This window comes from Carcharodon carcharias, chromosome 9, assembly GCF_017639515.1.
Source record: "Carcharodon carcharias isolate sCarCar2 chromosome 9, sCarCar2.pri, whole genome shotgun sequence".
Lineage (NCBI taxonomy): Eukaryota > Metazoa > Chordata > Chondrichthyes > Lamniformes > Lamnidae > Carcharodon > Carcharodon carcharias.
The window spans coordinates 129,916,148-129,988,236 of record NC_054475.1 but is presented as its reverse complement, the minus strand read 5'-3'; the positions used below and the strand labels follow the sequence as shown (position 1 = coordinate 129,988,236).

General features: G+C 44.8%; 1 non-coding gene across 1 annotated transcript; it reads left to right on the top strand.

Annotated features, from left to right (window-relative positions):
• The first annotated feature begins 46,091 nt into the window (after positions 1-46,091).
• trnam-cau lies at positions 46,092-46,163 on the top strand. The gene has a single exon. It is a non-coding gene; the product is annotated as a tRNA-Met (tRNA).
• The last annotated feature ends 25,926 nt before the right edge of the window (positions 46,164-72,089 follow it).

The window sequence follows — 72,089 nt, the reverse complement described above, 5'->3', positions numbered from 1 at the left end:
TCTAAAGTGCTTAATATACAATATTACAATACTTTGAATTACAGTCACTGTTCTTATCCAAGAAAAAATAGCAGCTATTTTGCACACAGCGTAATCCCACAAAAAACAATGGAGCTGATCTGTTTTAGTGATTTAGTTTGAGAAGGGGATGTTGGCTGTAAAAGTGAGAAACCCTCATTTCCTCTCTGAATTATATGATGGGATCTTTCACACCAATCTGTCTACTCATACAGGGAAAGGGCCTTGGTTAATACTCTTATTTGAAAGATGATTCCTCTGACAATGTTCAAGTGCTGGGGCAGGATTTTGGCGGGTGCACCCGAGAATGGCCACGAGACAGACTGCGACCTGCAATCGGGCTCTGACTGTGATTTCACTCTGGCTGGTCAATTAACCTGCAGCCAGTGTGAAACGTGTGCTAAGAGCCTCAGCACTGCCGGGGTGGGGGCAGGAGGAGCGCAAGCACTGAAGTCTGCACATGCGCGGAGGAGTGCGCACTGAAAGCTCCCTGAAGGTTGCCTCAGGAAGCTGAAGAATTTTACAATAAAAAATAAAGATTGTACGAATGATGTAAACGTGACCCCATATGTGACTCAGTCATGTGAAAAGGGACATGTTAAAAATGATGTTCAAATTTTTAAAATTGCATTTTTTTAGTAACCGTTGGAAACCTCATCCCGCCTGTGGATCAGGTTTTGTAAAAAATGCAATGGCCGGCTGGCCTATTCGCCAGATCACCAACCAAAAAATACAAATTAATTACTTGTTTAAGGGCCTTAATAGGCCTCTTAATTGTCAGCGGGCACACGTGAGAGATGGCAGCACACGCCCGCTGACCAAAAGATCGTGAGAGTGGATGATGATGTTGGGACGCTCGCCCAACATCATTGCACACTATTTTACTCCCATTCAGGTCGGGCATGTGCCGGCCTGTGGGACGAAAAGTCCTGCCCCTGGAGTGGGGCATGGAACTAATATTAAAATTTAGTGCCTTTCCCAGACTACTTTATTCATGCCATCTGCAAAAATTAGCTTCATAGGCAACTTGTACTTGCCTAACCGAAACTTGACCTTAGTCACATAATATGTTGGATTGAATCGCTGCATGACAAACAATGAACTTTTTGTTGGAAAGAAGCTCAGCTTTGGGTCAAATGAAAAATAAACCATTTCAGTTTGAAATAGTGGTGAAGGAGGAAAATGGAATTGATGGTTACTGAACAGAGTTTATAGTGAAGGTCAATGACAATGGTTTTGGCCTTCCCAGTATTTAACTGGAAGAAATTAAATATTGAAACAGTCTCAGTGCTTCAAACTGAAACATTAATTTACAGGGTAGCAAGTTTTGTGTCATGGATAGTTTTTGTAAACAACTGTTATCTGCACTTTTGGATAGGTCACAAGGCATTCAAATGTTCATAAAGACAGATGTACACAGTTAGTTCTGTATAGTTAGAAAGATTCCTTATGGTTAGCATCAGGACGTGATGGATATGTTTTGGGATTTGTTGAGGAATTTTATTGGGTGCTTTTCTCAATTATGATTGTTTGGTTGTGAGAAGCTCATAAGAAGATGAGAGCTAAGTCAAAAAAAACCAGTCAGGCGCCTTTAGCTGACAAGCTTTGTTTCACAGTTGCAATGAATAGCAGTGCTCAATTGCTCAGGAATGTACATTTGGTAGGTAGATTTGCTGCTGTGAAGCTGATTTTAACTTGCCTGAGGGACTAAGACCTCACCCTGTATATTTTCTTAATAAAATATATAGAGATGTGCTCATTGCTATCTCTAAAAATTTCAAACTGAACAAAGACCTAAAATGGCTAAATATATGTCTGTCTGTGACCCTGAACAAAAGAGGCTAACTGATAGTATGGGGGAACAAGCAAATTGTTATTCATGAAGAGCCACTAACGACCCCCTGTGGTCTGCGCAGACTAAATTCAAAGAGAGCCATACAAAAGCTATCTGCATTTTATAACCCAGGCTGGCCAACAAAAATCTGCTCATCTGCCAAGACAAAGGGCCCTGCAGCTTTCCTTTCAATTCCTAATGGTTGAAACATTCCACAATCTCAGGGACCCATACGAGGGATACAAGTCCTTTGTCAAAGACAATGTGGAGAGGTGGGAGTCATATGACATGGGCCTCTGGCATGTGGAACCAGTAATATTGCCTTGTTGAACTGTAAAGTCCCAGTCTGCTTTGTTTTCATCTGACTAGCGGCCTCGTAGACAAGGAGCTCTTGCCAGGTTGGACACTTGGTCCCATCTACATTGCTTCTGCTGGAAACTCAGAACCATCATCTACAAGACTGATTCTTTGCTGCATGCCCATCCCATTGTGCGAAGTCAACACCACTAGAAAAGTAAATTAAATGGATTTAGTTTTTAGCCTGAAGACCTCCATGAAGGAATACTTCATTGGACTTTGATTCTGGACTCTGGACCCCATGAAACAATATTTTTTTTCTCTTTGGTCTCTGCACTATAAAAACTTGTTTTCTCTAACCTTTTACTGTATGAATGCAAAGAGGGGAACATTGTGAGCCCTCTTTTTGCGTGTTGCGTGTGTATAAATAACTAACCCTTTGAGTTCATCCTATTTTGAGTTTGGTGTGGGGATATTAATAGAAAATTGGATCACACTAAAACTGAGGGGTTGGGAAATATGCCACCACTTATAAAAGCAAAGCAAATCAAAAACACCTTTTTGTTTACTGACGGGTGCTGAGTGGAGAAATTAGTGCTGTTTCAATTAACCCCCTTTCTGTCTGTAACACTTGGTGCAGTAAATAAATTTGGGAATTGTTGAAATCATGTATTAATTCTGATAAAGCTGATAAATCAGATGTCCCTTGTGGATTATTTCAAATGTTGCTGGGCTCTATATCCCCGGTTTTAATTGCTTGATGTGGGTGGTGCATGCAGAGCTGAGGAAGATGACAAACAGTTCATGCCTGGGAGATTTTAACTCCCAAGCCTCATCAACTTCTGCATCCTTCTGCCTCCCACTGAACCTGTTGGGAAGTGATAGGTTATCAGCTATGTCAGGAGTCAAGAGGTTGTTAATGGGGGCCAAAGAATTTGTTCCTGGCGTTCATTTAAGTGGTTGGAAAGGAGAGCAGGAGGTTTTCTTAGTGAATCAAAAGGAGCATTCCTGCTTCTCCTAACTCAATATTAGTTTTCCTATCTTTCTGTGTCTTTTCTGGCCCTGGATCCTTGTATTGTCAGGGTGACCTGGTGGGGAAGTCACAGCCACTTCTATGTTGTCATCAGAGCCCAATCTGCTTATTTAAAAGACATCACTGTATTCTGATAGCTGTCCCTCGCAACCACTCAAAGGATGGCAGTGGGATTGAAGAAGTTAATTCACTGTGGTCATTTGAACTGGTCACCCACCTGGTTAAGGCCGAGTGGGCAGGGTTAAAATTGAACCTTCTGTTTGCACTGACCTTATGTAATATGCTTGTCAAACTGCAGAGTTGGAAAATGGAGGTCAAGTACTTCCAACTCTCTCAAGTGGCTTGAAAAGAAGTCACCCCATATCAAACTGACCCTGTTCTTCATAAACATAACTTGACCTTATATAGTAATCATCAAATTCATCAAGTGATTCATTCAAAGATACCTATTATTCTATATGTAAACTGTGAAAACCAGTACTACATTCTAGCCTGTGACTAACCATCAAGGAAAATGGTCTCTTTATTAAGAATTTTAAACCAAGATCATGCAATGTGAATAGCAGCAGTTAAATTAGGATTTTTAAACAAACTGAACAAAGCTTAGTTTTCACAACCGCGAAGCTAGCTTCTTCTTCTCTAAAACACACTTAAGTGTAAGAAAAGACAAGAATGTAGCACACCCTACAGTTCTGAGAAAGGATTCTTCCTCAGCAGGCTTGCTTTTGTACTCTACATAGAATAAGAAGTTCCTCCCACCTAAAACATTATGGAGGAGTTAACTCAAAATTAAAGGTTGGAGCTTGAACCTCTCCTTGTAAGGACTGTGTGGAGCATAGTTTGAAGCCTGCATCATCTGATTCAGTGTTCACAATGCTACTACTGGCTATGAGAAACAATAGAAGCAATTTATTAACTCTCTCGCACCTTCACTGGCTAGGTATTGAAAGCTAAGAAGTTCAAAGTTTTAAAGCTGATTGTGACAACACTCAGTATTTTACAGTGTCACAGTGTTTTTGTGCCTCAAGTACAGAGCACCCAGAGAGAGAGTGCTCTCTCTTTAAGTCCTTAGCTGCACAACTTGGCCTACTGAGCTGCCAACTATCATAAGGGGAGCACCTGCTCTTTGGTTAAGAGGCTACTTAGCTAAAATTTCCTGTGCGAATGAAATGGTGAGGTCAATTTTACCCTTATACTCACCCAATGGAAATTAGGTGGGTTGGAAGATAAAATTGACCGGATGACTTACTTACCAATGTAGGATTGAATTTTCTGGTCTCTCTGGTAGTGAACTTGGTGGTGGGAAGGGTATGTAATTAGGTAGGATGGTGGTGTACCTGAACCCTGTCGCCTTCCTGACTCTGCCAACACGGGAAGGACCAGGGTTGACCTTCTCATGCTGCTGGCAATTGAGGCCCTTAGTGGCCAATTAATGACCATGTAAGGGCCTTCTCCCCCCCCTGCTGGTATTAACCCAAATGGAGGCAGGCCAGTTGCCATCCAGCATGCATGACAACTAAAACTGTGCAGACAGCTTTTCACCTCTGGGAGTTGGGGGTGGAGGAATCCCCTCAATCAAAGGCATGCAGTGCCTGATTGAAGGACTGGACATCAGGAAGGGAGGTGGCCTTTGAGAGGTACCTCCCTGTTCTTGCTGCCAACCCTATTGCACCCATCTCCCAATGACCCACACCCCATGAATGCCTGCCTCCCCCAAACCACATTGCTTACATGTGGCCTGGACTGCTCCGTGACACGAGGACTCCAGGCCTGTCATTCTGGTAGTAGCCATGGCCTCTTCAGTAGTGCTGCTGAGCACAAGAGCTGCCGGCCTCTGATTGACTGTCAGCCCGTGGTAAGCAAGACTTCCGCTCTGGTGCCTTGATTCCAGGGGAAGCCTGCCACTGAACTTGCCACTGCCTGATTGGCTTGTGGTTTGGCAGGCCTTCCCAAAAAGATGTATCGTAAGAGGGTCAGAAGCTGAAGAGGCCATTCAAGGCCAGGTTTTTAGCTGGAGTACTCTTCTGGGCCTCACAAGGAAAATTTAGGTCCCTTTGCCCTAGAATCATCTTTTCCTCTACTGTGGATTCCCCAGAACCCTGGTCCCCCACAGCCAGTTGGTGGCCAAGGGCTGCCCGAACATTTGCAGTCTGATAGCTTATTCCTGCACACTTCACACACATTCCCGAGTTGGTTGCTGATATGTTAATGAAGCCCAATGGGTGGGCTAGAATCTAACTGAAGCCAATAAGGAAACCTGCTGTAGTTAAAATATGGAACCTCAGATATGGCAAGGAGCCATTCTCTCACAATGGCCCAAAATAGTTGAGACTGTACTTAATGATTCTTCTTCTTCATAAGTAATTAACAGTTCAAATCACCAATGAGACTAAACAAACTTATATCTTGTTGGCTTATTGTTGAGAAAAAATATTTTACAGAGAAAGGCACTGAGGACATCAAGAGCACAGAATGCACTCTGGGTTGGCAACTTCAGTGTCCGTCACCAAGAGTGACTCAGAAGCACCAAGAGTGGCTGAGCTGTTTGAGTCCTGAAGGACATAGCTGCCAGACTGGGTCTGCAGCAGATGGTGAAGAAACAACACAAGGGGAAAGCCTATTTGACCTTGTTCTCATCAATCTACCTTTAACAGATGCACTTGTTCATGACAATATTAGTAGGACTGACTGCTGCTGCCCTTGTGGAGATGACGGCCCATCTTCACAGTGAGGACATCACCCATTGTGTTGTTTGGCACTACCACCGTGCTAAATGCCATTGTTCAGAACAGATCTAGCAGTTCAAAACTAGCATCCATGAGATACTCAGGACTGCCAGCAGCAAAAACATTGTATGTGATCCTAACATGTAACCTCATGGCCCGGCATATCACTTCCCTATTACTACCATCAAATCAGCGACCAACCCTGGCTCAGTGAGGAGCGTAGAAGAGCTTGCCAGGATCAGCACTAGACATACCTAAAAATGAGGGGCCAATCTGGTAAAGCCAAAGCACAGGACTACTCGTATGCTAAACAGTGGAAACAGCAAGCTACAAACAGAGCTAAGGGATCCCACAAAAAAGGATTAAAGCTCTGCAGTCCTGCCATATCCATTCATAAATGGTGGCAGGCAATTAAACAATTAATGGGAGGAGGAGGATGCATGAACATCCCTAATCTCAATGATGGCTGAGCTTAGCATGAGTGCAAAAGACAAGGCTGAAGCATTCACAACATCACGAGAGACGTTAAGCTTCGATTTCCTTGTTAGATCCCTAGCATCACAGAAGTCAGTCTTCAGACAACTTGATCAATTCATTGTGATATCCAAAAATGGCTGAGCATACTGGGCACAGCAAGCATTATGGGCCCTGATCACATCTCAATTGTATTGCTGAAGACCTCTGCTCCAGAACTAGATCCAGAGCTAGCTTTGCCCCGGCCAAGCTGTTCCAGTACAGAAACAACACTGGCATCTACATGACAAAGTGGATAATTGCTCAAATATGTCCCAACCATAAAATCATGACAAACCCAAGCCAGCCAATTATCCTGCCATCAGCCTACTCTCAATCATCAGCAAAGCAATGGGAGCTATTGTTGACAGTTTTATCAAGTGGCACTTACTCGCATATAGCCTGCTAAATGATGCTGAATTGTTCTGCCAGGATCACTTGGCTCCAGACCTTATTACAGCTTTGGTTCAAAAATGGACAGAAGAGTGGGTTCTACAGGTGAGATGAGAGTGACTGTCCTTGACACCAAGGTAGGATTTGATCAAGTGTGGCATCAAAGAGCCCTCGCAAAATTAAACTCAACGGGAATCATTGGTTCACTGGTTGGAATCATATCTTGCACAAAGGAAGATTGTTGATTGTTGGAGATCTATCACCTCAGCCCCCAAACATCACTGCAGGAGTTCCTAGTGCTCTAGGCTCAACCATCTTCAGCTGCTTCATCAATGGCTTTCCCTCCATTATAAGGCCAGAAATGTGGGTGCATGCTATTGATTGCACAATGTTCAGTACCATTCACAATTTGTCATAAAATAAAGCAATCTGCACCCACATGCAGCAAAATCTGGGCAGCATTCATGCTTGGTCTGAATAATTGCAAATAACATTAATGCCACGTGAATGCCAAGCAATGACCATCTTCAGCAAAAGAGAAAAAACAAAAACAGAATTACCTGGAAAAACTCAGCGGGTCTGGCAGCATCGGCGGAGAAGAAAAGGGTTGACGTTTCGAGTCCTCATGACCCTTCAACTGAACTAGGTGAATCCAAGGAAGGGGTGAAATATAAGCTGGTTTAAAGTGTGAGTGTGCGTGTGTGTGTTAAGGGGGGGGAGGGGGGGGTGTTGAGGGGGGTGAGAGAAGTGGACGGGGGTGGTGCGGTTGTAGGGACAAGCAAGCAGTGATAGAAGCAGATCATCAACAGATGTCACAGACAACAGAACAAAAGAACACATAAGTGTTGAAGTTGGTGATATTATCTAAACGAATGTGCTAATTAAAAGTGGATGGTAGGGCACAAGGTATAGCTCTAGTGGGGGTGGGGGGAGCATAAAAGATTTAAAAATATTTAAAAATAATGGAAATAGGTGGGAAAAGAAAAATCTATATAATTTATTGGAAAAAAACAAAAGGAAGGGGGAAGAAACAGAAAGGGGGTGGGGATGGAGGAGGGAGTTCAAGACCTAAAGTTGTTGAATTCAATATTCATTCCGGAAGGCTGCAAAGTGCCTAGTTGGAAGATGAGGTGTTGTTCTTCCAGTTTGCGTTGGGCTTCACTGGAACAATGCAGCAAGCCAAGGACAGACATGTGGGCAAGAGAGCAGGGTGGAGTGTTAAAATGGCAAGTGACAGGGAGGTTTGGGTCATTCTTGCGGACAGACCGCAGGTGTTCTGCAAATCAATCGCCCAGGTTACGTTTGGTCTCTCCAATGTAGAGGACACCACATTGGGAGCAACGAATACAGTAGACTAATTTGGGAGAAATGCAAGTGAAATGCTGCTTCACTTGAAAGGAGTGTTTGGGCCCTTGGACGGTGAGGAGAGAGGAAGTGAAGGGGCAGTTGTTACATCTTTTGCATGGGCATGGGGTGGTGCCATAGGTTGGGGGTTGAGGAGTAGGGGGTGATGGAGGAGTGGACCAGGGTGTCCCGGAGGGAACGATCCCTATGGAATGCCGACAGGGATCCGTAGGGATTGTTCCCTCCGGGACACCCTGGTCCACTCCTCCATCACCCCCTACTCCTCAACCTCCACCTATGGCACCACCCCATGCCCACGCAAAAGATGTAACACCTGCCCCTTCACTTCCTCTCTCCTCACCGTCCAAGGGCCCAAACACTCCTTTCAAGTGAAGCAGCATTTCACTTGCATTTCCCCCAACTTAGTCTACTGTATTCGTTGCTCCCAATGCGGTGTCCTCTACATTGGAGAGACCAAACGTAACCTGGGCAACCGCTTTGCAGAACACCTGCAGTCTGTCCGCAAGAATGACCCAAACCTCCCTGTCACTTGCCATTTTAACACTCCACCCTGCTCTCTTGCCCACATGTCTGTCCTTGGCTTGCTGCAATGTTCCAGTGAAGCCCAACGCAAACAGGAGGAACAACACCTCATCTTCCGACTAGGCAATTTGCAGCCTTCCGGAATGAATATTGAATTCAACAACTTTAGGTCTTGAACTCCCTCCTCCATCCTCACCGCCTTTCTGTTTCTTCCCCCTTCCTTTTGTTTTTTTCCAATAAATTATATAGATTTTTCTTTTCCCACCTATTTCCATTATTTTTAAATATTTTTAAATCTTTTATGCTCCCCCCACCCCCACTAGAGCTATACCTTGATTGCCCTACCATCCATTCTTAATTAGCACATTCATTTAGATAATATCATCAACTTCAACACCCATGTGTTTTTTTGTTCTGTTGTCTGTGACATCTGTTGATGATCTGCTTCTATCACTGCTTGCTTGTCCCTACAACCACACCACCACCCACCACTTCTCTCCCCCCACCCAACCAACACCACCAACCACCCCCCACCCCACACACACACACACACACACACGCACCTTAAACCAGCTTATATTTCACCCCTTCCTTGGATTCACCTGGTTCTGTTGAAGGGTCATGAGTGCTCGAAACATCAACCCTTTTCTTCTCCGCCGATGCTGCCAGACCTGCTGAGTTTTTCCAGGTAATTCTGTTTTTGTTTTGGATTTCCAGCATCCGCAGTTTTTTGTTTTTATTTCAGCAAAAGAGTCTAACTACCTCCCTTTGACATTCAATTCCAGTACCATCACCAAAATTCCCAATATCAACATCCTTGGGACCACCATTGACAAGAAACTTAACAGGACCAGCCACATAAATATGATAAGAGCAGGTCGGGGCTAGGAATTTTGCAGTGAGTAACTCACCCCTTATCTCCTCAAAGCCTGTTTACAACCAGAAAGCACAAGTCAGGAGTGTGATGGAATACTTTCCACTTGCCTGGATGAGTGCAGCTCCAATAACACTCAGCAATCTTGAAACCATCCAAGTCAAAGCAACCCTTTTAATCAGCACCCCATCCACCACCTTAAGCATTCACTTTCTCCTCCACAGGCACACTGTGAAGCACTGCACCATCTACAGGATGCACTGCAGAAACTCTCCAAGGCACCTTCCAAATCCACAATTTCTAACACCTAGAAGAATATGGGTAGCAAATAGATGGGAACACCACTATCTGCAAGTTTCCCTCCAAGTCACACACCATCCTGACTTGGAAATGTATCACCATTCCTTCTTTGTCATTTGGTCTAAATCCTGGAACTTTCCTCCCTAACACCATTGTGGGTGTACCTACTTCACATGGACTGCAACAGAGCAAGAAAGAGGCTCCCAGTCACCTTCTCGGGACAATTAGACAGGACCAATAAATGTTGGTCTTTCCAGCAATGCGACATTATGGGGAGAATTTTCAATATGACAGGTGTTAGGCTAACTGGCTTGTAGTTTCCTGCTTTCTGTCTCCCTCCCTTTTTGAATAATGGAGTTATATTTGCTATTTTCTAACGTAATGGAACCTTCCCTGAATCTAGGGAATTTTGGAAAATGTTTGTGTTTTTTTGAAAATGTTTGAAAATTTGTGTTTTAACATTTTGGAACAATATCTCAAAGAAGGCCAAGAAGATAGATCAAAAAGAAGGACTGGATGAGAAGGATGAACTACCCTTGGTTAACAAAGGTGGTCAAGGAGAGTATCCAATCAAAAACTAAGGCATACAAAGTAGTGAAAACTAATGGCAGGCCAGAGGATTGGGAATCTTTTAGGAAACAGCAGCAGATGACTAAAAAGCTAATAAAAAGGGAGAAAATTGATTATGAAAGTAAATTGGCAAGAAACATAAAAACAAACAACAAGAGCTGCTACGGGTATATAAAAAGAGTGGCTAAAGTGAGTGTGGGACCCTTGGAGGATGTGACTGGAGAATTGATAACAGAGAACAGGGAAATGGCAGATTATTTAAAACAATATTTTGCATCGGCCTTCACAGTGGAGGACACTATAAACATCCCAAATATATCAGATAAACAAGGAGCTAATGGGAGGAAAGATCTTGTAACACTTTCTATCATGAGGGACAAAGTATTTGACAAACCAATGGGATTAAGGTCAGACAAGTCACCAGGACCTGATGGTCTGCATCCAAGGGCTTTAACGGAAGTGGCTGCAGAGATAGTGGAGGCATTGGTCGAAACTCACTGGATTCTGGGAGAGTCCCAGTGAATTGGAAAAACCATTAATGTGATGCCCCTGTTCAAGAAGGGAGGGAGACAAAAAGCAGGAAACTATAGGCCAGTCAACATAACATCTGTTGTTGGGAAAATGCTGGAGTCCATTATTAAAGAAGAAATAGCAGGGCATTTAGAAAAAGTTAATGCAATCAAACAGAATCAAAATGGTTTTGTGAAAGGGAAATCATGTTTGACAAATTTGCTGGAATTGTTTGAGGATATAACAAGCAGAGTTGATAAAGAGGATCTAGTAGATGTAATGTATTTGGATGTCCAGAAGGCATTTATAAGGTGCCACATAAAAGGTTATTGCACAAGATGGGAGCTCACGGTATTGGGGGTAATGTATTGGCATGGATTGAGGATTGGTTAACACACAGAAGACAGAGAGTCGAGATTAATGGGTCTTTTTCAGGTTGGAAAGACGTAACTAGTGAAGTGCCACAAGGATCAGTCCTATGGCCTCAACTATTTACTATCAATATTAATGACTTGGAGGAGGGGGCAGGGTGTAATGTATCCAAATTTGCTGACTTTACAAAAATAGGTGGAAGGGAATATTGTCTGGAATCTGCATGGGGATATAGATAGGTTGAGTGTGTGGACAAAAACTTGGCAGATGGAGTTTAAGGTAGGAAAGTGTGAGGTCATGCACTTTGGTAGGAAGAATCAAAAGGCAGACTATTATTTAAATGTAGAGAGATTCCAAAAAAGTGCAACACAGAAGGACCTGGGTGTTCTTCTGCATGAAACACAAAAAGTTAGCATGCAGGTGCAACAAGTAATTAAGAAGACAAGTGGAATTTTAGCCAAATTGCTAGGAGGTTGGAGTTTAAAAATAGGGAAGTTTTGTTACAACTGTGCAGGATGTTGGTGAGACAGCACCTGGAGTACTGTGTATAGTTTTGGTCCCTGTATATAAGAAAGGAAATACTGGCATTGGAGGCAATTCAAAAGAGATTCACTAGGCTGATTCCTGGGATGAAGGGGTTGACTTATCAAGAATGGCAGAACAGGTTAGGCCTTTATTCATTAGATTTAGAAAAATGAGGTGTTATCTTATTGAAACATTCAAGATTCTGAGGGGGCTTGACAGGGTAGATGTTGAGAAGATGTTTACACTATTGGGGGAATCTCGAACTAGGGGACATAATTACAGAATAAGGGAACACTAATAAAAACTGAGATGCAAAGGAATTTCTTCTCTCAGAGGGTAGTGAATGTCTGGAATTCTCTACCCCAGAGAGTCATGGAGGCTAGATCACCAAGACTATTTAAAGAGGCGGTAGATAGATTTTTGAAATATTGGGAGCTGAGGGCTATGAGGAGCTGGCATGAAAGAGGACTTGAGACCTGGGGCAGATCAGCCATGATCATCTTGAATGGCAGGGCAGGCTTGAGGGACCAAATGGCCCACTCCTGCTCCCATTTCTTATGTTCTTATTAAGAGGACACTTAAAAGATGTTTTTAAAATCATAAATGGTTTTGATAGGGTGAAAAGAAGGACCATGGGGAAAATTTTGTGTAGCCCTGTTTTCAGCACAGGGATTGCAATATGTGATCAACACACATCTGATCCTGTTTGGGCAGGCAGTATGCAAACTTTGTGTTGCCTCCTCATCTAAATGATTTCATCGTGCATCACAGCATGGAATGCACTGCTGATTGACTTCACATTCTGTAGAGGGCCCAGCACCGTCCATAGCTCGCACATGTTTCAGCTACCATGCTTATTTTAAAGACTGCTGGCCTCTCTTAAAAGGGATCTGTGCTGATTGTGCAGATTGTGCAGAAGTTGCAGACTCTCTGTGAAAGACTTGGAGGAAGCATAAGTACAGAGAATAGAACATCAGACAAGATGGGGGGCTCTCTCAGACTTCCTGATGCAGCACTGGATGCATGAGTACAGGAGATGGAAAGGGGTCAATAAGCAATGAGCAGATTCTTACCAGCCCTGAGGAGGTGGAATTGGAGGCAGGGCGAGAGCAGATTTGTAAAATGCATGTCGGGTCAGCTTCCTGACATCTTCCCACTTCGATGCACGTTTACCGGAGGCGGACGAAAGCAGCAGCTGTTGCCCACCTGGCAGTGGTAGGCAGACAATTAGGCTGATTTACATGTAATTTGGAAAAGTTGAATGGAGTGCCAGATGATCTTGTGAGTGGTTCACGGCGCATCCCCCCGCAAAGTGTTGATTCCCAGCAGGTGAGAGGAGGTGGCCTCACAGTGGGAGGTTAGAGGATCATTAATGTTCAAGTTCAAAGGAACTCCAAGGCAGCAAATGGCTAGAATACTGTCTACCCATTTTGCAGCATTACCTTTCACTCTGAAATTGTGGAGGCATATTTCCACTTGCCATATTCATTCACCTTTTCAGACACTCCATGAATGCTAATGTTAGCTGCAATGACTCCCTGCTGCTATATCAGTCTGACCCTCAGCAGTGCTGTCTTTAGTCTCACAGAGAGGGCTTCCAGCCCCCACTGAAGTTGCCTGCAATGGACTGTGCTCTCACCTTAACTAGTATGAGGAAGTGGCCTCAGAATTGGCCGCTGCCTGCAAGATTTGGGGTCGGAACCCGGAAGTGGTCAAGACGCCTGAAATGCTTCTAAGAGCAAAAGATTCCACTAAATGTCTCCACAGAAGAGCAGGGACCCTCGAGGCACACCCTGGGAAAGAAATGGGAGCAGGCAGCCCAGGAGGACCAATTCTCAGAGTCTGTCCTCAAGGACTTGACAGCACTGCCACAAAGAGTTCAGTGACCTGAAATTCCTGATACAAGTTCTAGGTGTGCAATAAAAGTGCTCAAGTGGAAAATCTGGCCAAATTATTCAAATCCTCGTTTGCATTATAGCTTGTAAATCACTCCACTTATATGTTATTTGGTATTATTGATGCATTAAGGATGGCTGTTGTTGTTCCTTTGGCACCATATCAGTCATCTGACCATTTCAGTTTATGCCTATGCCGATGCACTTTTCCTTTAAGTGACCTTTGACTTGTCTGTATGTTGAAAACGTGACTAGCTCTTTAATCTTTGGGGAATAATATGACAGTGTAGTAGGTACGCTTGGTGCATGCACACTAAGGTTCTAATTTCAACATTTTGGGTATCACCGTTGACCAGAAACTTAACTGGATCAGTCTTATAAATGCTATGGCTACAAAAGTAGGTCAGAGGTGGGGAATTCTGTAATGAGTGGCCCATCTCCTTACTCCCTGAATCCTGCCTACCATCTATAAGATAAAAGTCAAGAGTGTGATGGAATATTGTCTACTTGCCTGGATGTGTGTGGTGCTAACAATACTCATGAAGCTACACACCATCCAGGACAAAGCAACTGGCTTGATCAGCACCCCATCCACCAGCTTAAACATTCATTCCCTCCACCAATGGCAGACAGTGACAGAGTGTGTGCCATATACAAGATGTGCTGCAGCAACTCAATAAGGCGCCTTCAACAGCACCTTCCAAACTCACAACCTGCAAGTTCCCCTCCAGATCACACACCATTTCCTGATTTGGAAATATATTGCCACTCCTTCACTGGCGCAGAGTCAACATCCTGAAACTCTCTCCCTAATACCAATGTGGTTGTATCTACACCACATGGACTACAACAGTTTAAAAAAGCAGTTCACCACCACCTTCTCAAGGGTAATTAGGGAAGGGGAATAAAATTCTGGTCTTGCCAATGACACTCAAATCCCATCACTGAATATAAACCGATTCAGATTTATTTTTTGTGCTGCTATTTTGTATTTTAAATGTGAGACTCTTTGATGCTGATATATTGCTCTAACCATTGTTTGTTGTCTGCACTCATCCATGCAATGTTGAATATCACAGTAGGCAAACAGCAGAACCAGAGGACTGGTGTGTACTGGAGCGGATCTAGATAAACCATGGAACAAGAGTGAAACGAGTGGAATAATTGAATGATTCCACATCCTTTTGAAATGCTAATGCTCCAAATTAAGAGACAGACTGTTAAGAACAGTTTGTTTACAAACTGTGCCAACTTTGTATTTCTGGTATATGTATTTCCAAGAGAGAGAATTAAGGCAGTAACAGACGATGTGTGAGGGAGTGCTTCATCCAGCCGATGATTTTCAGTTATCCATTATTGTGTAGAATAAATTTTATGCTTGCACACTCAAAAACTCATGAAGTTTTGCCTTCTGGAAGTGCATATCAGGAAATGACATGTACACAGCACATTATTTTCCATGCATTAATATTAATGGATTGAAAATCTGAGCTGATTTCCATACATGCGTTCTTGGTAGGTGAGGCTCCACATCAAAACTGTGCAAGTGGAAACTTTGCCCTTCATATGGAAACCATCCAAACTTTTGGATTAGATTCTACTTTGTATCTTATAGCTTGGTGTCAGTTATGCCATATGTAAACTAAACAAGCCCCTTGATTAGTTTCCAGCCTGTAACTCACATCTGGGTATCCATTACTTATACATAAACCATTCCACCCCCATTTTGGACTTAGATTCCAGTCCGTAATTCACAGCTGAATATCTGTTATTCTCTGCAAATTATCTAAATTCCTCTTGGCTGGTTGATCCAGATCTAGCACAATAAGGAAAGAAAATCATGGAATAAAGGCAAGAACCTAAGGAATATCCAATGCAGTAGATGGATCTTTAATTCTAGGGTTCTAGGGAACCTTGTGTTTGAATATATTTTTTACAGTATGAGTTCAATGTGAGTTTTATCTGTAGAGACTCATATGCCAAAATACATTGAAGTGGTGAAGCAGTTATCTGTTGGCATATACGTCAGGCTTGATTTTTCACTGGATCCCACCAATGCAGATTGTGTGATATGGACCGGAAAGACTGGCAAAGAACCTCTTCAACATAGTCTCTGCTAATTCATGTGGTCTTCTGGGAACATGCAAACAGAATCGGCCATTAAGCCCCCTTGAGCCTGTTCCACTATTCAATTTGATCATGGCTGATCTGTACCTCATCTCCACTTAACCATCTTTGATCTATATTTCTTGAAAACCTTCTCTAATGTAAATCTTCAACATTAGTATTGAAAACTTCAATTGACCCAGAATCCGCAGCCTTTTTAGGGGGAAAGTTCCAGATTTCCATTACCTTTTCATGAAAACTTCTTTCGATTTCACTCCCAATTGGCCCAGTTCTAAGTTTTAAATTTTATTCCGTTGTCTGGATTCCCAACTTGAGGAAATAGTTCCCTATTACATTCTTTTATCATTTTAAAAGACCTTCATAAGATTACATCTCTATACTCAAAGGTATACAAACCTGGTTTATACAACTTGTTCCCAGAATTTAACTTTTAAAACTCCTCATCAATCTTTACTGTACCCCTTTCAAGTCAAATATAGCTTTTCTGAGATGCAGTGCCAAAACTGAAAGTAGTATTTCAAATGTGATGTGACCAAGACTATTTACAACTGAAGCATCTCTTCCTCACTTGTAAATTCCCCCCAATTGAGATAAAAGCTAAAGTTCCATTTGAGGTTTTGATTACTTTTGTACCTGTGCACTAGTTGTTAGTGATCTGTGTACGTGGACACCCAAATCCCTTTGCTCCTCCGCAGCTCCTACTCTCTCACCATTTTTAAAAAAAATCCAGTTTGTAGGTGGCCTAACCCTTCTCCACATTGAATGCCATTAGCCATAGATTTTCCCCGCACTTAGTCTGTCTATATCCCTTGGTAACTTCCTCCTCCCATCAGAGTATCTTGCCTTTTTATGTGATTATGGAACTTAGGCTTCCTAAAATATGAATGGAATCTCATGAATCTGAACTTAATTAATTGGAAAAGAATGGCTAGATGAAGGATATGATCCTGGTCTTTCAAATCATGAGAGAAATTGTGTGTGTATATAGATGAACACAGGGGAGGACAGAGGCACAGATAATGTACATGTAGACCAGCACAGAGGTAGACAGATGTCATTGGCATCTGCAGGATTTAAAGCTGGAGCTCCAGGTCTTTTTATAACTTTTCATGTAAGTCATACAGACAATTCCTTATTAAAACTAATCTTCTCCAAACAATGCTATTAGATCAATAAATATTAATATAAGGTCTGAAACTCCTGAGCCTCACTCAATTTCTATCATTCATTCAAACAATGACCACTATCCGATTTATACTTGACAATGAATCCCAAATGCAGTGGTCATTTTATATTGCCTTACTATCTGATTAACTACACAGCAGAGTGCAGACTCATGTGCAATGCAAAGATTTTCAATACACCATTTTTGTAACTAGAATTACCATTTACATAAACATGAAGTGAGTTGACAGATCAAAAATATACAGGAAAATTTAAAAAAGAAAAATGTCTGGAGGCGTTGTGTGATGGAATTCAGCACTAAATATTAATGTTCATGTTCAACATGAATGTCTCCCCCCAGGATTGGAAGGAGAAGAAAACAGTCACAGGAATCAACTGCTTTATTTAACGCAAAACAGTAAAATAAGAACCATGGCAGAATACAGGCAACTCTCAGACATGCTTTAAGCAATTCACCAGATGCACTGCAGGCAGTTTTCTATGTCTAACCATGGTATAGCAGGCTATAGAGTCTTCACAGTACTGATCCTGTCAGCCATCGATTGGCCAACTGACTTTGCCTTTTGCTTCTCTGCATTTGGGGCAGAGAGAGAGATCACTGTTTCTGACACTTACAGGCATACACTTGCTTCCAGAAATTGGGAATTACCATTTCCATGGGGCAAGGTACCAAATGAGGAAAGTGTGATGAATGACTGCATTGTAAAAGTGACAGAGAATTTATTCGTCAGTGTAGTTTTGCACAGAACCAGGGTGACTCTGAAACTAGGCTGATGTGACTCTGGAATCCATCAGTGACTGTGCTGCTTAGCTTCAGACAAGGCAATACTTTTGAAATCTGATATCATTGGTATTGTGGCAAATATGACTGAATCCTGTGCTGGAAATGGTACAGGGCTCAAAGCTAACATTTACCCCACAGAATCAAAAAATTTCAGACAGAAAGTGTATCAAAGTCATCATCAAACTTATCCCCCTCATTAATTTTTTAAAAATCAGTATACACGCACAATAAGCAAAATATTAGAAGTAGACCTCACATCCCTCCATTTCTTCTTCAGTACCCTGCCTAAAGGCAGGTCTGACCCACAGCATCACAATCTCCACCTATGGTAGGGCAAAGAAGCAGGTCGCAAGTCCACCCCAGCCAGAACGAAGATTGAACCCTGTGCTGTTGGCACCAATTTGATCCACACCAGCCATTCAGCTAACTGAGCCCCCAAGAAATCTGATTTGCTGTGGCAATATACACATTTACATGCATGTTGTAGCCTGGAACTATGGACAGTGATGGTAGAGGCTCCAATTTCTTTCCACACATGGCTGAGCAGGAATCTCTCCCACTCTTACCACTAGCCTCTCGCGCTCTTACTGCCTGCCATTGGTGTATGTTGGAAGGATTTACAAGTTGACTCTCAATCTATTTGGCCATATTATAAACACACCTTCCTTTGGCCATCAAGTCCAGGAGCAGGAGGACTCGAACCCCGAGCTTCAGCTCAGAGGCAGAGACACTACCCCTGCACCACAACACTGCCTCACCTCTCCACTGCTGGAGTCACATAGCTGTGCAACCAGTGCTGAACCTCTTGATCTGACACCAAAGAAATCTTTTAAGGTTTCAAAAATGATATGAATAAGTTTTCCTGGAATCATGTATAGTTTAGCCCCAGAAATGCAATGTTGTTATTAAATTCTGTATAAAATTAGCATATTTTCAAACTCACTTTTTGATCTTGAATTGTGAGGCTCAGCTATTGTATAGATGCTGGACAGGCAATGCATCTAAAGACACCAGAATGTCCCACTTTAGTGCTCTGGTAACATTTTAGCACAGACTTGGGCACTGGCTGGGCCTTGGGCCAAGAAATTGGGGTGGAAGCACAAACATAGCTGCAGGTGTGGAGAAAGCAACTAGGAAGCCTCAAAGCTCAAATATCCATCTGGAAATACAAAAGCAAGTAGGATTTACCTTCTCAGACTTCCCTTGCTGCTTGGATATCATGCCCCCAACTGATCTGAGAGCAAAAATGTTATTGCCAGTTGTTGTGGGCAGATTAAGATAGACATCATTTCATTGCTCTTAGAAGAAATTGTGGCAAAAGGGCCAGAAATGCCCTTTCCAGGTTCAATTTCAAAGAAGATCCGGTCTTTTGGCTGAGGCTGGCTGAAGCAAAGATTCTGCTGCTTGCAAAGATCTTAGGGTGTTCCACTGTACAGCCTTGGAAAAGGTATCCAAAATAATGATGGTACATTAAATACTGCATAATGATGTCTTGAGACGGAGAGTTATCATGTAACAGGTAGAGGAGGGTCAGGTAGTCTTCAAGTAAGACAATGACAAGCCAAAGGTTAAAGTTAGCTGCTGCATGAGAGTTGCAACAAGGAAGGTAAATGTGGACATATCTAACAGGCAATTTCAATTCAAACTCATCTCAGCATTCCCACAATCAACTTTCTTACCAAATATCATGGCCACCATTATTCTCCACTTTGCTTCAACTACCCTCCATGTTCATTCATTGATCTGCTACAGAAATCTATTCCATTGCTAATTAAGTGAAATGTGTTGTGTTGTTAAGTCGATATAAAGGCACCAATCACTCATAGCGGATTGTGTAAACCTGTTTTGGGTTCATTTATTTAAACCAGGCACATGGGAACATTTATACAGAGGTAGACAACTTGAAGACATATGTAGCAGAGCTATGTGTGCTGTGTTCTGCTCACAAGCCAAAGTAAAATGGATCACTTGACATACTTCACTTCTAGTGATGTCATGCTGCTTTCCCTTAAAGGCATATAACAACATCCCCTTTCTTTTTAAAGATACTTTCCCCTTCAAAGAAGTATAATTATTTAAAATACATATTCTTGTTTATTTATTATTACATAAGTATATAGGACTGGTGAATCTATGTGTCTCTATAGCATAGAGCTAATCTACTAGTATGCCTAGATCTTGTCTGGAAGTTTTTTTGATTGCTCATAGTGATTGTCATTCTTGGATGCTGTTCCTGGTTGCATTTGGGATCTTGTCCTCAATACAACAGGACTGCACAGTAGTTGAGGAATGAATCTGATTTGTCCTCGGTTATGCCTCACCATTGTGCCTTTGTGTGTAATGACTTCATAGGACCTTGGTTCTGAACAAATCCTTGTCAGCTCAGCTAGATGCCACATACCTTCTGTGGGATCTTGGATGTGAACTTGTTGTTCTAACTGTAAACTTGGCAATTCTGTACCTGCATTTTTATCATGCAGTTGGTCATCTTCTCTTATAATTTTAAATGTTGTTTTCTAGTTTCTAAGAGAGTAGAATGGGTATGAGTAGGTAAATTGGTATGTGCTGGTCTGCCAAACATGAGCTCTGCCGGTGATGGAATCGTTGCAGTTAAAGGTATTGCTCTCAGATATAACATTGCAATGGGTAGCTCTTGCTTGCTCTGTCTAGATTTGAAAATTAGGGATTTCACCATGTGATTCATTCATTTAGCTAGGCTGTTAGATCTAGGGTAATGAGGAGAAGAAGTTGTGTGATCATGTTCTACATCTCACACGTATCCTGAAATGGCTTACCAATAAATTGTGGACCAATATCTGTAATGATCTCTCTGGGCAAATAAACTGAAAATAGCACTTAGAGTGTGCTCGACAGTTGTGCTTGACATATTGTACAATTGCTGAATAGTGGGGTACTTGATAAAGTAATTGACGATGACAATGAAGTTAGTGCCATGGCCATGAAAGAGGTCAGATGTGATCTTGGACCAAGGATGGCGAGGAGCTTCATTGGAATCAATGGTTCTTTTTGCTGACTTGACAGATGCTCTTGACATGCCTCTCATTTCTTGACAACGACTTCAATGTCATTGTTCATACCCGGTCAATAGACTATCTTTCTTGCAAGTCTTTTTGCCCAATCTATACCCATGTGTGAGTGATGACCTTGTTGAACAATATCAGGTCATAAAGAATCCAGTGTGATGACCTGCCTGTCTTAAAATATTACTCCCTGGGAGAGGCCTAGCTCACCCTGTTAAGGCCAAAATGGTATCACTTGTTTGTAGACATGCTGAATTGAATCAGTCCTTCAATGATGGTTTTCCACAGTTTCTGTGGTATAGAATCTTTCACCATTTCTCCTTTAGCTGCTGGCATTTGCATTGCACAAAATACACCAGATCAATTGATGGACTTACATTCTCCTGCAAATATAATGTTGCAGTTCCATTGAAACTGCCAATCTTGTCAAAACATTCTGGATATTTCAATGTTAGGTTTTGAACTGAAGTGATAGGAGTAGTTTCTGAGGTTGATCTGCCTTGTGAAGTTGGCTAATTCCATGGATTCTCACTAGTGCGAGGTCATGGCATGCCTGTAGACTGCAACACTAGGCCTTTAATGTCCATGATGTAGCACTCCTCTGACATCCAGGAAGATTAATTGAACTTGCGTTCCAGGACTATGGATTCTGCACTTGAAATAAGTGAACCATTTTATGCTGAAAGTTGTGCAGTAATAGGTTTTATCATGGCCTTCCATGTCTATGAATACATGTATTTTAGAATTCACAGAAGTAGGATATTGGCACTTGGCACTTATTGGGCAATAATGAGTAGTTGCAAACTTTCTTAGGACAGATAATTTGAATCTTGACGAACCATCTTGGCATGGTGTATCTATGTTTTCCATGAGAGTGATGGTGTGAAACATTTGTACACTGCTCTTCATCTTGTTGTCCACATCATCGTCATGCTTTGATTTGTCCATCACCATGTATATGTGTCTGATGGAAAACCAGATAGTTATTCTTCCTACCTGAAAGTACCCATTGTGTACAGTCTGTTTGGATCAGTTCACATCTCTCTGTAACTGCATTAGCCTTTGCTCTATTGCACTACAGCTGCCAATGGCCCTTTCTGCCACATGCCCTGCAGGATTGCTGGAAAGCTGAGCATATCTTTGATGCATGCAGAAAGCCACACCTTCCACATGTCTTGCTAGGTTTACGTGTTCTTGTGAATGCATCAACAATTGGGGGGGGTGGTATGTAGGACCTGTAAGCTTTGTTGACCTGTGAGAATCACTTCGTACTTACATCCATCCTTGAGTAGTTCTTCAATGCTATATTTTTTGGGCTTGTTTAGCCTATCTTTCTGCAATTCCTCCATGGGACTAGATACGATCACCAACTCAGCAATTCTGTCTCCCAGCTCTACGTTTGAAAAATAACAGTCCATACCCTTCTCTCTGCATCTGCTGATGAAATGGCCCATGGATTCTGCAGGCTGTTGTTGAAATGGTTTAATCTTGACATCTACAGTCTATGTAGGCCTTCCATGCTGAGTGCTAGGTGAATTTTTATGGCTTTGTACCTAGTTCAGACACACCAGAATCAAGAAATCATAGGTCTGTATGCTATTTAAACGTTTTGAATTTGGATAGCAGATCAACTGCATCCTAAACCAAACTGGGGGTTTTATGGACTTTTTGACAATATCTCTTTGACATTCCTCCTTGTTTTGTTCAATTTATTGTTCAGCAACTCCCAAATACACTTCTTTTAACCACAACCTTCTCCTGCTCGATTTTTAGGAGGTTTTGTTTATTTTTGCTTTTTGTTTGACTCTCCCTCACTCGGTATTGATCAGGCCCACACCCTGGTCACTCACTTTTCCCAACTGAACTAACCAGGTGCTGGTCCTCTCGATGCCCTGTCTCACTCACGGAACTGACAGGCTACGTGCTACAATCTTACCACGAGGGATCCTTCTGCTTATCAGTTCTTTACTCGAGCACTGTGTCATCAAAGCTTTTCTGTGCAGTCATGACCGCTGCATTCTCAACACTCTCCAACCCTTCGACATTGATGCAGTCTGACCAAAATGTCGAGGGTCACTCATGTCATGTAGCACAAGTAAAGGCTGTTCACAATGTTGTACCCATACTTAATCTTGCTGCCACGCTATTTGACCACAGCTGAACACCATATTTATTTTTATAATGATGTAAAGACACCAATCACTCATAAGGGATCGTGTAAATATATTGTGGATTCTTTTATTTAAGCTAGGCACGTGGGAACATTTATATAAAGGTAGAAAGCTAGAAGACATCAACAGCAGATCTGTGCGGCTGTATTTTGCACACAGGCCAAAGTGAAACTGAGGCTGGATCACATGACACACTTCCCTTCTAGTGATGTTATGCTGCTATCCCTTAAAGGCATATTACTACAGAAGGCACTTGATCTGGTAGGAGGGTGTGGGCTGGGAACCCCCTTGCCTCCCCTTCTCCCCCAAATCAAGTCCAAAGTGGGAATGCTTGTGGGTGGCCTTCCTGCCTGGATGCCAATTGAGGCCATTAAGTGGGCAATTAATGCTAACTTAAAGCTCTTATCCTATCCCCGCTGGTATTCAACTAGGAGACACATGCTGGGGGGCATGCCAATGGGAGGGCCGGGGGAAGAGACTGACAAGCAAACCCTGTTGATGTCTGATCAAGGGACTGGGCATCGGGATGGAGGGGGAGCCCGCTGAAAGCCACCCCTTGTGCTTTCCCCTGAACCCCCTTCCCCCAGCTCATTGGCAACCCCTTCCCTTCATGTCTTTCTCTCAGGATCCCAGGGTGAGCCCTGGTAAAAGGCCAACTGAATTATTAGTAGCAGTCACAGGTCCTGGTGGCATTGCCAGTAATAGAGAGTCACTGGCCTCTGCTTCCCCACTGGGGGAAATCCTACAACTAAATTTATGCTGTTAAGCTGGGAGCCCCGGTGGCAGGGTTCCTGTTGTCAATTAGGGATTTGATTCCCTCGGGGCTCCCGGACAGCAGGTCAGTAGGGGTGCTGCCAGTTTTGGTGGCAGATGTTAGGTCCGCCCACTGACTTCATAATTATTTTAACAATTGTGAGTTGCCAATAAAATGTCTTATGATGCACAATCACATACCAAGTTTGGGAATGGTAGTCTACCTGAGTTTATGGAAAACTGGGGAAAGGTTAAATAACCAGCATTGAGGGGTACCCTATGAGGAGGTGCATGATTGTCACCTGGGTAAATCTGCCACATTAGGTCTAAGGATTCTAGGCCCATTATTTATCATAGCTCCACAGTAGGTGGGAAACTGCTAGAATCTATTATTAGGGACATGGTAACAGAGCACTGGGAAAATCACAATATGACAATGCAGATTCAACATGATTTTATGAAAGGGAAATCATGTTTGGCAAATCTATTAGTTTTTTGAGGTTGTAACTAATGAGGTGAATGAGGGGAAATGAGTGGATTTTCAAAATGCATTAGATAAGGTGCCACAAAAGAGGTGTGATCAGAGCTCACTCAAGATTAGGGGTCTTGAGATTGAAAATAATATATTAACATGGATTGATGATTATAATGTACAGAAAACAGAGAGTAGGGATATTGGATAGCCACAAGGATCAGTGCAAGGGTAACAGCTATTGACAGTCTATATCCATGATGCAGTTGAGAGGGATGAGTGTAATATATCCAAGTTTGCGAATGATACAAAGTTAGGTGGGAAGATATGTTTCTGGAGGAGGATGCAAAGATGTTGCAAAGGTATATAGACCAGTTAAATGATTAGGCAAGAAAACGGCAGTTGGAGCATAATGTGGGGAAGTGTGAACATTTTCAATGTTGGTTGGAGAAAAGCAGATATTTTTTAAAAGTTGAGAGACTAGCAAATGTTGGTACTCAGAGAGATTTGAGTGTCCTTGTTCATAATTCACAGAAATGTATCATGCAAGCAGAACAAGCAATCAGGAAAGCAAATAGTATGTTTGCCTTTATTACAAGGGAGCTGCAATTTAAAGTAAAGAAGTCTTGTTGCATGTAGGGATTTGGAGAGCCCACACTTGGAGAACTGTGTACAGTTTTGGTCTCCTTACCTAAGAATGGATATGATTGAATTAGAGATGGTGCAACAAAGATTTACTAGATTAATTCCTGGGGTGAGAGGGCAAGTGATTTCATTGAAACATACAGCATTTTTAAGAGTTGATGCTGTGAGGTGGTTTCCCTTGGCTAGGGAGCCTAGAACTAAGGGCCATACTCTCAAGATAGGGGGTCAGCCATTTAGGACTAAGATGGGGAAAATTGCTTCACTCAGACTGCTGTGTGTTGTATGATGTTGTATGATACCATTGTATTGTAAAGGTGCTCAGCAGAGCAAGACTTAACACGGGACTGGAGAATATCACTGCCCATGGTATGATGTATATCGAGTCAAATGGTAATAGACTGAGAGATCAGTCTAGAGAGAACGCTCTGGAACCAGGCTGCATGGAGGTAACAGCACCATGCATGACAGTAACTTGGGATCTGTAAATACTTAATGGTTAATAATAAATGGTTCATGTTTAAATATACAAGTCTTAAGGTCTCATCATTGAGACACCGCAGTGCACCATAATACAAAATGGTTGGCAATGATGGGAGCCCCTAAAAGATATCACATCAGAGATAGTACCATAATCCTATATGTTGATCTACAGAGATGTGAAAGGTGCAGCTAAATGCATGAATCCAGAACAGCATCCCAAGATATGAAAACCTAAAAGCAACTGAAGCCTAACTAGAGCGACACGCACCTAAGAAAAAAACTTGAAGAAAAGTTTGAAGAAGCGTCATTACAGACTTGAAAGTGAGGAATCCACCAGAGTGAGTAGAAGTTTATTGCAAGAGCCCCAAGTAACACAAGGTAAAAAGGAAAAGGAAAACCTGGTCCGATCGCAGAGACAGGTGACCAAAAATACAAAAATTACAAGATCCTAAGTGACCAGTGTTAAGGAACCTGGTCAGGTTTGGGTGAGCAAAAATACAAAAAGAAAGAAGCTGCACTTAGATTATAGAATAGGTGGTCGTCCTGGGGCTCAGCAGATTGCAGCAGTGGGGGCCATGCTGCACTGAAATTAAAAACAAAAGAAGTTAAGTAAAATCAGCTGGCAGAGTAAAACATTTAAGAAGAGAAACTTCAGAGTAAAAAGAAGCTGCTAGAAAAAACAAGAAAGTTACCCGAAAGAAAAATCAAAGAGCAGGCAGTTCAGAGGAGAAAAGTGTTATCACTTTAAGTTTTAAAGTAGGGTCCTGATCGGACCACAAGCCCACCAAAACTCCAAAGAAGAGGACCTGTGGGGAAAAAGACAAGTAAAAATTGCCTTGAAATTGATTTCAGCACCCAGAAAAGAAATGCAGAAATCTTTTCTTTAAAAATCACTTTATAAAGGTTGAAGCACATGATCACTGGAGAGTCCACTGGGGTCAAAAAAGCACAGGAAAATCACAGACGGGGAAACTGGCAGCTGCAGAGACAGCCTGAATAAAAAAAATGGTTGCTGCACAGGTAGTCTTAAAGAGGTAACAAAATTTAAAGCTGTAACTACAAGAAAACACAAACGGCCATGGACAGCAAATTAGAAGATCAGACACATTTGTGCTATGGAAAGGGCTCAACCAGACCCATGGGAGTCTTGCAGAAGACAATTTTTAGTTTACAGGAGGCTTACAGGAAAAAGTAAGAAATCAGAAGAAGTACAAGTTGATAAGTTTTTATTCATCTTAAGTTTATTTGCTTCAGGCCCTAAGGGCAGGATTTTATATCCCACGGGCAGGCACATGCTGACCCGATCAGGAGTAAAATCACGCACGGTGATGTAAGGTGAGCGTCCCAACGTCATCGTGCAGTCTCGCAATCTTTGGGTCAGCGGGCACGACGAGAGTCAGCAATGTGCCTGCTGACAGTTAAGAGGGCTATTAAGTCTATTAAAGTTTCAATTAACTGCCATTATTTGCTGTCCACTGAAACATTTGGTTGGCGGGCGGGCGAATAGTCCAGGCAGCCTTTGCAATTTTTACGAAATCTCATCCACAGGCAGGGTGAGGTTTCCAACTACAAGTAAAAAAATGCAATCAAATTTTCAGCTTCATTTCAAACATGTCGCTCGTGATGTGACTGACTCACTTCTGAGGACATTTATATCAGCTTTTAAATCTTTATTTTTGTTTCTCCAATTCTTCAGCTCCCTGAGGCAGTTCTGTGCTCTCAGGGAGCTTTCAGCATGCGCTCCTGGGTGCATGTGCAGACTTTTGCACTTGCCCTCTTCCCACCCCCACGTCAGCAGCGCTGTGCATTGCAGCATGCGCTTCACGTTGGTTGGCCGTTAATTGGCCAGCCAGCATGAATCCGCAGTCAGGGACCAATAACAGATGGTGGAGCTTTTCCCGGCCAATCCTGGGCCCGCCCACTGCGCCCACCCAACAATGGGAAAATCCTATCCTAGAAGAAGGTCCAGCACATCCCCCTTTCTTCACCAAAGAAAATTTTCCTTTCCAACAGGGTATAACTATTTGTAATACAATCTTTACTTGTCCTTCATTTTGACTTCACTGTTAGCCAGGTCTGTCTTCGGTGAAGTCTTAACCTGTTTCAGTTCTCTAACTGTGCTACTCATGTCTTCATTATCTGCTCGCAGCTTGGAAAGTTCTGCGAATTTCCCTTCCTCTTTTTCATTCAACTGCTCCTTCAGCTCTTCAGTCTGTTTCTCATAACTTTTGACGTCCTCCTGAGTATTGAATATTACTGAGTCTTCTCTGCCAACTGGTTCTTTAATGTGTTCAGAGTGACATTAAATTCATTTTCCTTTTCTATGTAATTTTCCTTTTCTATGTCTCTTGTTACCCCGGCACTTTATTGAGGGTATGCTAGACTTTCTTCTAGGGTCTGTGCTCTCCACAACTTGGAGTTTAAAATATCTGAAAGGGGATGTTGTATGTTGCTGTATGTGCCTGCATGTCATTGTAAGGTAAACATGCTTGGCAGTACAAGGGTTGGTGTGGGACTTGAGAATAGCACTGCCCCCGGATGATGACAAGAGTCACATGGTAATAGACTGAGAGAACAGTCTAGAGAGAACACTCTGGCATCAGCCTACATGGAGGTAACAGCATCATGCATGACAGGAACCTGGGATCTATACACAGTTAAAGGTTAACAATAAGTGGTACATGGTTAAATATAACAAGTCTCAAGATCTCATCATTGAGACATCTAAAGAACCCATATTACAACACGAGAAACGTTTAGGATTCTCTACCTCTGTGCTCAGTGTTTGAGTATTTTCAAGACTGAAATTGAAAGATTTTTGGGTACTAAGGGAATCAAGGGAGAAGGGCAGAGTGCAGGAGAGTGGAGATGATGTAGAATAGCATAGCAGACTTTAAATATTATATGGCTTACTTCTGTTCCTATCTCTTATGTATTCTTACATATGCTCCTTATATATTTCAAGGGATGTCTTCCAGCTCGGTTCGGAGCTTGTGACTGGGGACCCCATCTCCTGTTGTCCATTTTTCAGTTAGAATCATGTGAGATCAGGCACTGGTCTCTTCCTTGCTAATTTGCTCATTAGGTCCATAAAAAAGTTGCAACCATTTTAGACATGACAGCTGAACTGATCTTGCCCTGTCCTTATGTTTAACCATGTACATTGCCCAGTGTGGGTTACAGGACAGTAATGAGGTACAGGGCTTGTTTCTCCCTTCCTGGACCGAGGGTGTGTCCAGTTGCAGGGGTCCAAATGCTGCTCTAGAAAAGACCAACCATTAGATTTCACTGTCCCCATCCGCCCACAAAAACTCTGTAATTTACCTAAACATATCTCAGATTTCACTTGAATATGTTCACAACCGATAAAAAGCAAGATGAAAGAGGAGAGAGGAAGTTTGACAAAAAAAATGTTCTGCACCCCCATCCACCCCGCCTTAATGTTTAAAGGTTGAGAGGGTAACTCCATGTGAGACGTGTATTTAACCTCAAGTTAGCGTGAAAGTGGATATGTCCGTCTAGACAATCAGGAATACATATCGGATCGTTTTGAGAACCACTGAATATTGTGGACTACAAACTGTGGAAGCAGCTTCATTTTTTTTCCTTTTTTAATAGGATATTGCATAAAGTGTATGTTCAATGCCCACAAGGCAAAATATCAAGCACATTGGTGATTTAAAATTCCACTTATGAAGAATTATAACTCGTGTCTCCAGGCTAATTTTGTTAAATTAAAAAGGGTAATAGTCCAACTTCCGATACTGATGAAAGTAGCTAATGAATCTCAAAGAATCAACAGGGGAATGAGAGCAGAAATATTATTAACCAGGAGGCTAAGCCCTTACAGTATTTTCACCAGACACTAAACCCCCCCCCACTACTTTCACTCTCTAGATTTACAGAGCATTTGGAGGTCATAAACAGTCTGGCATTGTGTAATATAGGCCGCAGGTGTCTCAGGTACTTCCTTTCTATATTAGTGAAGATAAAACCTATTACAGGCAAAATGAAGCCATTCAGCAGAAATGATCACTTCACCCGTTTTCCGAGACACATTCCTAATTGCCCTCTTCTCTTTTATGTATTTTCTTATATTAGCAATTATTACACTTTTTCTCTCTTGCTTGCAAGAGGAAGCAAACAGCCAGAAGATTAACTGTCCTGTGGTATACAGTTAACCCTTCACGTTCCCAAAGTAAGGGACACAAATGAAAGGAAACTGTGACTAATTAGAAAGTGTGTGCGAGCAGACTTAAATATTCCCAGCTGAGGTGACTGTAGGGGATTGCTAAAACAGTACTATTTACACTCTTCATCTCTCATCAAAGAAAGTAGAATATCCATCCACTCTTTTGGCTATTTACACGATAAGCTAATAGTTTTTTGAATGAAGCAGAGAATGGTACATTGAACTGAAAAATCTTGAGTGCTCGGTTCACACTGCAAACACATGGGGCAGAATTAAATTGCCCCTAATTGGCCTTTAATTATTTAAATTGGCTACGCAGCTCCATTCAATGGACAGCAGATCCACATCCCAGCCCACTTCCCTAGTGGTGGGAATGTTTCAGGGAGCCCTTTGGACATGGTTTCCTGCGTTTTCATACAAACACATGAACATGGAGCAGGAGTAGGCCACTCAGCCCTTCAAGCCTCTCCGCTATTCAATAAGATCATGGCTGATATTTCCCTCCCACCCCCTGCATCCCCACCTTCAAGCCCATCACAGGGTTGGGATAATTCTGCCCATGGGCTCAAAAAGCAGGAAAGACAGCTGAAGAGGTGTCAGAGATCAGGGCCAGTGAGTGCAAAAATCACTATTCTGATTGGTTTCCATGACTCCAGCTGGAAAGTGTATATGTCAGGATAGGATTGAACACAACCTCAATAACCCCTATATTCAGGGTAAGATGTCAGCACTCACTGCCAAGGCTCAGATGTAATCAATTGTGAAGTACAAAAAACTGCATCAGCCTTGGCTCAGTAGTTGCAATCTAATCTCTAAGTCAAATGGTTATAGGTTCAAGTCCCATTGCAGAATATTGAGCACATGATCTAGGCTGTCACTCCAGTGCAAGGCTGTTGCAATGTCAGAGATACTGTCTTTGAGATGTTAAACTGAGGCTCTATCTGCGCTCTCAGGTAGTTGTAAAAGATATGTGTTCTCGACGAAAAGCAGTGGAGTTTACCCCCAGGCCCCAGCCAGTATCACTAAAACAAACTATCTGCTCAAATGGGGAATTGCTGTGCATAAATTGGCTGCTGCATTTCCCTAGTGTGCAACTATAGATAGACATCAAAAAGTACTTCTTTGGTTACAGAGAGCTTTGGGAAATCCTGAGGTCATGAAAGGGAATCTCCTTCTCTGAAGATCTGGGGTTCAAGTTCCTCCCACCCTGTCATGACCTCAACCAATATTAATTGCTGTGCAAACCAAATCCCAGAGGGAAAATTGGCTGGTGGACCTTATCCTTCTTCTTGTATTCTGAAAATTAGAAGATGATATACTGATCGCAGCAACAAGAATTCCAATAATGTTTTGGGGATTTTAAAAATTACAAGCAAAAGTTTTATTAACAAGAATAAAAGAAATCTTAAACACAAAAGATTACAGTAGCACAATTAAACTTAATCTTACAAAACATTCCCAAAAAAACTCTCTATTTGGTCAGACCCACAAGTAAATACCTTCCAGGCAATAGTCCCTTATAGATGTTTAACTATAAAAGTCCAGTAATATTACCCAAGGCAATCTGCTATAGCTTTATTAAAGGCATACCACATGACCTGTGACTCTCTCCCACTCTGCTGTGGAAATCCAAACTTCAGAATAAACCTGCTTTTTGCATTCCAAGACTTCTAGCTTGACTGGATGGCTGATTCAAACCTGCATCTTCTCCCAGCCCAGAGCCACAGCTCCCAACTCAGCTCCAACTAAACAGCTTAGCTCCAGTTCCAGCCATCGCAGCTCAACCAGTTCCCTTAATCTCTCCATGGTAACACCTCTTTGAAACTTAAATCTTCCCAAATATAAGATCTTTCATGTTTCCATCTTGTCTTTGCTTGTGGGTCAATAAAATATGATATCTCCACTTCTATTCACATATGGAACTCCTGAAAGATGCAAACATGTTTCTTGTTACCTCTGACTTTCCTTTGATATTTAAACAAACTCTCCACAAATCTAAAAATGCAAATGTTAGTTCTAGTCTATTTACTTGTGCCTCAAAGCTAACACCTCTATCCTTTGCCTATTTCAAACCGTCCAGACAACTTGTCTCCAATTAATCTCTGCCCAGCTTAATTAAATCACACACACACACACACACACACACACACACACACACACACACACCCTTCTTCACAGAATAACACAACATTCCCCAAAATACTTTTAAAAAATCAATTTCTTGCACATCTCAAGTAAGTCCATTGTTAGTTCCTGACCTGAGTGTCAGCAACACAGTCAACTGTTTGGGGCATTATACCTGAGCTCGACTCTAACTTTATCCAGTGTCTAAAGAACATGTCCAGTAGGAATCAGTAGACAATAATCAGAAAGAGGAACTTTAACTGAGTTTTCTTGCTACCCCCATGCAGGGAGACTGGTCCCAATTGTTCTGCCCTATGTTTGCCTTGGCAGATATCAGCTAAGTCAGCCCAGACCAGAGTTGGAACCTGAGTCTTAGTACTAAAGTGACCAGGTAACAACGCTTATCCATTGAGGCATTGCCTGTGCTGTCTCAACGGCTTCTTTTTATGCGTCTGTAAGGTGGAGATAATGTTTTAACTAAAGCTGCTACCAGAAGGAGGATCTGAGAGAAATTGAATGTTTACTTTTTCTTCACACTGCAATCTAACACTTGAGTGAATTTCATTCGTGTGAGTGAGATACGTTGGGTCTTATCAACTACAAGCACATCACATGTGCAGGAAGAACTCATATCATTACATGTGGATCAGGAGAAATTGTATTTCATAAAATTTCAGTATTTTCCACTATTTCCTTTGGAAATGATCACTTAATATTTAAAGGAGGGCTGTGCTTCATTTCAAAAGCTGATAAAATATTGGGAAGATTAGTCAGCAATGCACTTTGCATTCCCCTTTTCTTCTTGACATACTTTGTTTCCAGGGAGAATTCAGCTGGTGACATCTCTATGTAGTGATTTTGTTTCCAATTTTCTTCCCTCTTCAACTGCCTTTTGCTGGGGTATATTTCATTGAACACTGGCATCTGTCCAGTTACTCATTCAAGTGTCTGTTCTTTGCATGTGAGCTGGGATCAGAGCTGAGGCTGAACCTGTTCTCCTCACGAGATATCCACACACATAGGGGAGAATTTTCTCCCCGTCAGGCAGGCGGTCTGGGAACAGGCGTGGGCTGCCAGCGATTGGCTGCGCACTGCCATTTTGCATGGGTGGGCCAATTAAGGCCCGCCTAGCGTGATGCGCACCTGGAAGCGCTCAACATTTCCTGTGAGGGCAGGGGGAGGAGGGAGAGTTGGGGCACAGAGCTGCCTCAGGGAGATTAATTTGATTTGGAAGACTTGAAAAAAGAATTTAAAAAATTATTCAGACATGACCCCTCGTGACAGTGTCAATAAATTTTACTAAAAATTTTTAGTACATTTATAAATCCTTCAAGAAACCTCATCCCGCCTGGGCAGCCCTGTTAATTATTTCAATTATTTAAATAGCCTTAATAGGCCTTTAACAGTTCGGTTGGCATGCAGCCAACTCTTGTGCATGCCCGCTGAGCTGAAGATCAGACTGATGGGCGTTGACGTCGGGACACACGCCCGACGTTACCATGCATCATTTTACATTTTGACGAGTTGGGCCAGCCCCTACACGCCAATCAGAAGATTCAGGCCATACATTCCAATCAGCCTCTTCGAGTTCTCAGGAGTGGGACACTGGTATTTTACCTTTCTTAGCCCAGGGATGCTAAAGGAAATGGTTGCACATCATCACCCAGCTTATTGAATTTTTAAAGCCATTACGGTGGGCTGTTTCTTCTTATAACAATAGCGAATTAGTTATTGTGGCTAGATTTGCCAGTGAGAAACCACTGTTAAAACTCTGCACTTAAGGGGCTATATGAACAATCATATGAAGATGACGGGCAGCGAAATACCAGCTGATCCATCACTGGCCCCACAACTATGATGGCTGGAGATTCTTGTACAGACAATTCCTCACACGATGGCTTACAGTTTTGTGCCTCTAGCATTTTTAAGCTTCTGAAAATGGAAAACAATGGAATTTGGAGTGAAAGCTATTGATTTTATTTTCATAATGGCCTTATTATGGAAATAAGATGCAACAACAATGAAGGAGGCCATTATATTGATGCATAATGTTATGTGTTGTGGTTCCCAGAAATCTGAAATAATCAAACATTTTATAAGGAAAGGCTGGACAGGCTAGGCTTGTATCCACTGGAGTTTAGCAGAGTAAGAGGCAACTTAATTGAAACATATAAGATCCTGAGGGGATTTTACAGGGTGGATATGGAAAGGATGTTTCCTCTTGTAAGCAAATCTAGAACTAGGGGGTCACTGTTTAAAAGTAAGGGTTGCCCATTTAGGACAGAGAAGAGGGTTTTTTTTCTCTCAGAGGGTTGTGAGTCTTTGGAAACCTCTTCCTCAACAGGCAGTTGAGGCAGAGCCTTTAAATATCTTTAAGGCAGAGGTAGATAGATTCTTGTTAAGCAATTGGATGAAAGGTAATCGGGGGTAAGCAGGAATGTGGAGTTGAGATTAAAAGTAGACCAGCCATGATCTTATTGAATGGCAGAGCAGGCTTAAGGGGCTGAGTGGCCTACTCCTTCTCCTTATTCATATGTTCGTACGTGTTTTTCCAGATCTCACCATGTGCTGCGGAATGATACATTGTCACTTTGATACACTGACCGTAGTGCAGTAGTGAATGATGTGGCACACTGGGCTTACAACTATAACAATATAGTTTTTTTTTATGTGTTCATGGGATGTAGGCATTGCTGGCTTGGCCAGCAATTATTGCCCATAACAAAATCAGAATTACCTGGAAAAACTCAGCAAGTCTGGCAGTATCGACGGAGAAGAAAAGAGTTGATGTTTCAAGTCCTCATGACCCTTCAACAGAACTGATCTTTCTTTACAAGGAGAGGGAAATATAAGCTGGTTATAGGGGTGGGGGGGTGGGGGGGGGGGGGGGGGGGGGGGGGAGGGTGTTGTTAGGATAGGAGCAGATCATCAGAAGATGTCACAGACAAAAGAACAAAAGAACACAGAGGTGTTGAAGTTGGTGATATTATCTAAACGAATGTGCTAATTCAGAATGAATGGTAGGGCACTCAAAGTATAGCTCTAGTGAGGGTGAGGAACATAAAAGATTTAAAAATAATGGAAATAGGTGGGAAAAGAAAAATCTATATAAATTATTGGAAAAAAAAACAAAAGGAAGGGGGAAGAAACAGAAAGGGGGTGGGGATGGAAGAGGGAGTTCAAGATCTAAAGTTGTTGAATTCAATATTCAGTCCAGAAGGCTGTAAAGTGCCTAGTCGGAAGATGAGGTGCTGTTCCTCCAGTTTGCGTTGGGCTTCACTGGAACAATGTAGCAGGTCAAGGACAGACATGTGGGCAAGAGACCAGGGTGGAGTGTTAAAATAGCAAGCGACAGGGAGGTTTGGGTCATTCTTGCGGACAGACCGCAGGTGTTCTGCAAAGCGGTCGCCCAGTTTACGTTTGGTCTCTCCAATGTGGAGGAGACCGCATTGGGAGCAACGAATACAGTAGACTAAGTTGGGGGAAATGCAAGTGAAATGCTGCTTCACTTGAAAGGAGTGTTTGGGGCCTTGGACAGTGAGGAGAGAGGAAGTGAAGGGGCAGGTGTTACATCTTTTGCGTGGGTATGGAGAGGTGCCATAGGTGGAGGTTGAGGAGTAGGGGGTGATGGAGGAGTGGACCAGGGTGTCCCGGAGGGAACGATCCCTACGGAATGCCGACGGGGGGGGTGAAGGGAAGATGTGTTTGGTGGTGGCATCATGCTGGAGTTGGCAGAAATTATTGCCCTTCCCTAATTGTCCTTGTTCAGATGGCATTTAAGAGCCCTAACTCTTGTAAAGTAATGTAACAATTTAGCATAAAAAGATAATTTTCTCACTTTTACTGCTCATGCCAGGTTCCTGCTCCTGCTCCTGATCAGACTGCACATTGTCACACTGTGTACGTTGATTCACACTGCACAATGATTCACAATGGACATTGACTTACACTGCACATTGATTCACACTAGACATTGACTTAACACTGGACATTGACTTACACTGGACATTGACTTAAAACTGGACATTGACTTACACTGCACATTGACTCACACTGCACATTGACTCACAATGGACATTGACTTAACACTGGACATTGACTTACACTGGACATTGACTTAACACTGTATATTGACTCACTGGGCATTGATTCACGCTGCAGACTGATTTACACTGTGCATATGCTTGTAGCTGCAGCTTTGGAAAAGCATTGCAAGTGCTGTACCACAGACACAGCACCAGGTCCACTTTTGTCCTTGGTGTATATGGATGATTTGAACTTGTAAATGGAGAACACAATTTCAAATTCCGTGATGATATAAAAGTGAGAGGTTTTCTGAACGGCATTGCAGGGGACATTGAGTGGATGGGGAAATGCATTGTAAAAGTTTCACAAAGACAGCAACGAATATGCAGACAGAAGAAGAAATTTAAAGTGGATATGTGAGATTATACAGATTTGGAGGAAAACCTAGGAATGGGAACAAACACTCACTGGAAAGAGCATGATGGCTGTGGATGAACCCAGGAGGTTTTTGGAGAATGGAATGTTATGCTAACGAATAATGTACCCTGAGATGAAACAACTCTGAGACCTGGAATGAATGTACAGCTTTATCGTTCATTGTGGCTTTCCTCCTCCATGCTTTCAGACAATACCAAGTCTCTGTGCTGTCACTACTATCTATTCCATTTTAATCTCAGCCACCAGGGAACATGATATTTTGTTGCCAAGCAACAGGCCCTATTTCAGCAAAGGAATAACATATTTATAGGTTAAAAAAGGTTCATTTTGATTTCATATTGAAGATCTTGAATAATACTCCTCAATTAGGATAAAAGAACAAAGCAGCAGTCTCAGGATTTGTTAGCCTGAATTATACTAATATTTCTAGCAAGGCCTGAAACCTCCAACTTAAAATATTCATCTACCCACAGAAGGTTTGACAGTCAAGGAAGTAGACTGTTCCCTCAGCTTTAGAAGATCATACTCAATGGTCTGGTGATGCAGTATGCATAATTCATGAGCAAAATACAATCGCATTAGTTTTATCCTCAACCTGCTTTTTATTTTCCTCCTCCAGCTCTCTTCTCCAAAATTTTCCAAAGGATCCTAAGACAAGGCAGGACCCTTGTTTACATATTATAATCAGTCCACTATTCATTTCAGATGACTGCCAGGGACATTTAAGGAGTGCCTTAACCAATATGGCTGCCACCACAGTTGATGTTCACTTCAGGCAAGGGACATCCCACTATGGAATTTGTATTTTGAACACCAATCTAAGGCCCAAAAACCAGACAAAACACAATCAAAGTTTCTGCTCCTATTCCTTCTGGTTGCAAACTCAGTAATTATTATTAGGAGAGTGAGGAGAAGGGTGAGGGTTGAGAAATGTCTTTACACAGGTTATTACTGTTGCATAGAATGCTTTACCAAAGAAAGTGGCTGAGACATCTTATAAAGGAAAACTGGATAATATTTGAAGTGCTTAAAGTCAGTGGGATTAGTATTAGATTGTTCTAACAAAGAATTGGCATGGAAAAAGATGGGCCTAATGGTCTCCTTCTCTGTTCTGACCCTCAAAGCAAGTAAAATACACCACAATATTTTTCCTTTCTCAGTGCTGTAAAAAGCCCAGCCCTAGAATTCACCAACACAGCAGCTTGGCTCAAAACCAATAACATTTACTCCAGACAGCCTTTGTGGGCTGACCAGCTTTGAGACTTTGAACCCCTCTCACATCCTTGTTTGATTTAGTCAACTCATTCTTTTCAAACCACTAAGATCTTTGACTCCCAGCATCATCCTTTATTTTCCATTGCAAGGTTACATTTTCCATCTTTTTAAATTTATAATATAATGGAGTGCTCCTCTGAATTTTCTTCCTTTAGTCTTCCTAAGCTTCCAATATGGTATCCTGCATGATCTTCCTTCCAATACTGTGTAAAACCAGGATTCATAACATAGTTCCCAGAGCCTCAGAGCTTTCTCAATCTCATTTTCTTCTGACAATCTACAGGTTCTTAATCCTAAGCATAGTGTGACTTTGTCACTATTTCTTAAATTACATGATTGTCTTTCATACTCTTTTCAGCCTTGATAGTGTCCTGCACTATGGGCCTTACCAACATACAGATGTATCTCAACAGTAAAAACAGAAACCATCAAAGATAGACTGATTGATTAAGTTGACCTTAATGAAATGCTTTTCTCCGATCTGTTTGAGGAAACATAATTCAGAACTTTAAAATATATGATGGTTGGGGTGGATGAAATTGATGTACACAAGCAGCATGAAACAGGCTCATAGCAAATGAGCAACCTGTTATACCCTTCACCTGTTTTTATTGTCCATTGACTTGGAAAAGATTGCCAAGATTTTTAATTTCAAACGAAATATAATCAACAGTGATATTAGAAAACAGGGGTCCAGTGGAAAGAAGATCAGGTCAGTGGAAAGTCAGCTGACTACGAGCCCATTTCATACTGCTGGCATAGACAATCTATGTGCTGCCAGACTGGGATGTCCCTTGCCTGAAGTGAACAGCAAATGTGGTGGCAGCCATTTTGATTAAGGCACTCCTTAAACATCCCTGGCAGTCACCTGAAATGAATGAGTGTGTGTGTGTGTGTGTGCGTGTGCATGTGTGCGTCTGTGTGTTTGTGTATGAAATATGTACATGTGTATTTTATATATATATATATATGTGTGTGCTGTGTGTATGCATATATATGTGTGTATTATATATATGTGTGTGCGTGTGTGTTTGTGTATGCATATATATTTATATATATATGTATGTGTGTGTATAGCTGAAAATCAATACAATTGAAAAGAATCCATCTTTTTACATGGTATTTTTTATTTGTTAGCTTACTGTTTCAGCCTGACTTGTTCTAATTTATTAATAGGGAGTATCTTGTTTATACAAAGGGTGATTAACTGCTACACTGGGTTGTCAAAAAACTTCAACCCAGTATACTGGAGTAAGAAATAGATGGATGTTGTAACAGGAAGACAATAAGGTTAGTATTCTAGATAAATCATATCAAGTAGCCTGATCCAAATCTACCTTGCCATCATACTGAATGATAGCATTATTACCATGAATAAGCTCCCTCTGCTGGGTGGACATGCAAGTGTACATAGTCTCAGACGACAGCACAGGTAATGTCAGGATTTTGCAATAATATTATTGGTAAGACTATCATCACTTGCTGTTATTATGGAATAAATAGGACACTAACTTTTGGCACCTGCACATGTGCAATTAGACACATAAATCTGGAAGTTGTTATCTGAGATGCCCTGTTCCTCCACACCAGTGCATCACTGATAGATTCAGCATCAAAACAAACAAAAGATGTGAAGCTGCAACATTTCCCCATTAGTTACCCACTAGTTACACATCAGGAAAAGTTAGGGTTGGTGCTTTAAGTGCACACGAATTTTTAACAGAATGACAAGTCTTAAATCACAACCAAACAATTTCTTTGATAATGAAAATATACTCTTCCAAAAGTTCATTCCTATAGAATGTAATAAATATTGGAAATTACAATTAAATCTTCATATTTATTTTACTTTTTCTTTCTGTCCCTTTTATCTCTCTCTCTTAACCCTATCTTTCTTTCCCCCTCTTTATTTTGCTTTTTGTACGTGGTTTTACTTTGAACTCAATATTCTAAGTTGCACTTGCTGAATTAGGCTCTACAGATGGTATATAATGGAGGTGAGGGGGGCTTCTCATCGATGGCTGGAAAGCTGGTGAGGGCCCCATGCCACTTCTTTTCAGGGAGGCCCACCAAATTAAGCACCAATCAACTGGGCAATGACAGGCCTTTCCTGGGACATAGGAATCCAGGGGTGGGACTCCTACCCATCAAGAGCTGCCAGAGACCAGGGACTCTTGATTGCTTGGCAGCACCACTAAGGGGGTAGTAGAGCTGCTGGTAATGCATCAAACTAAGGCTCAGGATTGCTGATGAACCCAGCACAGTTGAGTGATGTTGGAGTCAAGGGGTCATGGGGGTTTCAGGGGAGGGAGGGATCAATCGGCAGCAAGGGCAGTGGTGTGGCTCTCAGTGAGTCCCCCTTCCCAATGTCAGATCCCTGGATCAGGCACTGAGTGCCTTTGAGCAGGGTCCCCCCCAGACACCCTGACAGGGATTACTTTTCGGGCTTCCCGGAGAGTCCTCCGTCTGCTGCTAGGTGAATGCCTGCGGCGGGGGGTGGTGGGGGGAGGCCCTTAAGAGGGCATTAATTTCACAGATAAGGGCCTCAAGTAGCGGTGGGTGGAAAGACCATCCATGGGCCTTCCCACCATGCACTTAATCAGGGCAGAGGCGGAAAGATGGCAGGATCCCCATCTGCCACCAAGCTCACCACGAGGAGGGCATTAAATTCCATCCTGCATGTCTCAGTGAGGATTCTTCAATTTGATTCACCCAACAGCTATATTGCCGCCAACTAATTTTTATTGCAGGCTGGTGCCAGTAAAGACTTAAGGATGGCAACTAATCATGGTGGTGGAAACCCTGTTCCAATCTTTAGATACTCCCAGGGTACTATAGACTGAGCACTGAAAGTATTGAGGAAATATTTCATGTTATGGTGCGAGGTTAGCTTTGTGTCTGACATGCATGCCCAGTCCTTAGTACATGCTACTGCTGGCAAGACTGTGGTTGTACCATAGTATCAGAGCCAGAATCAAGGGAAATGTTTCACTCCTTTTCAACTGTGTGTGTCACAGTGTCTGCCTCTGCACTCATTAAATTAAATTTGCATGCTCTTCTTACAAAAATTTATTTTTCATAACCCATTGTAAATTCTCTGCCATTCTTACGCACAGATGTTTGTGATCTCAATCTTGCCAGAAGTAATAGGGCACAATCACTGATAAACATTACAAAACATGGATTTGCATTGTTCTGAAACACTGAACAGTGTGTGATATATTCTAGCCACCAGCAGGAACAAATATATTTCAGAACATTTTTTTTTGCCCAGAGCTGCTTTCTTTTCCCTTAACCTTATGTTTTAGTCAATGAAAGGCTGCATGTCAAACTTTAATTCAGTTCTTGGTACAATCATTCCTCCATTGAATTGTAAACATTTGATTAATGATCCAAGATCTCACCACAGACAAGATTTCAACCTACATAAAGGAATAACTCCTATTGGCCTATGCTGCTCAAGAAGAACCCCAAACTATGTTGACTGAGCTTGGATGTAACTAAATTACAGTAGTGGGCTAAATGTTGTGCCTGAGTCCTAACTATTTGGCTTGTAGAATTACAACAACAAGGTTCAATTTGCTCTTTAAAAGGGCCAATCTTATAACCTCAAGTTCTGAGCGCATCATATAGCTGTGGAGAACACATATCGGTCATTTGAACATACTCTCCTCTAATTTTTCATCTGTTACAAAATTTATAAAATTATCCCTTTTCTTTCTGCTTTTTTGTTTTCTCCTATCTAACTTTCACAGCCCTGGTAATTTTACAATGTCCATTCTGTGTTGTTCCCTCATTGGTATATAAATCCTAATGTGGCACAGTGCAATCAGCCATAAATGACATTCTACGTAACTGTGACCATGGTAAGCAATCCCTCTTCATGCTTCTCAGCCAGTTGTTTCATCCCCCATAAAGTGCTTCTCCTCTGTCATCCAGCTGGGTGGGACAGCAAATGCCTGTTTCGATTCCTTTCTATCCAGTTGTAGCCAGAGAACAGCTTCTCTTTCTGCTATCACACAATTATCCCTAAGACTCCAAGGAGCTACATTATGCCTCTTCCTATTTCTCATCAACATTGCTGCCTCTTGAATGCAGCATCCAAAAACAGACTGTCAGATTTCACATGTACACTGACACATCCAATTCCAACTCATCATTATCACTCTCGTCTTCTCCATCTTTCCTCTGATAATCATGCTGTTGGTCCATCATTAAACAGTGGATGACCAGAAATTTCCTACAATTAAATTTTGGGAGGACCAAAGACATTGATCAGGGTTTTCCGTGCCCGCCGGCATTGGGCGTGTTCAGTGGCGTGAACGGACAATTGGTTTCACAATGGCATGAAACCAGTTTGCGATCATCCGCTCAGCCCACAGATGGTAGGCCGCATCTCCCACCATCGAGCGTCGGGAACATCATTGTAATGCTGTAATATATCTGCATACCATTACTAGGCCTGCCTGCCAGAATCACTCCCCCCACCACGGCTGGATCCTCCGCCCAAGTCGCCAGGAAAGCATGCTGACGTGTCCCACAACAGCATATAAAAGCACTTGGCGGGCTACACTTTGAGGGGAACTCGGAGTTGAGTAATGTGGCACAGTGCTCACCAGGGTCGCCTGTTTAACCTCAAGCTTGAGGTGCATAGCCGGGGGTGGGGGTGGTGGGGAGTGGTGCAAGGGCAGCCCTGTGATTGAAGTGACTTGGGTGGGGTGACTAGGGCTGCACTGCAATTGAACATAGCACAAAAGAATTTGGGGTGGGGTGTAGGAAGGGCAAGGGAAGCGGCCACGCTTAGAGACACCTTACATGAAATGACCATTCCTCGGCAACTGAGACAGTACAGGCACGGACATTGATATGATTGGAGTTAGGCCTCTAGCTTATCTGCCCACTCAAACAATGCAGAGCCATCAAAGTGCCACTAAGTGCTCCAGAGCTTCTCACCACTCAGGCACAGGCTGCAAATTAATGAGTATTTTAGTGGGCTGAAGAACAGTTGGTCAACTGGGCATGTTGTACAATCTTCTTGCTAAAGCTGGCTATGGAGCAGTCACTGTTGGAGGCGCTCATAGCTCCTTGTAATGTCAGCATCCTGATTTGGACCAATCACCCCATGGTTCAAGCTAACAGTGCAGCCTTGCAGCACGGGTTAGGAGAATGCCTGAGCCTGAGCTGAGAGCACAGCATGCAGTGCAACGGGCGATGCTGCCGTCAATCGTTCTGGTGGGGTGGGGTGGAGGTGGGTGGGATTTCGGGCAGCCATGCAGTGCACTAAACTCTGGCCATCCAAGTGGGATGCGTTAAAGGACGTTCAAACTTAACCAGGACAGGTTCTTAGTACACCCTTGCTAACCCACATGTCTTTCTCTTTCACCCTTCAGGAGGAGTACATGGCAATCATGGAGCCTGGTGAGTGAGCTGTATGCCTCGTGGCTTACAGAGAGCGAAGACGACAGAGGAGAGAGCGACTGAGGCACCTGGCTGCACAGGGGGAGGAGCAGCACCCTCAGGAATAAATGATGGCTGGGTCTCCCACACATACTGTCAAACAGCCACAGCGAGCCATCGCTGGTCAGCATTTAGCAACACCCAAGGTCTATAGATGCTGCCTTTCATTCCTGCAGATGACCAAGAACCAATGTCGCTGAAGACTGCGCATGTCTAGGGAACTGGTCGATCACATCTGCCACTTGAAGTGCATGGTAAAATCGGGCAAAGTCAGCATGGTTTCATCAAGGGGAAGTCATGCCTGACAAATCTGTTAGAATTCTTTGAGGAGGTAACGAGTAGCTTAGATAAAGGAGAGCCAATGGATGTTATCTACTTGGACTTCCAGAAGGCCTTTGACAAGGTGCCGCACAGGAGGCTGCTCAGTAAGATAAGAGCCCATGGTGTTAGAGGCAAGGTTCTAGCATGGATAGAAGATTGGCTGTCTGGCAGGAGGCAGAGATTGGGGATAAGGGGGTCCTTCTCAGGATGGTGGCCGGTGACTAGTGGAGTTCCGCAGGGATCAGTGTTGGGACCACAACTTTTCACTTTATACATTAATGATCTAGATGAAGGAATTAAGGGCATCCTGGCTAAGTTTGCAGATGATACAAAGATAGGTGGAGGGACAGGTAGTATTGAGGAGGCAGGGAGGCTGCAGAAGGATTTGGACAGGTTAGGAGAATGGGCAAACAAGTGGCAGATGGAATACAACCGGGGAAGTGTAAGGTCATGCACCTTGGTAGGAAGAATAGAGGCATAGACTATTTTCTAAATGGGGAGAGAATTCAGAAATCTGCGGTGCAAAGGGACTTGGTAGTGCTAGTCCAGGATTCTCTTAAGGTTAACTTGCGGGTTGACACGGTAGTTAGGAAGGCAAATGCAATGTTGGCATTTATTTCGGGAGGACTAGAATATAAAAGCAGGGATGTGCTGCTGAGACTTTATAAGGCTCTGGTCAGACCACATTTAGAATATTGTGAGCAATTTTGGGCCCCGTATCTCAGAAAGGATGTGCTGGCCCTGGAGACGGTCCAGAGGAGGTTCATGAGAACGATCCCAGGAATGAAAGGCTTAACATATGAGGAATATTTGAGGACTCTGGATCTATACTCGATGGAGTTTAGAAGGATGAGGGGGGATCTGATTGAAACTTAGAGAATACTGAAAGGCCTGGTAGAGTGGACGTGGGGAAGATGTTTCCATTAGTAGGAGAGACTAGGACCCGAGGGCATAGCCTCAGAGTAAAGGGAAGACCTTTTAGAACAGAGATGAGGAGAAACTTCTTTAGTCAGGAAGTGGTGAATCTATGGAATTCATTGCCACAGAAGGCTGTGGAGGCCAGGTCATTGAGTGTATTTAAGACCAAGATAGATAGATTCTTGATTGGTAAGGGGATCAAAGGTTACAGGGAGAAGGCAGGAGAATGGGGTTGAGAAACTTATCAGCCATGATTCAATGGTGGAGCAGACTCGATGGGCCGAATGGCCTAATTTCTGCTCCTATGTCTTATGCTGCAGGATTTGGTGCCAAAGGGGACATGGAGGACTTCCACTGCCAGTGGTGTGAAAGTGAAAGCAGCACTCAATTTCTACACCAGTCGATCCTTTCAGGGCTTCACAGGTAACCTCTGTGGGATATCACAAGCCTCTTCGCAAGGGCACACAATTTTGTGCATTTCATCCGGCACCAGGACAGCCAGGATGCAAGAGCGATTGGTTTTGCCCAGATATCGGGTTTCCCACAGATGCAAGGTGCCATCGACTACACTCATGTGGCACTCAGATCTCCATCACAACATATGGCCAACTATATCAACCGCAAGGGATTCCATTCGCTGAATGTGCAGCTGGTGTGCGACCACCAGAAATGCATCCTGCATGTCTGTGCATAGTTTCCAGGGGGTGTGCACAACTCCTACATTCTCAGTTGATCACAGATCCCTGATGTATTCCAGGGCCCACAGAGGCTACAGGGATGATTCCTCGGGGATAAAGGCTACCCGCAGAGAACGTAGCTGATGACACCCTTGCGGCTGCCTCAGACTGCAGCAGAGCGATGGTATAATGATGTTCTTGCTGTAATTCTTATCTTGGTGGAGCAAACCATTGGGATGCTGAAAATGATGTTCCAGTGCCTGGACTGGTCTGGTGGAGCCCTGCAATATAATCCACAGAGGGTGTCAGGCATCATCGTCATCTGCTGCACATTTTACAACCTGCTGCTGCAACAAGGAGAGGAGCTGGCTGAGGAGGAGATGGAGGAGCTGGAGGTCTCCTCGGATGAGGAGGACGCTGACAGGGATGAGGGTGAGGCGATCCTCAAAGGCGATGATGACATGGATGAGGCCCTCGCACAGGCCAGGCGAGACAGGTGCGCTCATGAGGCCCTCAAAGCTGTTAGATTTGTGGAGGAGGACGATGACATGCAGTGAGGAGACACCACAGACCTTCAATTTGCATCTGCGAATGTTTGACTACGGGCTGGCTTATGGAAGCGTACTTACCCTCTCTGATAATGCTCCTATCATGGTGATGCAGTGGAGGCTTGATTGCAGGAGGATGACAACAACATGCAGTGAGGACGCTCCATAGACCTTCACATAGCCTCTGAGAATGTCTGACTCCTGTTGGCCTAGGGCAGCTCGCTTGTGCTCTGTGATCATGGTCATATCATAGAGATGCAGCATTGAAACTTTAAAAGCACCTGATCCTTTGTCAGCCTCCAGGAGCACAGCATCACTGGTCACAGATGCTGAAGAGATAGGGTCCAGCCCCACCTTAAAGCACACAAAGAAAATGACGGGACTCTGTGATGCCTGCCCACGACATTCTGGCAGCAATGACAAACACCATCGAGGTGAGGGCATCAGTAATGTTTCCAGGGAGTGCAAGGCTGGACCATCACTTTGGTCTGAAGGCTGCACAAAGCACAGGGAAGAAGCCCTTGACTGAGACACCTGCCTTTATCTTGTGCAGAAAGGCTTAACATCTGAGTGACATGAACACTGCTCACCAGAACAAGGAGCTATAGGCAGGGAGACATTCTTGGGAATTTATTGACAACAATGAACATAATATACAAATGATTAACACGAGTGTCCAGGCTGTGCAACTACATCTTCTTAACTTAAGCAGCAGAGTGGCGCAGCGGAAGCGTGCTGGGCCCATAACCCAGAGGTCGATGGATCGAAACCATCCTCTGCTATTTACATTCTCATTAATTTCGAAATGGAGCATTTTTGGCTTGGCCTAAATAGCCAAGTGGTTATGGTACTGGGTTTGGAACCCCAAAATCAAGAGTTCAAATCTCACAATAGGAAACTATGTAACTTCATCTGAAACAGATGGAAATGGGTTTGTACTTGAAAGAGTTACATCTTCTTAACTTTCCTAACCCTGCCGCAACGTCTTGCTGCTCCTGGACATCCACAGCGGAAGTGGAGGCAGCCTACTGACTGCTAAACCCTGTCTGTGATGACCTTTTTGCGGGCATCCTCTGGAGGTCCGAGACCTGGAGGGCCCCGGCCTGCTTTCAGGGTCCTTCTGTGTGGCAGTGACATCCTCCTCAACCTGTGGAGCTGGAGCTGGAGCTGCTGGGGTCAGACACAGGAAGAAGGGATTTGGAAGGGCTGGACACCACTGGAATCAGCTGGATGGATGGTCCTGTGGGGCACACCTGCTGATACTCATCCCCATGGGTGTCCAAGGTCCTCAGGTAGACTCTTAGGAGAAGGGGTAGCTGGAACGAGATTGAGCTGCCCTGCACTCTTTCGCATACTCACTGTAGGATACCAACTTTGGCAACAGTCACGGAGTTGGGCCTGCGCAGCAGAGCAGGAGAGACCTGGACCAAGGTCTCCATGGTGGCCGCCATCCTACAAGTGTTGACCTCAGTGCGTTGGCATGCTGGCGCTATCACTTTAGCCTGAAGACGGATGGACTCCTCCATTGTGCCTTGCAATATGAGGAGTGCAGCTGACATCCCTTCCTGATGTTCCTGAGCTTGACTCTGCAGCTCCAGCAACTGTGAAATGACTGATTCCAGAGGCTCGTCATCTGACTTAGACTCAGCAAATCTCTGGCCTCCCGCAGTCCCCTGAGCACCGGATGCCTGGGAAGTCCCTGCCTCCGCCAGCTGTCAATCAGAAAATGCAATGTGCTCACCAGATTGTGATCCCGAGGCTATTCTAAAGCTAGGTCCCACTGAAGTCTGTCTCTGCACTGGTAGAGGGTGTGGGTGAGTGCTATGATGGAACTTTAAGGAGGGTGCCTTCAGATTCCTCTTCAGAGGTTTCTTCGGGGCTTGATTGGAGGCCTTAGGTCATCGACTCCGTCAACTGTTTGCCAGATGTGCTTGCGGAAGCAAGGGGAGATAATTAGTACATGACAGGGGACTGCGGAACAGGATACATCACTCACAGAATGGTTGTCTAATGTAAGTTGCACTGCTGGATCCTCACTTGATAGAGCACAGCTGACCTCACCGTCAACACAGGAACGGTCCAGAGCCTCGCTGGCCAGCTGGATGGCTCTGTTTTCAAAGTCCATGAGGACCTTGATTTCAAGCATTCCTCCACTGACCCGTGACCTCTCCCTCTTGTGTGCCAGCTTGTCCTGCCTGAATAGAGATAGAAAGAGTGTAAGCAGGATGCCTGCCTGGCCAGATGATAAATATGCCTGGGATGTGTGGGTGGTGAGTGGTCCCAAGGACAGGTTGAGGACAATGAAGGTGTGTGTGAGGGAGTGAATGGTGATGTCCCTTGAACCGACAGTGAGTGTGGGCCCTATGAATGTGTGATGGGTTCGTGAGTGTGTGAGTTGAGAGTGTGAGAAGAGTGACTTAGCCTGGTGGAATGGAGATCATCATTCATCCTCTTTCGGCACTGGGTGACTGTCCTCTTTTGAAGGACATTGGCGCTGACCACAGCTGCCACCACCTCCCAAGCCGGATTGGTCATGCCACTGCCCATCCTGTGGCCAGAGCAAGGGTAGAGGACATCATGGCAGGCCTCCATGGCATCCAAAAGGTGTTCCAGTGATGAGATGCTAAACCTAGGGGCTGCTGTCTTCTTTCCTTTTGTGGACATCTTCCCTGCAGCAGTCATGGGCTGAGATGTGTACTTTATGTGTACTTTATGTGTACTGAGATGCTGGACTTTAAATATGGCATCCTATGTAATGAACTGGTGAGGTGATGGCATGGTTGGCATGGTTGGCAAATAAGAGTCCGCCCGCCATGGAAACGACGTGTTTCCCGGGAATACATGAGTAATGTGATAGGTTTGGGATGATACGGTGAGGAAACCCGCCATCTTGGCTGGCAAGTAAAAGGTTGTTCTATCCGCCTGCTCCCGCACTTAGTGCAAATCTGGGACAATTCTGCCCATTGTCTTCAGTCCACACAACAATCCCGGTTCCTTAGCCATCACCTCTATCCCTCCCCCTGGCCGTTGTTTGAAGCTGAGCCAGGTCACCTGCAACTTTGGTGTCCTAGACCCTGAGCTGAGATTCCCGAACGATTTCCTCTCTACCATAAAAACCACATGGTTCCATCTCCCAATTCAGTCCTGCTTCAGCTTATCTTTTGCTGGAACATTCATCCATGCCCTTGTTACCTCTTGACTCAATTATTCTAAACCCTTCCCGGTTGGCCTTCCACCTTACATCGTCCGTAACACTGAATTAATTCAAAACTCTACTGTCTGTTTCCTAAGTACCAAGTCCTGACACAAATCATCTCCGTGCTTATTGACCTACATTGGCTCCCAGAATGGCAACAATTCAATTTTAAATTTCTCATCCTTGTTTTCAAATTCCTCCATGGCCTTGTCCTTCTCCATCACTGTAGCTTCCTCGATCCCTACATTCCTCCAAGATCTCTGTACCCTTCCAATTCTGACCTATTGCACATCCTCAATTTTCATCACTTATCATTGGTAGGCGTGCTTTTAACTGCCTAAAGCCTAAAATCTTGAATAGCCTCTCCACCTCTCTTTCTCTCTCTTTCTTTAGTTTGCTTCTTAAAACCTACTGCTTTGACCAATTGCTTTTCATCACCTGTCTTTATATCTCCTTGTGTGGGTCAAATTTTGTTTAGCAATGCTCCTGTGAAGTAAAGTGGAACAGTTTATGTCATTCATTAAAGGTGTTTTATAAATACAAGTTGTTATTGTATTGGCAGTTTGAGATATAAACAAGTTAATGGAAATACTGGGCAGAACATTCAACTTCTGCTGTGGTGTACAATGGTGATAGCAGATCGGCTTTAGGCTCCCTGATGGAGCCAAAAGTTTCTGCTCTCCCTGTCCTCTCCACCCAGCATGTGGCGAATGCCCAGTGATTATTTTTAAATGGTGTGAGTGCTCACTGCTTTGATGCTAATGACCAATTCCAGGAATTGGGATGGTGTACTTGCCAGGACAGATAGGCAGTGGATTGTATTTTGGTAGAGAACCAGCTCAATCAGAATTTCAGGACCCATATCTCTCACTGGGGTTATTTTTTTACTTTGAGTGATAGTTCATCCTGTAACTAAAGGGTGACATAGGTCCGTCCAGTTCCTCTTCTCTTTCCCTTGAAGGCTCTGAGACTTCTAGTTACACTGTTGATTGGCTCTGGAGTGTAACATTTGTCATTTTAGAAGTGTCAGGCACTTCCATGTACCCCAAACAAGTGGCCATATATTTATGTACAGGCCTAGACAGGTAATGCTGGATTTTCCTCACTACATTGACAGCAATCGAAATAGCAGGAAAAGTTTCCCCATATTTTCTTGGCCCTGCCCCTGCTATCCACTTCTCCAGCACATGGAAGTCAATAGGAAGTAAGGGTCCAAGAAGTCTCTTCATTTTTTTGACTTTGGGCCATGTAACCAGGGACCAGCAAGAGGGGGTAGGAGTAGCAATCCCAGTGAGCAGTATGTTTGAGGGAGCGGTCCCAGTAGTGGGTTCATTTCCCTTTCTTAAGGCCCCTTACTTCTTGGGTGAGGTTCTGTAGTTCATAGGGAGCCTATGTGTAAATTCTTGAAGAAAATCCTTGGTGCTCTTCCACCCTGTTAAAGTATTTCTCCTTCGACGTTACACTGAATGTCCCTCAGCAGCATTACCAAATTTAGCTTTCCGCAATTGTGGTCTTCGTTTCATTGGCTGGGAATCTGGCAGATCCCCAACCTGCAAAAATAATACCAGGAAAAAGATCAGGGTCACAATGGCATTGGGCACAACTTCTACCTTGACCCTAATCTGTGGGAGAGGAGCTGGGGTGAAATGAAATATTCAGGCCTCAGTGTCCACAATCTATTTGGTTTGGGAGTGTCGCTTTTTCTGAACATTCCCTGGCTGTCCTGGGTGTGGAGTCAGGAGTGGGTATAACTACAACAGGAGTTGTCACTCCTTAGGCTCCAGTAGGACCCAACATATGTGTAGAGACAGGTAAGACAAGCGAGTGTTAGCATATCATCCTTCAGCAGGCCAGATGTGGGCCCCACCAGTAGAGCCAGCAAAGTGACCTGGGCCTCTTAAAATCAGGATTTTAATAAAAACGAGTGGATTGTTCCCTTGTCCAGGGACCTGAGTGAACACATAGTAGGGTTTGTCAGGGGGAGCCTGGGAACTTCTCTCCAGACAGATTGGTGGCTGCAAAAGATTCTGGCTACAACATGGACAATTTGATAACACAAATATGCCCACAAATTGCACCTCCAAAATCCTGATGGGCTCAGTGCTGCAGGGCCTCACCAAGGTCATGCTCTACAAAGTTTCAGGACCCAAATGTTCACATATGCACACTTTCCAGCACAGGTCACTAGATCAGGAGTAAAATCAATGTCCAATTCACCCCCTTAGCCCACCATCCTGATCTGTCTTCTGGACTGCAGCAGAGATTGCAACGTATAGTAGCTAAGCAAACTTTATGAGTAACACTTGGTTCATATGATCTCCTGGACTGGTTTCAATTGCCTGAGGGGATCAGAGAGGAATGTTAGAGAGTATTTTTTCCCTTATTGCCTCTGGGCTTTTTTTCCTAAGTTTTTTATTGCCTCCTTCAGGAAATAACGTAGCTGAGGGTTTAGGGATGAGGTGAGAGAGAGGAAAGAAGTATCTCATCATGATCATCCTGCCATCATGTTGTGGGGCAGGTTTGAATGACCAGCTGGTTTTTTCCTGTCTGTCAATTTCACATTCGTGCTTGTTTGCCTCAGTATCTTATTGGCTGCATTTTTTCCACTGAGGCATTTGAAGGAGGGTCTCCTGTGCATTTAAAATCTGCTTTTGAAACTTTATTAAATGGTTTGGAACTGTTACATTACTCATTTAGAATGAACATTTTAACTTAAAAGAATTTGCAAAACTTGGAGTGCTTTAAATATGTATTGATTTACAAAATAAGACAGTGTCTTTACATCTCCAACTGCCACTAAAAAAAAAGACATTTTGCTATAAATTAATGAGGGCCTCATTTTATGGACCAACAGTGCTTATTAGCTAACAGAATCCCAATGTTTATTCTTTCATTTATACAACAGGGAGTATTTCTGGATACAGTATATGAGGCTTGCTTTGGTCCTGTTGCTATTAAACATTTTATTGGATTATACAGTTCAAATCATGAAATTTTAAGCTTGCCAGAACAGATGCAAAAATTATTGATAGGATCTTATTCACCCTTCTTGTTGCAAGTTTATTCCAGAAATACCCAGAAAATATCCGGTGGCAGAAAACAATTTGGGATAAAGGAAACCTTTCATTGTGTAACAAAGATGTTTAGAGTGCCATACTCTCCTCCCTTGAATTTTTTTCTCCAAGATAAACATGAACAAAAAATATAATACAGTAGGTGTCCAGATCTTTTATCCTGTTTCCTTTTTCAGGCCCTGTTGATTTGGATTGAACCAATCACCAGGAATGATGACGTAAGATATAATTAGCTCAACAGAACTGGTGCTGTGCAGGACAGAGTAGCAAGATCCATTCCTGATGTCTGAAGAATGAGCTTTGCAGGATGGTAGGGCTCTTCAAAAATACAAAGGAATGTTTCAGAGGGGAACGTATAGAGGCATAAATAGCACTTAGTGGATAATGGGAATATAGACTAGAGCAATACCTACATAAAAAAGGCCATAAGGCCAACAAGGCACAAGTTCAGGGCTGTGAAGGGAAAGTTTTGGACAGATATCACATAGAAGGACCTGGAAGGAGCTAAGCAAGTTGCTAGGAAGGATGCTGTGCTCAGAAACACTGGCCTCAATTTTAACACACTCCACAACCCACAGTCCCATACCCCCAACTCCAAACCTGATGGGCAGAAAAGGATCAGGCAGTCAAAATATTGGGATTGAGAAACCCAACCCCAAACCAATCCCATTGCTGCTTGCTTAAAATTGAACAAAGACAAATCAGGTCATTGAAAGGCTCCTGCCAAAAGAAGGTAGAAGCCTGATTAATATTCAAAACTTGCGGCCCAGTGATTTCAAAATTACAGTGAGTGAGGGGATTTCTGTGTTGTGGAATTCAAAGTAACTGACTTGAGATGGGGGGGAGTGCTGATTGGCCAATGTGAACTGCTCCTTCCAGGAGCAACCCTCCCACAGGTCTAATAAGGAAGCTTTCAGCCTTCTCCATCCCAATAGCTACCTGATGTTCTCTCCACATCCCCCTCAGCCTTGATTGAGGACTTATTGTCCTCTCTCCCCACTCCAACCACCACCCCCCCCACAACCACCTCCCGCTATCCTCTCTCACCTCTCCCCAGCAAAGCCCCATTACCCTACCTCTCCCTGTGATTGGGGCCCCACTACCCTCTATTTCCGCCCCCTGCCCCCACCCCCTCCCCCCTCCCCCCGAGCCCAACCCTGTTGTCCTGCTGCCTTCCTCGCCTCTGGATGATGCCTGCTGAGGACAATCCACACAGGCCCCTGTTTCTTTCTTTGCGATCCTGCTTGCTGGCTGAGCTGTCAATTGATCTGGCTGCTGGGCAGGAGTCTGCAGCAGATTATTTAAATGAGACCCAGCTGTTAAAATCAGGTGGGCCTCCACGACCCTGACCTTGCCAGGCTTTCCACATTCTCACACAATTGCTGCCTTCCCATTCATAGCAAGGGTTTATTTGTGAAACAGCTATACACTATTACAGGAAAATGGCAGAGTTTGGAATCTGGAAGGATAAGATCCAATATATTGAAGTGCCTTCTTCATCCAAATCTACCTTTTGATCCAGAATGAAGCTAACCCTGAGAGTGGACAAGAGGAAACAAGAAAGCAGTGGAAACTGAAAATCAAATGAAAGCAGAAAATAATAATAGAAATATACCTGCTGGATACATCTCCTTGCTGAATAAAATAGATGGCTGGGATTTTGTCACCAGCGTGCTGTTCCCGGCATGCCATCAGAAATGTGTATGCCACTTAAGCTCTCTCTCCTTTTCCCGTTTCCCACATGATCACAATTAAATTTCTAAGTGCCAGAGGCATGCATGGAAAACAGGGATGATTAAGTGGCGAGGAAGCTTTTCATTGGTGAAACCCACTGTCAGCTGACAATGCAGCAGGATGTGTTGGCTATAAAGGAGCCTCCTGTTCAAACAGGGAGGCTCTGCATCATGGTCACAACTTTCCTTCCCAACTCTATTGCCATTAACATAAGACTTGAGAGTACAAGGTGGCACGGGTGTTTTTCAGAATTAAATTTCACTTGTAAGTATTTCACATTATATTGGCTTCACTTTACCCATGTGTGCATCATTGCTATTTGTTGAGACTAACTTAGTTAGAGAGCTACATGTACTAGTACACCTCATGACTGGCACACATTGATGGTTACCGGGGAGTTAATAACATTACCTTTATTGTGGAAGAAACAAATGTTGTCCGGGATTTACTGCTCCAGGCTTAAATCCCCTGGCGGGAGTGGGAAGTAAGAGTGTTGCCTATCATGGAGCCCAGTGGGAAATTGTGCCAAATCACGTGATGCTGGGCTCATTAATTATGCAGCCAGGGGTCTCCCATTGTTATTCACAGTGGGGCGGGCAGGAAGTCGTGCACCTCACCATCATATCCAGTAACCTTTTCTAAAAGGCGCCTGGACAGATACAGTTCTACTGAGCTCTTAGCTACGGACCAGGACATGGAAAACAGAGCCCAAGGAGCACCGACACCCAGATTCAGTGATGCTTCACTGGATACTGCTAAAGACAGTATCAAACTTAAAGAAAAAGCATATAGTTGTGCAAAGATGGGTGGCAGGTCAGAAGATTGGACAGAATATAAAAAACAGCAAAGAATGACGAAAAGATTAATAAGGAGGGAAAAAGTAGAGTACGAGAGAAAGCTAGCTAAAAAAATAAAGGGCAGAATCATCACAGGTTTGCACTAAATGCAGTAGCGGGCAGGAAAAGAATGTTTTACTTGCTGGCTGCAATGACGGGTTTTCGTGCTATATCATCCCAATCCCACCACATTAATAATGCATTCCCGGGAAACACGCCGCTTTGATGGTGGATGGGCTCTCATTCGTCCACTGTGCTGTCACCTCACCGCTTCATCATGCTGGTCCCCATATTTAAAGTGCACCCCTGGACACACCTCTCAGTGCTTCCAGCCCAGGACTGCTACACAGAAGACATGGCCCCAAAAGGCATAAAGAATGCAGCCCTCCAGTTTATTGACACCTATTAGACAATGTGGAGTCCCCCTGTAATGTCCTCTATCCCTGCCTTGGCTGCAGGAGGGGCAGTAACATCACTAACCCAGCATGGGAGGCAGTGGCAGGCAGCACCAATGCCCTGCAAAAGAGGGCAGCCACCCACTGCCGCAACAGGATGAATGGTCTCATCCGTTCCACCAGGGTAATTCACTTTCTCATCACTCTCAACTCACACGCTCACAAACCCATCACACTTCTACAGGGATCTCACACCTCAAGGGACAACACCACTAACTCTCGCACACACCCTCACATCTCCATCAGGCTCATATCCTCTCGAGCTCATGTCCTCATCCTGTCCATATCTCCGCTCACCGCACAAACATACCACACAGTCCCATGTGTCCTGCTCACACTCTCTCCATCTGTTTACATGCAGAAGTTAGCTCACAACAGCATGGAGAGGTCCCAGACCAGAGATGGAGTGGCCCATATTAGGCCCCTCACTCACTTTGAGAAGCGTGTCATCGTGCTGACTGGTAAGGATGTGGACCGTGCCTGCAATGATGGTGAGGTTGGCAGCGAACACTCTCATGAAGATCCTGCACCACATCATCCCTCTCTCAATACAACAGTGAGTGCTCTCTCTCCTGCTTTTGACTCTGCTACCATGCACTAATTATCTCTACTTTGGTTCAAAGGGAGCTCTGCCAAGCGACCGATACCCTCATTCAGCCAATCCCTCAGGTCCATCCAGTTCCAAGAGGAACCCTCCTCCATTGAAGACCTGGAAATAAGCAGCCTGGAAGACCCGTCACAGAGCTTACCCATACCCTACACCAGTGCAGAGACACATACCTCGGTGGGACCTAGATCTAGAGCAGGCTCAGGTTCACAGTTTAGTGGTCACCACACGGACACATGTCCGCAGCAGGAGGAGGCAGGTTCAGCCGAGCTCCCAGGCATTCGGAGGACTGCTGGGGAAGAGGCATCTAAGAGAATTGAGTCAGATGACAAGCCTCTGGATTCAGCCTTCAAACTCATCGTGGAGTGTCAGCAGAAGGCAGGGAATCATCACGCAGAGCTGTTGGAAGCCCTCAACAGAGTGGCACGTGAGTCGGAGGAGTGCATCTGCCTGCTTTCTGATGAAGTGGTGCCCACATGTGTGCTCATGGAGGACTCCAAAGGGAGGATGACAGACACCATGGAGACCCTGGTCCAGCAGAACATGGAAATGTGTGCACACCTGCACTCCATTATGGTAGCCATGGTGAATTCCTGCAGTGGCAATTCAAGAGGGAAACAGGGCACCTCAACGTCTCCCCCCAGGTGCTTCTCCCCTCAAGAGTCAGGCCAGGGCCCTTGGGCACCTGAAGGGAGGAGGAGTGGTAGCTGGATACTCCTGGGTCATCCACTGATGAATCCCATTGGCTGTTTTCTCCCTCCATGTCCCCTTTGCCTGTGACCCCCTCAACATTGTCCTCTGTCACTGCAGAGGGAGCAACTTGCCCACTGGAGGACAGCCAAAGCAAGCTGCGGCCCCCAATCCCTCGGCTCTCTGGTTTTCAGACACAAAGGCATCAAAGGCAACTGGGCCAAATGCTGCATAGGCTGCCTCCACCCCTGCTGCAGGGCAGCACCTAGAAGTCTAAGGCGTTCAAAAGTTAAAAAATCCTGATCACAGTTGGTTGCACAGGTGAATACATATTGTCACTTTGTAATCTGAAAATATATTCACAGTGCGAGTCCCCCACTGCAATTCATCACCACCACCACCCCCTCATCACCCCCCACCAGCGGTTCAGCTACATGCAGCCAATGAGTGATTCTGGAGGGAGAAGTGTGTGTGGCAGGGCCTTTCGGAGCCTCATGCAAGCACTCTCCCACGCATACGGATCCTTCCCGCAAAACACTCATCTCAATGTCCTGAGCATTTTTAATGCTGCCTGCTGGGGTTCACTTTCAGTTGACCACCTGAGCTGACCTGCATCTCCACCCACTCACTGATCAAACTCCCATGCAACACCTGATCTCGCACACCATGACTCTAGTTTCACTTTCGATTTGGCAAGCATTGTGTGTCTAACATCTTTCTTCAGGTTTCCTGTCCTTTTCCCTCCTCCAGTCATTCATTTCCTTTCCCCCAAACACTGTTGACCCCCCTGGCATCATCTTCCACCTCCCTCCATGACCTACCAGCCACTGCCCTTTTCTTTCAGGGATGTCCAGGTGAACTTGCACATTCTCTTCCTTCCTGAAAAATCCCATCCATATTCACCTCCCTGACTTCCTCCTTCCCACCCCCGGGGTCTGTGCCTGACTCTGTGTCTCTACCCTCACCACCCCTTCTACCCATACAATTGCACCCTCACCCTCCCACCCCATCGCCTCACTCTGCCCCCAGTCATTCCCTCATGCCACACTCACCCTCAGTTCACTCCCCAGGAGGCAGTCATGGACTCATCAGAGCCCTCCCTTACACACTCACCTGGAACAAACTCCCGCACCCCTGGAGTCCCTTGGAATTCCTCCCCCACTTGGAATTTTTTCCTCACCACCCCTCGCCCCCCACCCCCCAAAAGAAAAGTTAAAATGAACGTTTGTCCTTTAGGAAGTAAGTCTGGGGAATTAATAATGGAAAATAGGGAGATGGTAGATTAACTGAATAGGTATTTTGCATTGGTCTTCACTATAACGGATATAAGTAACTTCCCAGAAATAGCTGTACATCAGGAATTGGAAAGGAGGGAGGAACTTAAGAAAATTACAATCATCAGGGAAGTGGTACTTAGCAGATTGTTGGAACTGTAGGTTGACAAGTCCCGGGATTGGATGGGCAGCGAAAAATACAAACCAATTGCTAGTTTAATAATCTTAAAAGACATTTTAATTATTGGCGGGCACGCTGCTGACTCTCTCGCGCACCCACCGACTGGAATATCGCGCGAATCCGCGATAACGTTGGGTTGCTCACCCGATGTCATTGTGCACTATTTTACTCCCTATCAGGTCGGGCATGCACCTGCCCACGGGATGTAAAGTTCTGCCCAATGTCTTTATCGTCCTCATCCTCCTCGGTCCTCTGCGTGCTGGAGCTGGTGCTGGATCGGGTACGGGGTCAGGCCCCACTCTCGTCCTGCTGGGACCTGGTAATTGAAAGAGGAGAAAGTGAATGACTGCACGGGCTGCCTCTAACATGGCACTGAGCATGACTTTTAGGTTTCTATGTAAGGACAGTAAGCATGATTCTTTACTGTTTGGAGGTCAGACACCAACCTTGCCGTCTACACATGAACAGTCCTGGTCCTCCCCTGCCAGCTCGGCAGCCGGTTTTTTTGAATGGTGTGAGGTGCCAGAGTTCAGCCATGCCCCCTCCTGTCCTCTCTCTCTCTCTTGCACTTGTTGTGCGTCAACTTGTCCTGCGCAAGGGGAGAGGATGGTTTGAGAGCATTTGGGATGCAGATGGTGTTCGCATACTGCCAGCCTTCACCAACAACCCACTGGCTACTGCATGCCATGTGAAAGATGCACTGCAGCTAATCCACAAGCGTTCTTTGGCAGCACTATCCAGAGCGGTGAACTCATGCAGATAGAAGGATAAGGCCGGCAGAGGCATGGCATCAAAAGCAAATGCTGGTGCCCTCTGCCAACCACCCCACGTAACCCCTCCCCCCCAGCTTCCCACAACACAATATGAGGGGCAGAATCTTCCAGTCGCTGTGCGGGGGCGGGGCCCGACATGCTGATGTGTAAAATGACGCACGATGACGTCGAGTGTGCATCCTGATGTCATTGCGATATTTTGTTCGGCAGGTGCACGCCGGATTCGGCCGCGTGCTCGCTGAACTGTAAACGGCCTATTAAGGCTATTAAGTAATCTATTGAGCCACTTGAGAACGCTGCCTGTCCAACCTTAAGGTTGGCGGGCGGGCAGGCAGAAAGCCCTAGCAGCCTTCACGTTTTTCAAGAAACCTGATCCACGAGTGGGATGAGGTTTCCTGAAGCTTTTATTAAATAAGTTAATTAATTTTCATAAATATAAAGACATGTCCCCACTCATGTGACACATTCACATGAGGGGACATGTTTAAATAAGTTTTAAAATCAATTCTTTTATTATTTTAATATCCATTCAACCTCCCTGAGGCAGCTCTGTGCTACTGGGGAATTGGGTCACAGTCTGAGGATACGGGGTAGACCATTTAGGACTGAGATGAGGAGAAATTTCTTCACCCAGAGAGTGGTGAGCCTGTGGAATTCGCTACCACAGAAAGTAGTTGAGGCCAAAACATTGTATGTTTTCAAGAAGGAGTTAGATATAGCCCTTGGAATGAAAGGGATCAAAGGGTATGGGGAGAAAGTGGGAGCAGGCTATTGAGTTGGATGATCAGCTATGATCATAATGGATGGCAGTGCAGGCTCGAAGGGCTGAATGGCCTACTGCTGATCCTATTTTCTATGTTTCTATGTTTCTATATGTTTCTTCCTTTGCTCCCATTCCATTCCCCCACTGCATCCATCCAAGACCCCTGCAAGATTTCCATCTTTTCCCCCCACTTTTGGCATCCAAATCCACACCACCTCTTTGTGCCTTTCCTCCCTGTCTTCTTCACTGACCACCACCATAAAGGCTGTCGTCGCGCACCATTACCTGCTGCAGCCGTACACCTGCTGTTGGATGCTCCACTTGTTGCGACAGTCTCCATCTGTAGCTCCTGGTTCCAACACCGAGAGTCTCCACCTGTAGCTCCTGGCTCCAACACCGAGAGTCTCCACCTATAGCTCCTGGCTCCAACATCGAGAGTCTCCACCTGTAGCTCCTGGCTCCAACATCGAGAGTCTCCACCTGCAGCTCCTGGCTCCAACATCGAGAGTCTCCACCTGCAGTCCTGGCTCCAACACTGAGAGGCCCCACCTGGGAGGGGGGTAGGGTGGTAGGTAGTGGGGTAGGTATAAAATTATAAAATTATAGGGGCTTGAAATTAGCACTGGAAGGGAGAAAAATATTGCTGCTTACCTGATGCCTGATCACACCTGAGTTTAAAAGTTAATGGGGTATTTTTATCCCAATGGGAGTTGTTTATGATCGGCTTTCTGGGAACACTTTGCTCAAAGAAATTGCTGCTATGAAATTGTACTCGTGCCAGCAGTGTGATATGAGCTACCATATGCTGAAGTTTTATTTAAACCAAGTGTTAGGAGGATTTGGTTCATACAGTAAGTGAGTATGCAAACCCCTTAGCTCAAGGATTTAAGGGCATTTTTTGGATCTTGGTGAAGATCAACTCTGAATGGCTAAGGACTAGTGCAAATCTAGTCAGCAGCGTGATATGTTAATACATTTTGCCATGTCTACTCATGTCCAATATTATTCACAATCTCATTTTTGGCTTTGTGTAGTGAACAAGCCTAGTTTAATAGGGGACCAAAAAGTTATAGGCCTGGATTTTCATCTTTAAGGCAGGTAGTGGGATTTAGGAAAATTCTCGTCTTCGCACACCCATCTCGGAAGAAAGGGCCTGCAAAGATGGTATCCCCAGGTCCCCAGGATTCGGTGTGTGTGTGTGGTTTGTCGGGGGGCGGGGTTACAGGCTGCATTCGGGCCAGCCAGCCCAGGAAAGAGTTCAGCTGCAGCCTCATGGGCTGCTGGATGTCAAGGCATACTGTTTAAATGGCCTGTGTTGGTGCTGTGGGACCTCATTCCAGTTATAATGAAACAAGTAAGGCCCCCCAGCCCTTACGCCTCACACTCCCTCACTTCCACAGACTCCCCTTGCCCCATCCATGCCGGGCTATGCCTCCTCACTCAGTGCCCCTGGCCCCTCAAGCCCCCATGAGAGCCTATGGCACTTCCATGCCCATTGACCCACTATACAGTATATAGAACCAATGAACCCCATAGTGACACAAGGATGTATAAAAAAACATCGGTTAAAAAACAATGGTTGGGAAGGGTGAGAATGAGCAAGGACAGAGTGAGGTGGTAGGGCTGGAGGATGAATAATCATCGGTAGTAACAGAAGGGTCGGCGAGGGTGCTCGGTGGGCACCCAGAGGCAGATATGGACCCTGGAGGAGGGAAGAAGGATGTCGGGGAGGTGAATGTGGATGAGGGTGGGATTTTTGGGAAGGAAAGGAATGTGCACATTCATCTGTACATGGCCGAAGGAAAAGGGTTGTGGCTGGTAGGTAATGGAGGGTAGATGGAAGGTAATGCCGGGGGGCAACTGTGATGGAGGAAAGGAAATAGGTGACTAGGGAAGGAGAAAGGATGGGAAGTGCACAATGCAGTGAAACCATACATGCTGGCTAAATCAAAAGCGAAACAATAGTCATGGTATGCGCGATCAGGTGCTGCAAGGGAGTGTGATCAGTGGGTGGGTGGAGATGCAGGTCAGTTCAGATGGACAACTGAAAGGTAACCCCAGTAGGCAGCATTGAAAATACTCAGGGCATTGAGATGAGTGTGAAACATGAAGGATCCACATGTGTGTGAGAGTGCTTGCACGGGGCTCCTCTGTGGATGATCCACGAGTGTCCAATGTCACCCCTCCTGCCCTTGAGTCCCCGAGGACCCCGGCCTGACTCTTTGAGGGGAAGGAGCACCTGGAGGGACATTGAGATGTCGCCAAAGTAGGAACTCGCCCATGGCTACCATGATGGAGTGCAGGTCTGTGCACACCTCTGCATTTTGCTGGACCAGAGTCTCCATGGTGCCCACCACCCTCCCCATGGAGACGTCCATGCATGTGCATATGGGCACCACTTCTCCAGAGAGCAGGCAGATGCACTCCTCCAACTCACATGCCACACTGCTGAGGGTTTACAACAGCTCTGCATGATGTTCTGCTGACTCTCCAGGATGGGTTGGAAGGCCAAATCCAGAAGTTTATCATCTGACTTGGACCTCCTGCCCAGCAGTCCTCCGAGTGCTGGGGATCTTGGCTGAACCTGCCTCCTCCTGCTGTGGACACGTGTCCATGCGGTGACCATCAGGTTTTGAACCCAAGCCTGCTCTAGATCTAGGTGCCACCGAGGTGTGTGTCTCTGTGCTGGTGGAAGGTGTGGCTGAGCGATGTGATGGGTCTACCAGGCTGCTTTTTTCCAGCACTTCAATGGAGGAGCATTCCTCTTGTCTGCAGATAAGGACCTGGATGGAGCTGAGAGACTGGCTGGCTGAGGGTGTCAGCTGCTTGGCAGAGCTCCCTGTGAACCAGAGTGGAGATAATTATTGCAAGGTAGCAGAGTCAAAAGCAGGAGAGAGAGCACGCACATTTGCATGGAGAGAGGGATGATGTGGTGCAGGATCCTCAGGATGGTGTTCACCGCCGACCTCACCGTCGCCTCAGGCACAGTCCATGTCCTCACCAGTCAGCACAATGGCATGCTTCTCAAAATGAGTGAGAGGCCAAATGTGGGCTACTCCAACCCCGGCCTGGGACCTCTCCCTGCTGATATGAGCCAGCTTCTCCTGCATGAAAACAGATTAAATTCCATTTGCCACTGATCAGCCCATCTGACCAGCCTGTCCATATCCTCCTGTAACCTAAGGCTATCTTCCTCACTAAATCATTCATATATGCCACAAACAGCAAGGGACCCAACACTGATCTCTGTAGAACACCACTGGACACAGGCACTCAGTCACAAAAACATCCCTCGACCATTAACCTCTACTTCCTGCCATTCAGCCAATTCTGGATCCAGTTTGCCAAATTGCCTTGGATCCCATGGGATCTTACCTTCATTATCAGTCTCCCATGCGGGACCTTATCAAAAGCTTTGCTGAAGTCCAAGTAGACCACGTCAAATGCATTGTCCTCATCTACACACCTGGTCACCTTTTCAAAAAATTCAATCAAATTGTTTAGACATAACCTCCCCTTAACAAAACCATGCTGACTGTCCTTGATTAATCCCTGCCTCTCCAAGTGTAGATTAATTCTGTCCCTCAGAATTGCTTCCAATAGTTTCCCCACCACTGAGGTGATGGAGTGGCGGGCAAATGAGAGCCCGCCCAGCATGGAAACAGTGTGTTTCTTGGAAATGCATAAGTAATGTGACAGGTTTGGGACAATACAGAGTGAAAACCCACTATCATGGCCAGTTGTTTTACTCACCCGCTACCACACTTAGTGCAAATATGGGGCAATTTCACCCAGTCACTCATTCATAACCTTCCACGATGTTAAAAAGAGTCATTTTACTACAGGCCAATAAAGGTATCAATCATTCAAATCCTTTCAAGTATCAATCACAGAAACTGAAACCTCGCTTGAAGTCTCTTAATTTGTGTAAAGAAATATTGTACAATTGACAGCAAAGGTCAGAGAGCAAGAGCTGTTAGTCAAGCAATTTTTTTCCCTGGAGCTCAGGTGTTTCAACAGGCTAATGGATTAGCAAACCCCATTATGTATTCTTGGCTGAGATCCCATTAAAGTACTAAGACACCTGTGGAGGACTAGGAAATGCCTATCTACACAATGGAACAGGCAGGTCTGGAGTGCTGAAGGCAGGCTTGTGACCCAAGCCAGCCCACACCCTTAAATGGCATTCCCAAGAACTGGAAAGTTCAGGAATGGGGGTCGGAAATCCTGGCCATAGTGTAGATGAAATTTAAAGTAGTGGAGTTAGTTAAAGGATAAAGCTTACATCGGACTACAAAATTCTTATTAAGTCTCAAAAAGCATTTCAACCCATTGGCAGCTTTTGCCAAGGCTGAAGAGAAAGATAGAGAGGGAGAGAGGGAAGGGGTACCAACAAATATGAGGAAACTGGATTCCTGATATGCAGCCTGAGGGCAAGCATCATAATAAAACAATACTCAAGGTCCAATTTCATATTTGAAGAAGTGAATGTTAAAATGCATGAAGTGAGTTCAATGAAAGTTACCCTGTTTGTCATTCAGGCTTCAATTTCCATCAGATACTGTAATGCAACATGCCTGCAATGTGCCTGAGGCCTAAAAGGTAAGGACTAACTGATCTTTATAGCCACTGGCAATGTCCTCCCTGTGGCGCAGTTTGGCTGCAGGTTAGATTGTATCATTCAGCTCAACTCTGCTGCTGCCTTGCTGATTATTCAGCAATGCCATACACAGAATACCTTGGACAAACCCAGCTATATGCACTCTGTTTGAATTTCCATACGAGAAGGCAACAGTGGGTAAACTGTTCTTCTGTGGTGCACCTCACCTACCTGGCGTCTTTCTGGGCAGAATTTTACGTCCCGCGGGCAGGTGCATGCCCGACCCGATCAGCCACAAAATAGCGTTCAATGATGAGCGTCCGGACCTCACCATGCACTTGTGCGATATTTCGCTCGGCAAGCGTGAGCGGGTGCTGGGCCCAAACCCGCCATTAAACAGGCCACTTAAGGCCATTAACAGTCCAATTGATGGCAATTTTTCATTTCATGTGCGATTTCACGCTCGTCGCACGGGAAAAATGGGCATGTGGGCAGCTGGCCTTCTCAAAAACTTCATCCCAGGACAGGATAAAAAGGATCTGCAGCATTGCCAGTGTGAGTAGTGAGGAGTTTGGTAGATAGTTTGCTGCTGGTGACATATTGGTATATGGCAGCTTCACCTCTGTTCAGGGCTTCACTCTTAGCATTTCCAGGCTTCATTTCAGGACTTCTTGGCAGCTGCAAGGCCCTGGAGGATTCAGACCATGTAGACCTTTCCAGGTATCAGACAGCCTTCCAATACCCTAGTAATGGAGATTGTGATCTCCGCTGGAGGCACCTCCTCTGAGGAGGAAGAGAGGGGCAGAAGGGATATGAAGCCAGGAGTCCCAATACAGCTTCCAGGGGACTGGCTTGTGGGAGGAGAGGCGCAGGCACAAGGGGAGCAGGGCCAGCGGGAAGTCCAAGGCAGAAGGGGCCGCAGAAGATGCCACTATCCTGCTGCCAGGGTTTGTAGGAAGCGATGCAGCTACCTCAATATGTCTGAGGTGCAATGCTGAAGGAGGCTCCACCTCTCAAGGGAGACAGTGACCATAATTTGCCAGATGATTGGGCCTGAGATCAGCTCTAACTGTGTGGGTGGACACCCCATGCCAGTGGGCCTGAAGGTCACTGTGACCCTCAACTTCTATGCCTCCAGTTCTTTCCAGGGCTCTGTGGGGGGGTCTGTGTGGATTCTCCCAATCAGCTGTCCACAGTTGCGTGAAGCTGGTGACAGAGGCTGGTTCTGACTTTTATTCTTTACCGTACGGACGAGGCCAGCCAGGCTGAGTGAGTCAGAGGCTTTGCAGCGATTGCTGGCTTCCCCCATGTCCAGGGTGCAATCAACTGCAATCGATTAAGGTGCCAGCGGGTCAGCCGGGTGCCTTTGTCAACAGGAAGGGATTCCACCCCATGAACGTGCAGATAGTGTGTGATCACAGGATGCACATTCTGCAAGTCTGTGCAAGATACCCAGGCAGCTCCATGACGCTTATATCCTGAGGCACTCCCAGATGCCGGGGCTCTTCAACGCTCCAGCCTGACTGGATGGATAGCTGCTGGGTGACAAGGGCTATCCATTGAAAAGGTGGCTCCTGACGCCTCCCTGCCACCCAAGAACAGAGGCAGAGCAGTGTTACAATATGAGTCATGCCTCCACAAGGGTGGTGTTAAAGAGGACTATAGGTCTTCTCAAGATGTGCTTCCGCTGCCTGGACTGTCAGGGGAAGCACTACAATACCCCCCAGAGTGGGTGTTACCGATAGCGATCGCATGCTGCACTGTCTACAATCTGGCACTGGCAAGGGGAGGCCCACTGGAGGAAGAGGATCTTCACGCAGCTCCACAGGCCACAGATGATGAGTCCAGTAATGAACCAGGAGAGAAGCACGGTGAGGAGAACGCTGAGGGCATGGAGGAATACCATGGTAATCTCCAAGGAGGCTGGGACACCAGGGACACCTTGATCTAACACTGCTTCAGCTGGTCTACCAAAGATCTGCTTCAACTGCATGCCAGGGCAGCTGCCTCCATCCTGGATGTCTAAAGGATCCTTTCATTTGAACACAAAGAACACTCAGTGCCTGTGCAATAACGTTCAGAGCCACTCGCAACCAACATTACATACTGGCGTATCCTGCACCAATGAAATAAAAAGTTGAAGCATACTCAGGCCATGACAACAAAAACAAAATTTATCTAATTTGGACAATTCCAAACTATTGGCATAAACTTCTCTGGCCTTCATTCCTAGACCAGTATAGTATAAAATCACCTGTGACCTGCCCCACTTGTGCTCATGGTGCCTTTAACTTACGATTGTTTCACTTACGTTTGGTCCCACCCCCTCACTGGCAGTGGTATTGGAGACAGCCTGCTTACTCTGCTGCCTTGATGGCCTTGATGACCTTGGCGCTCGTCCTCTGGCCAGTGGAGCCTGTGCTGGCCCCACCTGGGAGGGAGCAGCCAGTGCCATGGCTGGCATCTCCCCAGTCATCGCAGCCTCATCAGATGCCATGGTCATTGGCAGAGGGGTAGAGGAGCTGCTGCCATCATCCAGAGCGCCCTGAGAGGAGCCCACAGACACAAAAGGCAGCTCATGCATCAACGTGAGGTCGCTCTGGACCTCCCTGCTCACCATGGATGGATGGGCACCTAGCTGGGATACTGTGTGCCTCATCCATCTCACACACTGACACTGACTACCTGAGGTCAGTGCCTGTGTGAGGTCTTGCAGGTCCGAGTGCAATCCTAAGAACTCCTCATTCAGTCCCTGGGTCTGCCTCTCCATGAGATTTGCCTCTCTCTCTCAATGGAGGAGGCAGTGCACTCGGCCATGAGGGTCAACACAGTGCTGATGCTCCGTATGGGTTCCACCATCAAGGAGACCATGGCATGCACACCCCCATGGATCTCCACCAGATCCTCCTGCACATCTCGCTGGACATCCATCATTTGCCGCCTAATGGACGACTCCAGAGGCTCATCGTCAACCTTCGACTGAGCATCGTCCTGCTCCCCAGCAGTTCTCCGACTGCCAGCAGCCTGGGCATACTCTGCCTCCACTGCACCTCAAGCGAGTTTAAAGTGCCCTCACCAATGTGCACTGAGGTACTAGCCACTGAACCAACACCCACTTGGTATCTGCATGGGTGCCTGCTTCAGAGGGTGGGTGTGATGTAGGTGCAACAGAAGCTCGGTGGTCCTCCGGTGTCAGGGTTGGCTGTTCGGGGTCCACAGAGCAAACGCCTGCTGGTGAACCTGAAAGGGAGAACAAGGACATGTCATTAGTTAAAGTCATCACACTGTCACTGTGCATGCTAGGCATCCTGGTGAGACAATAGAGATCTGCATCATGGTGCCATCATCTTTCAATGATCAATGGGGACTCCAGGCTCAATGAATTGACTACACTAGAATGGTTGCATAATCCAAAACTGTCGCTTCTGTGCATTGCACTCTTTGTCTGACACCCCCGCCTCTTCACCCCCGGTTGCATGTGGAGCGTGCCAGCTGTCGAGCTCCAGGGCGTCCTGCTCGAACCTGCTGAACAGCAGAAGATTGGGCTGCCCTCCGCCTGTATGGGCCCTCTCTGCCTGGTTATGGCTTGTCTTCTCTTGAAGGAACAGAGGAGCATTGATTAGTCCACTCTCTGCAGTGCCATTGCAGCCTGGCCAACCCCAGCTGAGGAACACCTCCCAGGACATATCCGAGTTGTGGCCCTCAAGCCGCAAGGCACTCAGTCCAAGTTGCCGGGGCTCACCCGCTTGGCCTGAACTAGTGTCATTAACAGTTGGCACTCATACATCCCGGAGGTCTTGGGGGGAAGGCCACACCTTAACACTTCTGCATACTGACCCCTGCCAACACGGTACTCACCCTTCCTGAGTGCAGCAGGTCATTGAAGCGCATCTGGTACTGCACCCATGTGCATTGCACCGCATCATGACTATTCACCATTGCTGCCACCTCCTCCCATGCCCTCTTGGTGAGGTACGGTGGCCTCTTCCTCCCATCTCTGGGGACAAGGCTGTCCCTCCTGGCAGCCACTTCCTCCAGGGGACGGCAAGGCACTCATCGGAAAAGCAGGGGGCTGAGTGCCCATCCAACCTGCCCTTCTGCCTGCCATGTCCAGCTACACTTGACTCCATTGGGGATGCTGAACACACGTGGTGGCCTTCCAGGGGCTGCCTGGGCCATTGTTAAACCGGCCACTGGGTTGCCATTGGACCCGGTGGCCAACAGGCCCCCACCCACCCCCTCCCGGCCAGTGGAGATCCACATTTCATGCTGGGTGGGCCTTAATTGGCTCACCAGCAGGAATTCACGGTGGGGGCTGATCACAGGCAGTGGACCGTTTCCCGGCTGCTCCCGCGCCTGCCCATCAACCTCAATATCCTGCCCTCTGTTATTCCTCCTCTTCCTCCAAACATATGAATGGAGTTAAATTCTTATACGGAATCCGAAATTCTATGGCCTAATCAAATCTTGGCGACGCTGAAATTCATGGTACAAAAATTGTCACTAACTGATAAACTAATAAAATTTGAACCAACGAAAAGCATGGAAATACTTACAAAACTGTATTTTAACTTCTGTTAAAACTGTGTTAGAGTTGCCTAGCAACCCAAGATGCCTGTAAACATGCATTTTTTGTGATTGAACACAAAACTGGTGTAAAGCTGCAATGGAGCAGGGACATGTAAATAATGCCATTCCATTCTCAGTGAAGAGTGGAAGGACATTCCTGCTTTTGGGCCCACATTCCATATTTTGTTATGCTCCATGTGCTATTTATAGGATGCAACGAAGTCTGATGTTTGCTTTCTCTGCTGGCTGTACGGGTCCTACCTGAAATAAGCCTGGGGCAGGTTTGATCCATCCAGCGGAAGAGGGCCCATTCCATGAAATGGTCTTAATTTAGCGCAAATCTTTTGTTGTTAAGAGTAACTGAGTAACTGAATAAATGGCAAACTGGTGCAACAAGGGATGCCATCCTGAGGTATGTAGTTAATGCAGTAAAGAAGAAGATTTTTTTCTGTGGTTCATCCATTGTAACTGACCTGGGAGGTCTTATTATTTGCATAAAGTGGGCAAAAGGAAAATATCCCACTTCGATCCCTCAGCTTCATGGGTGAAAAAATTCACACAAACAGCTAATTAAAAAAAATGACTGGGATTCTTGCCTTGCAGTATTTGGAAGTAAAGTTGGCTGCTGGGATTTCCTCTTCAACCTTTATTGCTGCTGCCACCATTTTGAACTGACGAGCTCTGAGGATGAAGGGCCATTCATTTAGCTGTAACAGTTGCCGATGTACATCTCAATAACAATTCAAAGCCTCAAATATGTTGCTGTGGTAAACCTGTCTGATTTTTTCATTGCACCATACTTCTATTATCAGCACTGTATTCTTCTTGCTATTGCCCCTGCTACCGGTGGGTGTGTAATCAAGTCCCAGTGTCAGCCTGGCTCTGCTCAATACCACCTAGCCTCTCATCTGATTGTGATTGGTAGCTAACCCATCATGAGAGAATTGTATGCATTCTGCAGTTTATCTCTGGTGCAGTTTACTGGTGCACCAATGGTTTTTACTACTGAAAATTATGCATTTTCAGGGGTTTTGAAATGTTTCATTATAGAGGGGACGATGAGCTGAGTAGCATGATAATCTGTTAAAGAAATAGTAGTGCATTTCCATGCCTGTTAAAAATCCATCAAACAGAATATGTATTCAAATCCAAACCATGTTCTTGACATTATCAGGTGCCTCTCTTATCTCGAGCTTTCCTATTGTGTTCACCACATAGGGCTTCAGACCTTAGTGAGACCGACCAAATGGAAATGTGCAGATGTGCTTTTGTAGGTATTACAGCTGTCACTCAAAGATAATCACACGTTGAACACATCATTTGCATTCTCTGTGTGTTCAGTTGAGTTCTACCAGTCACTGCAGGGAAATCTAACTGAACCTATGCTCCAGGAAGTTTGCGGATGCTTTTACTGCATTTTATCAGGCCGCTGTGCAACCTAGACATTCCAATGTAACAGCGCACTAGGGTACAGCACAATTTTACAGTAAACTGTTACTTTAGTTCAGAAGATATCATAGCTGAAACCTGGAGCAATATTTTTACAAAGTGAAAGACATTGTGAATAGACATAATTCCATATAGAGAGGGTGAAACAAAAATGAAAGGAATTAGAAACAAAATTGGAACAGGATAAGAGATACAAAGCAAGTGAAAGATTACCACATACCAGCCTCCCTCAGCACATGACTCAGTACTCCTCCATGTTGAACACCAGTTGGAAGAAGCACTGAGGGTGGCAAGAGCACAGAGAGTACTCTGGATGGGAGACTTCACTGTCCATCACCAAATGTGGCTCGGTAGCACCACCACAGACCACGCTGGTCGAGTCCTAAAGGACATAGCTGCAAGACGGGTCTGTGGCAAGGGTTGAAGAAACCAACAAGGAGGAAAAACATACTTAAACTCATCCTCATTAACCTGCCTGCTGCAGATGCATCTGTCCATGACAGTATAGGTAGGAGTGACCACCGCACTGTCCTTGTGGTGATGAAGTCCCATTTTACATTGAGGATACCCTTCATCGTGTTGTGTGGCACTACCACTGTGCTAAATGGGAAAGTTTTCAAACAGATCTAGCAACTCAAGACTGGGCATCCATGAGGACCTGTGGACCATCAGCAGCAGCAGAATTGTACTCAACCGCAATCTGTAACCTCATGGCCCGGCATATCCCCCACTCTACCATTACCATCAAGCCAGAGGATCAACACTGGTTCATTGAAGAGTGCAGGAAGACAAGCCAGGAGCAGCAGCAGGCATACCTAAAAATGAGGTGTCAACCTGGTGAAGCTACAACACAGGACCACATACATACCAAACAGCATAAGCAGCAAGTGATAGACACAGCTGAGCGATTCCATAACCAACGGATCGGATCTAAGCTCTGCAGTCCTGCCACATCCAGCCGTGAATGGTGCTGGACAATTAAACAACTCACTGGAGGAGGAGGCTCCAAAAATATTCCCATCCTCGATGATGGGGGGGCCCAGCACATCAGTGCAAAATCTAAGGCTGAAGCATTTGCAACAATCTTCAGCCAGAACAGCTGAGTGGATGACCCATCTCGGCCTCCCCTGGAGGTCCCCAGCATCACTGTTGATGACCCCTTCCATCAATTTTCACCAAAGTCCCTTTGTTCCTCAGAACTTCCTAATGTCATGCCATTCATTGAATACTTCCTTGTCAAATTACTCCTTCCAAAGTGTATCACCTCACATTTTTCAGGGTTAAATTCCACCTGCCACTTATCTGCCCATTTGACCATTCCGTCTATATCTTCCTGTAGCCCAAGACACTCAACCTCATGTTAACCACCTGGCCAATTTTTGTGTCATCCGCAAACTTACTAATCCTCCCTCTCACATAGTCACCTATGTACATAGTCAATTCAATTCACTCCACGTGATGTCAAGAATAGGCTGAAGGCACTGGATACTGCAGGCCCTGACAGTATCCTTTTTTACCCAGAGGGTGATGATGGTCTGGAATGCGCTGCCTGGGAGGGTGGTGGAGGCGGGTTGCTTCACATCCTTTAAAAAGTACCTGGATGAGCACTTGGCATGTCATAACATTCAAGGCTATGGGCCAAGTGCTGGTAAATGGAATTAGGTAGGTAGGTCAGGTGTTTCTCACATGTCAGTGCAGACTCGATGGGCCGAAGGGCCTCTTCTGCTTCATCAATGACTTTCCGTCCATCATAAGGTTAGAAGTGTAAATGTTTACTGATGATTGCACAATGTTCAGCACCATTCATAAGTCCCCAGATACTGTAGCAGTCCATGTCCAAATGTAGCAAAACCTGAACAATATCCAGGCTTGTGCTGACAAGTGGAAAGTAACATTCATGGCACATTAGTGCCAGACAATGACTATCTACAACAAGAGAGAATCTAACCATCGCCCCTTGACATTCAATGGCATTACTGTTGCTGAATCCCCCATGATCAACATCCTGGGGGTTATCATTGAACAGAAACTGAACCGGACTAGACATATAAATACTATGGATACAAGATCAGGTCAGAGGCTAGGAATTGTGCAATGAGTAACTCACCTTCTCACTCCCAAAAGTCTGTCCACCATCTACAAGGCACAAGTCAGGAGTGTGATGGAATACTGCCCACTTGCCTGGATGAGTGCTGCTCTAACAACACTGAAGAAGCTTGACACCATCCAGGACAAAGCAGCCCGCTTGATTAGCATCACATCCACAAACATTCACTCCCTACACCACCAATGCACAGTGACAGCAGGGTGTATCATCTACAAGATGCACTGCAGGAATTCACCAAGGCTCCTTAGACAACATCTTCCAAACCCATGACCACTACCATTTAGAAGGACAAGGGCAGCAGATAGATGGGAACACTACCACCTGGAAGTTCCCCTCCAATCCACTCACCTTCCTGACTTGAAAATATATTGGTATCTCTTCACTGTCGTTGGCTTAGAAT